Below are 72,089 nucleotides of genomic sequence, written 5' to 3' on the forward strand. Positions count from 1 at the left end.
TAATGCTTTCCGATACATTGATGATTTGATTTTGTTTAATTGTGACGATTATAATTTTATTTATACTATTTATCCTGGTGATTTGGTCCTGAAAAAAACTAATGAAAATTGCTTTAATATTGAATATTTAGATTTTAAAATTGATATTGTTAACAATTTTATTAAAATTGGTGTGTTTGATAAAAGAAAAGCCTTTAATTTTAATGTTATTTTTTTCTGCAACTTTAAAACTAATTTGTGTAGTAAAATATTCAAAAATCTTGTTTTTTCGCAATTAGTTAGGATCAAGAAAATTTGCAATAATGTTGAAAGTTTTCGGGAAGCTGTGGATAATTTTTTAAATAATTTGAGTAAAAATGATTTTCCTTTTAATTTTTGTAATGTTAATTTTTTAATTAAAAAAATGATTGATGGTTTTTAAGTTTTTATATAATTTTTTCTTTCAACAGGGCGCAATTCTAGTCTTAACTGAGCAGCCCCAGTTAAGCATTCTATTAATTTATCTACGTATCTCCTTCTCCTGACCTTTTCCATTTCATTTTTAAACTTCTACTGCGCATTATTATAGGGGGCGTTGGTTTTTCAGTTTTTAGTGTTTTCTTTTCCTCCACTTGCTTTTGAAGTTGATTCTTGACCTGTGACTGTGAGTTTTTAATTTTCTGATGATTTTGATTGATTTTCTTTTCGTAATTTGTTTATTATTTTGAATGTATCTTGTTTTTCCTGGACCTCTATACAAAACCATCGGGGTACTGAGGGAGATATTTTAAGCTTTTGCTTCTCCCTCAAATAGAAATGGTTTTGTTTTCAATGGCTACCGAGGCCGGTACCCCCTGAAGACGTCGGCTTCGGTGGTCATATTTTTATTTTATTTCATTTGTTTCTTGTATTTATTTAATTTTAGTAATTTTAGTTGCGAATAATTATTTTTAATGCTTATTTATAACTAGAATTTTATTTTTCATTTTTATTTAATAATTTCATTCATTTTTATTATTCGTGTTGTAATTTACATTGGTATTAATATAAGAACTGTGACTAAAATCTTGAATGGGGATACAGAAATAGTTCCTTTCTTTCTGGGGGGGGAATGAACTAGTTTTGGAAGTACAGATAAATTTTATCACGCATTCTTGCCTTAAATAATTTGTAAAATGCTAAATTTTTTATTCGAATATTTCTTTAAATAAAAATAACACAATATAAATAATAAATAAAACTTTAAAAAAAATTTAACTATGTATTCAAACATTGTAGCATGATAAATCATAAATAAATATTTGTAAAATTTGATAATTTGTAAATACCTAAAGATGCTTTACCGAAGAATGTTTAAGTCTTTTTTTTAAAATAAAAAAAATACCCTTAAATAGCAAAATAATTTTTTTTCTAGTTAAGGCAGTTAAAGTACAATTTTGTTAATTATTTATTTTGTTAATTATCCTGCCTTTTAATACAAAACTGTGAATTGAGTTTTTACATAATTACAAAAATATTAAATTTTTTTTTTACTAATAACTAACTTAAACAAATGGAAAATTGTTAACTTAAGTCTAAAATATAATATAAAAAACATTAAATATTAAATATATACGAAATACATAAACATAGTAACAAAAAAGATTTTAAAAAAAATTTTATAAAAAAAAACTGAAGCTTTTATATTTTTAAACACATTACATTTTTAATAAAATAAGCATTGGTACAGTTTTGTTCATAAAGGATCGCAGTTTGAACTTATTATAAAAACAAATGCTACGAACAAATATGGAATTTGATTTTTGAAATTTCAATTAAATAAGATCTATGAAAAATAATCTCAACTGAAAAAATTAAATTTAAAGATAAATTACTATTTCAAACACAAAATTAAAAAGCTTAGTAAATAACTATTTAAAAAAAGGAAAAATAATTCCTATATTTAGAATTCAAATGTGATTTATCTATTTCTATCTCAAGCTCCTACTAATGAATATAAATAACATAAAAAAAAATTAATTGCTCTTTTTTCTTTCTTTTAATCATTTTACTGTAGAAAAGAGATTAAAACATTTTTATCTACTTCATAAAAATCAATTTTTACCCATATATATTTTAAAAAACAACAATTTTTTTTTTCTTTTTCGAAAAAAAGTCTTATACCAAAATTTTGAAGCTAAAATTGAGGAATTAATTTACATGGAAAATAACAACATATTTAATGTAATTTAATTTTACCTTAATATTTAAACAATAAGACTGCGAATAGTAAATATTCATAAAAAATTTACACTTGTATTCAATAATAATATTAATTTATAAAATACGCTTTCAGTAACTAAGTACTACTTGTAAACTGGTACTTGCTGGTGAGGTGAGTGAAAAGAAACTGGACAGTCATATAGAGAAAACCACAGCTGTATGAGCATTGAGCCCTTTCCTTCCCCTTCTTAAAGACAGTGGACAAAGATATTGTCTTTATTCTTAGAAAGAGTAAGAGAAAGTGTGAGAAAAAGGCATTTCCAGCTAAATACTTTTAAAGCACTCTTGATTTTTCAAGTTGACAGAAATTTCCGTGATTTTGTCTGCTGTTTCACAAGATCAGAGCCGCGGGCACCATCCTTTTTTTGTGCCCTTTCATAGCGTCGGACCGGTAACGGCATGCTCAAACAGACAACAGACTTGCCACTTTTCTGTGTGAATACTCGGAATCGAGTCGGAATGAGACATCCCTCTAACGACGGGCCTGAGCGTAGCGGTTTTTAATTAACGATTATAAGAATAGAAAGCTCTTGAGATATTAGATACTTAAAAATATTTTTTCTTATTTTTAAGGGTCTTGGTAACAATTTATTAATTTTTTTCGTATAGAACTGGAGAGCCGCAACTTTACATCAAAAGAGCCACCTGTGGCTCGCGAGCCACAGGTTGCCGACCCCTGGGCTATGGGAATGGGCTCGGATTAGGCATGGGTCTTATGGGAGTTGGAATGAAAGGAATGTGGTAATTTATATGTTGTGGTTTTTATTCGTATAAGATCTGTAAGTGTATTATGTTGTGAAATAAATAATGTAATTTCCATATTTTGTTTGATTTATTTTAGTATATATCTTTAATATGTAACAAACAGAATTATTTATATTTTGCACGCATACCTGTAAACTATTAACTTATCCTCTTGACCCTATTATGAGCTCCGGAGATGTAGCTGTAGGTCCACTTACATGCTGTTAAATTCATGCTGTTTATATTCCACTTGCACTAAGAAAAAACCATGGTCAAAATTACCAGAATATGGTAAAATTTACCGTGTTTCTGCTCCTAGGGGAACACAAAAAAAAAGCTCTGTACAGTTTCAAGAGCTTTGGTAATAATTTCGGTAAAATTTGCTCTAAAATATTGCTTTATAAAATGTGTTTGAATTTGGTACATGTGATAAAATTTGGATGCCTTAGAGTATGGCATGGAAACACTTAATTTGTTTAAATTTAATTTTCAGTTCAGTATTTTTTCTAAATGTGTGGTAATAAAAACTATAATTTTGTAAACCAGAATTACCAGTATACTGTAATCATAAATGGACAGAAAAATAACCAAATAAATGGAGTAAATACCGTAAATTATAGTTTTATTATTTATTATATTTATTTTTTCTAACCAGAAAAGTCGTTTCCATACAGAACGGTAATTTTGCCATTTTTTTCTCAGTGTTCTGTTCCAATTGTTATTTAAAGTGGGCATACCTTTTATGGATCATGAAACTATAGTGCTTGTTTGATTAAGGGGAATTATTAATTTACATAGAATTCGGAAAATTGCTTGGAAAAATATTTTGTATTTATAATTAATTTATGTGATACTTTTATGGAAAGTTAAATGCTAAAATTTAAAATCTTTTAAGAAGAATATTGGCTTAGTTTACTAAAATTTGTTCAGAATAAATTTTAGTTCAATTAAATATCATCTAATTTTCAACTAAATCTTTATTTTTAATTAAATAGCACTGAAGTCAATTCCAAATAAAAAAAAAGAATTTATGTTAGAAAAGTAAAATAAGGCTTTGTTTGGCATCAAAAGTTTCTTATTTTTTTAGTATTATCATCAAAAATACAGAATCGCACAATCCTTGAATCTAATCGTCCTTGAATCTAAATTTGTTGTGAAATAAAGATGTAGGCTGAAATATATTAGTTAATTTAATAAAATGAATTGAATAATTAAGTACTATCTATAATAGTACTGCTCTTGATAGAACTAAATTGTTTGTAATTGTAAGCAGTTTAAACAAGAAAGCTGGGTCACCTAGGAACAAAAACTCTCTTTCGAAAATCCAGAAACACTAAGTAAATCCTAAATTCACGAAATCTAATCTTTTAAAATGGAATTAAATATTTTAAAATCAAAAACCTTCGAACATATTTTAGAGTCATTTTTGAAAGGGTTTACTTGTAAATTTTAGTTCCAAATTACTTGTAATGGTATCGTTTGCGTTGATTATTAATAAATTTTTATCGTTTTCCAGGTAAGTATTTTTAATTTTGAATGATTAATTTCAACTAAAATTCAGCTAGTCCGTTTTTAAGCTGCATATTGAAATTCCATCGAGATTTTTAAATTTTTATTCTGTGGTATGCAATCTTAAAGTAATGAAGGGATAATTTATATATATATATTATTTGAAAATAATATTTTCGAACGAAGAACATTTCATTTTGGAATTCTCCGGATTTATAAAGCATTTTTATAATAAAATTTTTTTTGTAATTTTTTTTTTCTAATTTGAGGATAGTTCTCTTCGTCTGGTTTGGTCAGAATGGTTTTCTACGTCTGATTAAGAATAAAAAAATAAAAAAAAATATGAAAGTTTTTTATTTTAATATGAGAATTTTTAGAATCATTTTTTTTTATCGTAAGCATTCTTTACTATGCGTTTTTTTAGTTTATAAATAATTTTATATTGAAACTAAATTTTTTGATAAAAAAATGTTGTCAAAAACTTTTTGCAAAATTAAATGATAAAACATCACGGGTTTCTGTATACTTTTTGCATATAATAATGTGAAGTAACATGATTCAGAAAAGTGTGGAATGTAAAGTTTATATAGACCTTTTATATTGGATCTTTAAATTTTTATGAGCGATTTTACAGGCATTAGTTTTTAACTATTTTAAAAGAAAGTACATTTTTTTTTGTTTATTTACAAATATTTTTCTGATGTGTTTTGGATGTTCCTTTTCTAAAAAAAAAATTATTCCATTTTGTTTTCGCTTGCTTAAGAAAGAATAACATTCTTCTTTTTAAAATTGAATAAACCACAATAAGGAAGGACCGTTATAATGCTACACTGCAGATATCTCCAGTCCAACTGATGACCATCTTCTGCCAGCAGGCATCCATCTCAAATAACAGCGCCCCCTGTAGATCATTGCGTTTGCGAATAGAAATTTAAAAAATAAAAATTGGAGAAGTTATTATAGTATAGAAGCCAAATGATTAAGTTAAAAACTTAGAATAAATTGATATGCCAAGTCTGTATTAATATAATAAAAAAAAAATGTTGGAATATTTTAATTGAATATTGTTCACTTTTGATGATACGATTTTTATATCTCTTAAAATCAAAGGTGATTGCGTGGCAATCGTAGAGATTGGTGAATGAAGCGAGCATAAAGAGAGTCGTATTTGTTCATATAAATAGCGCATTGTTTTTAGCTGAATATTTTATAAAGAAATAAAAAAAAATTCATATTTGTTTTTAATGAATTAAATTGTTATTACATTAATTTAATTTTTTATTAAAATTTTAACATTTTGTATTATTGAGTTTTGTTGAGTATTATTGAGTTTACACGTGTCTTTTGGAATGTGTGCTTTCTTTTCATATCCTTAAATAAAATATTTTTCTCTTTTTTAAATGGTTAATTTTATTGAATAAATGATATTTTGAAGGAACCAAAAAGCTAAGAAATATTCATTTCTGGTGAAGAATGCTTTTTTTTCAATAGTGAATTGTTTAAATGTTTAAAAGCAGGAAGACGACTATGCTCCGAAAAAAGTTTTCGATCATGGTTTGGAATGCAATTGATTAAAAACCTTCAGTCTACTGGAAATATTTCTCACACAAATCTCAAAAGTTTCCCAAAGTCTATCGACATTTAATTTACCTATTGGAAATATGTCTAACAATAAAAGAAAGAGGTAGTTCGCGTGCGTGTCTGAGTGTCACACTTTTTACTCCAAAAATAATGACGCTACGATTTTGACACTCGGACAGCGGATACAAGGAACAATTTTATCCCACGATTATGAAAATCGCGCAGATATTTTACTTAAGAGTTTGAAAGGAATTTTTTAAAGTTCCGTTTTTCAAACGTGTTTACATAAATATGAATAATGTGAAATGAATGATAACTGATTGAAAAAAAGTTTCATTCTTATGGCTTAGAAACTATGGTAGTTGAAAATGTTTACAAAACCGTATAGTTAAAAATGTTCCTAGCTATAAACTTTATGGTTAATCAGATGATCAGATGAACTGGTTACTTTACCGTAATTTCAGAATGAAAATTCCAAAAATGTGGGAATTTTAATAAAAATTATGGCTAGAAAGATTTTTATCTCTCAAAAATATTTTAATTTAGTAAAAGTCTCCTTAAAAATATTAAAAAAATATCATGTACAGAACCTTTTACCTTTTCTATAATAAAGTTTTTTTCTTTATTTTTAAAAAAAAAATTGCATAGAAATAAGGTAGGTTCTAATTAAATTTAATTTCACAAGTAGTACTTGGTGTTATTAAGTAATTTGACAAACTAAAAAATTATAGGTAACAAAAAGTCTCTAAATGCCTTTATTTAAATCACGCAAAAATTTACATATAAATCCTTTAATAAGCATGCAAATCAGTCATCAATTATGTAATTCTTCAATGAACTTCTTAAGGATATCACTAAAATTAAAAAAAATAATTAATTCTTCCAATGAATGTTAAAATACTATTTCAGCAGTAGTGGTTGAGATCAAAGAAATCGTGAAAATTTTGTTTTGTGTCGTTATATGGATATTATATTCCGAAATATTTTAAAATCAACTAAATACCATTATTAAATTTTTTCGAACATTTTTGGGAAAGCTTACTCCGAAATATATTAATTGAATTTCCCTGAAAAAGGAGTAGTATTTTATACCGACCATCATTGGCAACCAGCTTGGTCACCTTTCAAAATTATCTTGTACAACATATAAAGTTAACCAAGTCGAATGCTGTCATAAGTGTATTTAAATATTACTATTCTTTAACACCTCCTTTAATTCTAACACTTTAATTAGTTTTAAACAATGTATTAGCCAATTATTTTCAATGTATAGCTGTTGCTCACGTCTTAACACGAGTGCTTTGATTTCAATTTTAAATATTTTAAAGAGATGTCTGCGATATTGTAGAAATTCTTCATGTCAACTTAAAATCCGTCAAAAAACCATTAAATCGCTAAAACCACAGTAAGTATGAATTCGGGATGTTTTAGCATAGCATAATTATTCACATCTTAATAAGATACAATTGTTCACATATTATGTGCATGATATTAATTGCATATACAGATACAATTGTGCAATACACATAGATTGCACATGTTTATAAGTTAAGTGTACTTTATAATACTAGACTAACAATACTAAACTAAGAACTTTATAATACTAAACTTTAATAATTAAAAGATTTAAATATAATAAATTTCTTGGTAGTACTATATTTAATTATAATGATATGAGAAAAAAATTTAGGGAAAATTAATTTATCCGATTATTAATGTCACTGTGAATAAAAGAAATATTTTGAATTTGTTGATAAACACCATAAACATATTATTACTGGTAATTTAAATATTATAGAAAACTTAGAAATTAAGAATTTAATGATAAAAGACACATAATTTAGATCTATTTACTATATATCAATTAATAAAAGTTTAAAATACTTTCTTAATGATCTCAATAATTTTTGTTTAAAGGTATCTTTATACCAAAAATATTCTCTTTATTTTTAGGTATGTTAACAGAATGGAAGTGGGCTGTTTATTATTATTTTAAAAACTTTGTTTTCAATAATAAGGAACATTTAAATAACAGTAAAAATTCAACAAAATTTTCTGATATTGTTCGATCAATTAAACAATTACAGAAATATTTTGTAATTAACTCTGTAGACAAAGCTAACAATAACTATGCAATCTTCTGTAAAAAATTTCTAAGTTAAACTTTTAAATGCGGAGTTAAAAAATAGTAAAAATTTTAAGTAAAATTTTTTAGTTATTTAAATAATAATATTATCATTAAAAATATTTTATCTGTATATAAGAGGTTGAAAATTAAAATTAGCAATATAAAATTTCCTTCCCTAATTATCAGTCCAAAATTTCATAAAATTCAGAACATTCACATGTGGGTCTAATACTTACCTAACTAAACCTAGCACCATTCTTTCTAACTACTTAAATAAAATGATTAACAATATTATTAAAGAGGGTTTTTCTTGGAATATAACTAATAATCGAATCGATTTCAGAAATTATTAAACAAGATAAAATTAATTCTCTTGCGACTTTTGATTTCCAGGATCTTTTCAACAGCATTACCCTTGTTTTAACTAAAAGATGTTCTTTTGAGTTATTACTATGACTATAAAAATAATCTCAATTGCGATTTTGATTATTGGGAAATTCTACGTAATTTTTGTCTTTTTAATAATTATCTTTACAACGGAAAGGATGTTTTGATTCAAATTGTTGGAATACCACAAATATCTAATTTTTTCATCTCTCAACTTATTCTTACACTATTACGCAAAAATCGAACTCTAAATATTAAATTTTTTTAGATTTATTGACGATTTAATTACCGTAAACAGGGGCGAGTCTACCCATCCAGGGGCGAGTCTACCCATTTTAGTTTTACTTAATTTTCACTATTTTAAATTGCAAATAAAAAAAATTTTACCGACGGAGGACTTAGTTCAGACTCTAAGGAAGATGGCGGTGTAGTAGTTTGATCCGTTTTTATTTATTTGGTGTCTTTTTAACCGACCTGTTCAAACGTCTTTTGAGAGATTTGCATTGAAAATCAGCAAACTTTTAGTTGGTGCTCCGTAAGTATATTATTATTATTATTACTATTTTCACTTTGGTTAAGTGATAAACTTATCTAAGACTAAGATTACATTAATTTTATATGGAAAAAAACAAAAAGAATGTAAGTTTTGCTGTTGTAAACAAAAAGCCAGAATTCGCGGGGCGAGTCTACCCATTCGTTTTTAGTTTTAATAAAGCATAATAATATAATTTAGAACTTTGTTTATATTAAAATTAAGTCCTTTTAAATGAATTTGAGTATATTATTTTAATTCAGCATTGATAAATTTATCATTAATACGAAAATTTATAGCTTAAATATAAATGTAAATATAAAATATGTTTATTTTACCTATTTTTTCAATTTTTATATTACAAAATTAACTTTTTTTATTTAATGCAAGTTAAATAAATTATTATTTATTATTACAGATGGTTCGAAATTATATTCATACGAAATTTTTCATGATTCCCAATGTTTGAATTTCGATTTTGTTAATAATCTTTAATTATTATTATTTATTAATTATTTAACTGTAAATTTATATTAATTTTAATTTATTTTAATCAACAATAATCAGAAAAAAATGTTATTTTATAATGTGAATGATTATAAAAACAAAACTGCGATCAAAATGTGATAATCGATCAAATACTCAATTTGTGTTATTTTATGAATAAAAAAAAGGAATATATAATAAAGTTATGAATTTTACTTCATAAATATCCTATATAGTAACTAAAATAACAATTTAATAGTAAAATTTGATTATTTACAATGTTAACATTCATTTTAGTAGAATGGGTAGACTCGCCCCATACGAGAGATTTGTCAGCAGTTCTATAAGAATATACAGTAACAGCGTAACTGTTAATATTTTCTAAAATCGATTTCACAGCTTTAAAGAGGGATAAATAGCGATTCCGAAGCACCTATTAAAAGCCTTTTTTCTTTAATATTTACAAAAGTTTGACCACTTGAAAGTTGACAAACTGAAAAAAGGGGTAGACTCGCCCCGGTTTACGGTACCTTTAATTTTCAGGAATATACAACTCTGTTAAATAATATTCCTCCCGAGAAATTAATCTTGTTTCGTAATTAGGATGATGATATTAATTTTTTGTTGTTGTGGGTATTAAAAAAACATATCTGCTTTGTTGATTTATACGACATAGGAAATGATTTTAATTTTAATATAAATAACTAATTAGTTGAAATTCTAATGTTTCTAAAAACATCTATTTAAATACCATTTTTAATCAAATGAATAGGTTTTAAAGAATATGTCGTAATGTTTATTTATCCAAAAAGCAAATGGACAAACTCTTTCAAAATTTGATTAAAAACAATGGATACCCAACTGAAGTAATAAAATTCTATATAAAATCATTGAGTTAATGGTATGTAATTATAAATAAACTTCGGAAATCTTCTTTGTTAATTTATATTTTTACCATGTGCTAATCCATGTCTCTAAATCTGTGCAAAACGGGCAGATTATATGTCTCCCTCTCTCTCTCTATTTTTTTTTAAAAATAAATGTTAATAGTTAAATTAAAAATAATTAATTGTAAAATTATTAGAATTGTATAGCTAAATATTAACCTCATTAATTATAAACTTCTTTAACTTATCTTGTATAATATTATTACCTTGCGCCCATCCATTTTCTGGAAAATCCTTGGTAGCTAACAAATCAAACGCGCTTGAGTACTGCAGTAAGAACGAGCCATGGCAAAAAAAAAAAAAAAAAAAAAAAAATCATCTATTTACGCTTATAACTCTGATTGCACTTATGTTTTCATATTTTGTAATCTGACAAGCCTATTACGAAAATATTTTAAATCATCCTTGAAAGATTCTGGTACATAAAAGTTTCGCTACTCGCTTTATTGATTTCGTTTTGTGTTTTGCTCTGTATTTTCTTTACTTTTTATTTTCTGTTTTTTACGTGATATATTTTTTACTTAATGTGTTCTAGTTTGTTTCAATTTTTTTTATTGCTCCTCTCACTATGGTATTGATATATTTTGCTTTGGCTTAGAAAGCACTTCTTTTTACGGATATAATCGTGTGAGCTGATGAAAAGATTATATCTTTTCATTTTTTTGTTTTCCGGCTTTTTAATATTATTAAAAAATTTTTAAAAATAAATTTGGAATATTTTTTAATTTTTATTTTATTTTAATGATTCTTTTTCTTCTCTTTTCATTAATCTTTATTATTTTCCATACTTTCTCTATATTTTTCCCTCTCTCTCTGTGTAATATATATATATATATATATATATATATATATATATATATATATATATATATATATATATATATATATATATATATATATATATATATATATATATATATATATATATATATATATATATATATATATATAAACCGAAGAGCCATTATACTATGACCACCCTCCATCTATAACAATGTGCTCGCCCAGGTTTTCATGGTTTCTCGCCCAGGAACAATGTTTTTATGGGGCACATTAGGGGCACGTCTGTAAGCTACTTGAACATAGTTGCAGATCAGGTTCACCCATTCATGGCAACAGTTTTTCTTGCGGGGGATGGTGTTTACCAACAGGATAATGCACCATGTTATAAGGGTCAAATCGTCGAGGAACATTCCAGTGACTTTCAAGTCATGTCTTGGCCCCCCAAATTCACCTGACCTTAATCCAATAGAGCATTTGTGGTCCTACTTGGAAAACCAAATTCGTGCTGCTACGCTATCCTCTCGCAATGTGAGGGAATTGCAGGACCAGTTGGTGAGCGCTTGGTACCAGATACCTCAGACTACCTATCAGCACCTTGTGGAATCAATGCCACGACGGGTGCTAGCAGTTTTGAGGGCTAAAGGTGGTCCTACATGTTATTAGCAGGGTGGTCATAATGTTCATCGGTGTATATATATATATATATATATATATATATATATATATATATATATATATATATATAATATACAGACATTTAACAATTAAATACTTGTGTGACGGCTAGTGGTATTTTCTTCCACTCGGCTTGGAAAAGTCACGTAAGTTCCTTCACCGATTTTGGATGGGTAGTACTCCCCTTAATTCGACGATCCAACTCGTCCCAGAGGTTCTCGATAGTGTTCAAGTCTGGGCAGGCCAGTCCATTCGATTAACCCCATTGGCACCATACCAAGCCTTGGTGACCCTCGCAACATGACAGCTGGCATTGCCGTCCTGGAAAAAACAGGGGTCCACCCCTTAAAACTGCCACAACGTAGGAAGCACATAGTCATGGAAAATAATACAGTAGGCATCTTGCTTGGGACTAATGCCGATGTTGTTCCCTACACGATATATACCAGCGGAAGGAGTGACGTATCTCAGTACGGCAGATATAGTCATTTGCATAGGTGTCCAAATACTTATTGGTAGTGTATATATACACATATCAACTTACTTTAATTCGTCATCAAAATCATCGAACGGAATACGAAAGCTATTCTTATTGCCTATATTAACACTGCTTTCCATTTCTTCTGAGTCATTTTTGGGCCTGTCAGTGTACGAGATATTATCTGTTGTGTGATCCTTTTGTTTGAAGAGAGCCAAGATTCTTTCATACTCCTCTTCAACCCATACAATGTACTTTAAATACTCATCTTTATCATAAACATTGTCCAAACTGTCTTCAGGTTCAGCAATAGATTCCCCAGTAAAGCTATACTGCTTTTCATTTATCCAGACACTATTTTTGTCCTTCCCAAAAATTTCCTCACTTTCAGGAAATTTGTTCTCGTCAATATCAATTTGAAGGAATTTTTTAAATTTCTTTTTAGCTGAAAAATATGATGATTTAGTAAAGAATATCCTTTTTATTTAATTGTTTTCATACCAACACCTCCTATTTGAAAAAAAAAACAATTGCTAGTACATTAGAATTCATCAATTGCACATAAGAAAAAAAGAAAAAATTTACGTTACAAAATTAATATCAATATCAACTTGAAGAAATTTTTTAAATTTCAATTAAGTTGAAAAATATGATGATTTAGTTAAGAATATCCTTTTTATTTAATTGTTTTCATATCAACACCTCCTATGTGAAAGAAAAACAAAAGCAATTGCTAGTACATTAGAATTCATCAATTGCACATAAGAAAGAATGATAAAATTTACGTTATAAAATCAAACATTTATTGAAAGAAATTAGTTTGTTGCCTTTCTACAGCATTCTGCATTTCTATTATATGCTGAAAAATGGCGTTAAGATTTAAATATTCAAAAATGTATATTAAATTTTTTTTTCAGTTCAGTGAGAGTATTCAGTGAATTTCAGTGAGAGTAATATTTCTAAAAAAAAAACGTGTGCAAATTTAGCTCAAATTTTTAAAAACATCTCAGTATCTCCCCTTGTCGAAAAACAATGTTTGTTTTAACTAATATTACAGGATAGCAATAATTGCGAAACCGTTCTTCAAAACTATCTTTGAAAATACATATGTTTTTTTTGTGATTTTAGCAGATATGGGTAAATAAAGATATGTGATTTCAGATAGTGATTTTAGCAGGCATGGGCAAATAAATGTCATTGTACAATTTAGATATTATGGTTATCATTTAAGCAGTTTAAAATGCATTATTTAGAAACCAGCACCATTTTCAGACTAGCTTTTGCATAGGCCTTCAATTTTAAGCTCTATATCTATAGCTGTGGCTTTTTCCTTAAAATATTTTTTTGCATGTTAGGGATTGGCAAGTCCGAGAATATTTTATAGTTAGACACATTTTCGATTTCTCAAAGTAGGAGCATTTTTTCCCCTTCTGAGATGGATTATGATGTACACACTTAAACTAGATTAAGAATTATCATTGTGGGAAATATCGAATAATATTTTAAAATTTTATAACCGTTGTTGAACAGCCGAATCACTCTTGAGTTTAAGGCTACCAATGTTCAACTCCGTAGCCTTGTAATTTTGAACCCAACCCAGAGCACAAGGGAGCTCTTGGATCAAGAATTGGCAGAAATTTGCCTTTTTGGAGGACTTTCAAATGGAATTTACTCGCATTTGTGTCACATGGAGAGGAAAACCACGAAACCTCTCACGGTTAGCCCGACGGCAGGGTAAACCCTAACCCGTGATTCGTCTTTTACTGTAGGTATTTTACGCCAACACTGTTTTCGGAGTGAGCCGGATTCGGTACTCGTATCGACCAGCCATCGCTGGGATTTGAACCTGGGTCACCTCATGGCGAGACTAGCGCTCTATTCCCTGAGTGTCCACTGACCCAATACCGGGTAATAGCTCTTAACCTTAGAAAAACATCAGATTAGGGAATTCCTTGTAAGTATACCAGAAAATGGAACTTAACCAAAATAATCAGGCTCTAAATTTACGAATTTGTAAACAATTACATAAGGAGCAGTTGTTTTTAATTTCAGTTCTGATGATTTGACGTTTATTAATAACATATAATTTTAAGATGAATAGTTATGTATATTTAAAAATTGCTCTTTTTAAATAGTTCAAATGCGCTGGTGTGTGTTAAATAAATTTTCTTAAATGAATTCTCTTGAATCACATTTAGATAATCAGGTCGAATAGTTCAATTTTCTTACATTCACCTTTTCGATTATGTTATTCCAAATGAACACTAGGCTAGCGAAATTTTACATATTGTTAAATAAACTCTAGCTTTAAACTATATATATAATTTTGCTTAATTTCTAATGCTCATGAATCTATAAGAATCATTAATCTAAAAGAATCTTAGCGTTTTGAAGAATGCAGAGCAATGTCATTCAATTATATAAATTCTGGAGTTTTTCAACCGTTTTTATGACTTCCTTTATGCTGTAAGCCAGTGTTATTCAGATTTTTATAACTATTTTATGCTAATTTTATTCTTTAGATTAGCATAAAAACAATGACTAGTAAAAAAAAACATTAAATTAAAACGGTTAAATTCTTAATTGAAAATAATTTTTTTTATTAAAATAACAAATTATGTATTTAAATAACATATGTATTTAAATAAACAAAGGTGAATTAATAATGTTTGAAGTCATTTTTTTAAGTCTGTTTGAAGACTTTTAGGAAAGTTATTTGAATTTTGAAAATGCATTCCTATTCCTTTTAAAAAAAAAGTAATTTGTATTTAAACGTTTAGTTTTCTTTACATTAATTATTTTGCAGACATTTTCCAAACGCATTTAAATATATAATAATAAAATATAAATAATACAATAATATAAAATCGAAATACATACAAATACGAAATTTCTTCTTATTTATCCATTCTCGAAATATTTCAGTTTGGCTCTTGTTTTCTCTACTCTTTTTCGATTTAAAGAGTCCTGGAACTTTAAAGAAACTCTTTCTTTTTTCATATTGATAGCCATGTTCAAACATTGAAATTACAGCATCTGCAGAAACTTTGACAGCTGTTTTGGTTTTGGTTAGTTCATCCTTTTTAATTTTTTTTCTAGATGCAAACAACAGCGGAATCCTGAACTTAATATTATTTTTATGATGCTTCAAATTTTTTTCAGAAGTTGAGATTTCTGTATCAATAGTTGAGGTTTCCGATTTTAGAGTATTTTCTATTTTTTCAAGGTTCAAGCAATTTGTTGGAACTATTCCATCATTATCCAGATGACGTGCCCTAGTGTTTTACTGCTCCGCCATTTTAGACTTTTTCATCTCTACAATCCCATTGTCTGAAAAACGGAAATCGGTACCTGCAACTCGAAAAGAAGGGAAGTGATTATGCCTAACCGTGTGATTTAAATCAGATTTAATTGGATACTTGTAAGTGACGTCACGCGTGTGCGTCGAACCTGATTGGCTTCTGAATCTTCGAAAGCCACGATTTACTTACGATGACGTCACTTGCAAGTATTCAATTATGATTGAAGATCATAAAATATCTTTTACGTTGTAGCATAAGAGTGATTTATTTACAGCACCGGATGAATATTATTCATTTTTAAAGCATCTTCGCCGAAGAAACTAAAAATGAAGTACCTCAAACTTGAAGCAAAGATATAAGTTTACACTACATATAACCTAACTATAAATAACCTATTATTAAAATTTTTTTATTAAAACTTTTGTTTTAATGATTCAACATAGATGAAAATTATCAAAATCAATGAATAATTCTTAATTTTTGAAAAACATTTCAGCTCTGGTTAAGAATTTGACCAAACAGTCATAAATAAAAGTTATGAACTATTATTGTTTAAAAAAATTATAAAGGTTATAAACTATTACTATATATTGTTTATTATATTCATCAATGACTTTTGTCAACTCAAACTTTTTGGTAAGATAATAACATCTGCTGATGATTCCGCAATTATGTAAATGTTCAAATTGAATCTGATTTACGCGTAATTTCAAAATGGTTTACAGTAAAGGACTTAAATTTAAATCTAAATAAAACTAAATATATTTATTTCAGTTTAAGAAAATCAGACTTTGACTTTTCACTCTCTCTCCTGTAAAAGTAGGGGAGAGTGGGATCAATTGTAACATTTTTTACTTAACTATTTTTAACTAACAAAAAATCCATTATATTATTAGTATTAATTGACAGACGAGTCAAGTAGACTATCCTCTACTGGAAAAATAAATAAATACAAGATTATTTATTTTCAGCTGTTACAATCGTCCCTTTACTTATTGTTACAATCGTTCCCAAGACGCCATTTCAGCTTCATTTGTTAAAAACAATGCTAGTTAATTAACAAAACTAATTTTTTTTTTGAAATGTTAATTAAGGTGTTCACTTACATATTCGGTTAATAATTTTTATTTGCTTAAACAAAATTGCTTTGTTACAATATAATACTCTAATACCAAAAAAAGTACTTACGTAGCGTTTCACTTTAAAGGAAGCATTTGATTTTTTATACCAGTCTTGTGCCAATCCAAATGAATTTCTTATGTTAGCTTTGTTACTATTTTATATAGTTTCATGTATTTTTTTTAAAAACTTATTGTATTACCTTTCTTTGTCGCCTAGACAGGATTTTCCTGTCGGCGACGAATATATATTCTTTGTAATTATGTGTTTGTTTTTGTTCCCAATAAATTTTTTTTTGTTTGTTAAAAAAACAAAACAAAACAAAAAACTCACAGTAGTTATTGAAAATAGCATACTATTCACAAAAAAGCGTTATTTAACTTGAAGACAGACCCTTCAATAAATGAAGATGCAATTTTTACTTAGAAATACGTAGTTTAAATGGATATAAACTGATAAGTGTGGAAATGTTTTTTGCTGAAATTTCAGCCAACTTAATAGACTTTTTTAATCATTGCATAAAAATGATAAATTTTATTTTCTTCCGTATCATAGGATATTTTAAAATTATATTTCCTCACATTTTAGTCATTCAACAAAATCTACTAGACTCATGATTTAATTGCCATTCTGTTTACAGATTCTGCAGAAGAAAAACGTACAAAAAATGCTAAGAGTTTTAATGGATTTATGACAAATTTGATTACCTCTCATTATTTTTGTAGTTTCTTTATTAAAATACATATAAAAATGTATAGACGAAGAATTTTATTTTGTTGTCCATTTTCTACTAAAGTGTAAAAACATACACCTTAAAATCCCTAAAGTAAAAACACACGCTAACATTTTTCACGTAGAAATTTTTTAAGTTAGCATGGTAATATAATAAATCATTAAATAAGTAATCTAAAAAAACTAGAATGTTAAGATCTTACTTGATTAAAAACTTCATCTGCTTTTATATATATATATATATATATATATATATATATATATATATATATATATATATATATATATATATATATATATATATATATATATATATATATATATATATATATATATATATATATATATATATATATATATATATATATATATATATATATATATATATATATATATATATATATATATATATATATATATATATATATATATATTAATGAGGTAATATCATTGTAAAAGAAAGTCAGGGAAGAAATTTCTGCATAGTTAAGTTGCTGAATTAACTTACATAATTTAATACTAATTTAATTAATTTATAACTAAAGCTAAATTAACCGAATTTGAATTTTTTTTTCAGTGCAATAACACAATAAATACTTCGATTTAAGAGGAAAGATTATTCGACTAATAATAATTCGACTATCCATGAGTTTTTATACTAAATATAAATGTTTCACAATACATTTCCTACGCTGTAAAAAGAAATCTTATAATAATTACCATCGCCTTTTTTTCAAAATTTACTTTTTAATAAGAAAAAGCATATTAGAAAATAACATGCAATTGAACAAGTACTTCATTTAAAAATTAAAATTCACATGTTATACGATATTATTGAAAAAAAAATTAAAAAGTAAGGAAATTGGGAATTTTCTTTCGAAGAATCTCTTTTTCTTTAAAAACTATCTCATTTAAAGACTGAGGAAGGAACTGTAAATAATTTTGTTTCTATTACAGAAACCATTAAAATGATATGTCAGAAAATTTAGGTAATGACGGTATTTTTCATTGCGAAAACAGACTGGCCCTGCCGAATAATTTATTTTGCCACCGGCTGATTTATTAAATAGATTTAACTTAGATTAGAGAAATCAGGAAATAAATAAAAACGAAAAAGATTTTTGTATGAAAATATAAATTTTTATGAGTGCTTAAGGAATGGAAAAACAAAAGATATTTACAAAAGTCGAAGTACAGCTTCAAAAATATTTTGCAAAATTTTTTGTACCTCACGAGCAACGCAATTAATGGGTATAATCTCCGATTATATCACAGGAGTAACTTTTTGAGCTTAAATCAACCTTTTAAAAAAAATTTTTTTTTAGTTGAGTAATTGCTTCCTTATTATTTCACTTGAAATTGTTTAATCGATTTTTATTACTATTGTTATTCTTTTATAAATTTATTATTATTTTATTTACTGTTTTGACAAATTTTGTAAATTAAGCATAATTGTATTGTTATTAAACTATCGTCGATCTTTACAACGTAGTTTAATGCATATCACCTTATTCCCCACTGTGTTTCATGTTCTCCATGGTAGAGGGCATTATTTGTAGAGGTTGTTTCAACTTCCGGTAGAAGAGTCAGGAAGAAGAATTTCTGCTGGTGAAAACTTAATTACGCAAATCCTCATCTCAACGATCAGGTAATTGAAATTCAATATATGATGATTTCTCAAAGTATTTCTTTTTCATATCTTCAACTGATATTTTAAAATATGAGGAAAGGAACACACTTTTTTGCAAAAACACGACACAAAAATTAAATTCAGAACAACTGAGTATTTCTAGTATATACAAACTAGAGCCCCTGAATTAGAGTATGAATCGTAGTATATGAGACTTAATACAAACAAACCTGGAAAGTTAAAAAAAGAAATAGTCACGTCAAAACTATGACGTCAGAAGAGGACCTCAAAGGTTGATTCTAGAACAGCCCATCTCTTGGCGATTTTTTTAAATCTTACCAAGCAAGTTTTTGAAATCTCGCTATGTTGCCGCAAGATATTTCATGGAGATTATTTTGAATGTCCGATCACAATAACAGAATTCTGTTGTTGTTGTTGCTAATTCCCATCTGGTCTGACGGGGTCAGACCAGATCAATAAATCCGTTGACATTAAGAAAATCCGAAACCAGAATGGGAGAGGAATGAATGTCGTTCCAGTCCAGCCTAAACAGTTCAAGATGTGCTCAGGTGATGCCTGGTTTTGTTGGCATTTAGGGCAAAGAGGAAAGATATTTTGATTAGCAGAAAATGTGAGACTTTTCAGGTGTCCACTGGCCAGTCGGGATAAGCAAGTGTTGGTTTGCCTGTCACCAGGAAGAGATAGAGAGAGTCCTGGTCTTTTTCCTTTATACCAGTAGTGAGTAGGTGGAAGCAGCCACTTTTGTTTGTTCTGGGCCTTTTGCCTTGCGAAAAGTTCAAGGTATGTAATTCTTACATACAAGGTACAGAATTCTTAAACCTGATTGGTTATTTGGTATGTATACCTACGCGAAAGTTGGATTTCGTTAAAAAAGAGGTAAAAGAGTTTATTTTTTCGCTGTTAAATTCATTGTTACTATTTCATTTTTTAACCGTTATTCCATTTATTACCGTTATTACTTCCTTTTTTAATCTTTTTCTGTGAGGTACTGGTTGAAAATAATTTAAATTGTTTTTTTCAATAATCAAAAAGCAACGTTGATCCCAATAATAATTACCAACTTGGCGACATTTCAAAAAGTCGCCAAGAGGTGGGCTATTTTACGATTTCACCGACTTCAAAACTTCCGGTTGGTGTTTTTCTTTTCTTTCTTTTTTTTAAAAGATAGATGGTGAATAAATTTTTTCTTTCGAGCCACAATGTATATACTTTCGTAAAATTCTAGTATATGTTTCACGTTTGGCGTGATTTCGAAAATTATCACCACAGTCGAAATAGCGTCTTATTGCCAAGAATAATATACATTAATTGCAAATAGATAAAAATTTTTTTAAAAGAAATATGCTTTAAGGATTGCATTTCTAGAAAACCTTGTACACGAAAGATTGCTAAATAAAATTACACTAATTACCCAGTCCCTTTAGTTTTGGAAATTTCGATTAATATGTTGAGAGTATGGAAGTGATGAAGAAATTAGAAATAGAACTGCTGTTTGTAACTGATTTAAATAACTGGTTAGGCTCAGTATTACACATGATTAATTAAAGTTTTAAAATTCGAATCTAATATTGATTCCTTATGAGATTTAGAGTTTATTTCTCTATTAAAAATAGGCATAAATCTAATGGACCTTCTAGTGAGAAAAAACTACAACATAGTTTGGGTAAAGGAAACCAAAATATATGGTATTTAAATTATTCATTTGGTCATTTTTCAGCTCATATGGTAATGGTTTACCGGAAATTCTGTCTTTCAAAATTATAGTTCTTATTACCACACAAATAGAAAAAAAAATACAAAACTGAAAAGTAAATTTTACCGAATAAAGAGTTCTTAAGCCATGTTCTTAGGTATCATGATAAAATTACCTAACTTTATCTCATTTACCAAATTTTATTACATAAAGCATTATTTTATTGTTCTTTTTACTAAAATTATTATCAAAGCTCAGCTGTAAAAATTACCAAGCTTTTTGGTGTTCCGATAGAGCTAGAGGCACGGAAAATTTTATCATAAGCTGGTAGTTTTGAGCATTTTTTTTTCGTATAAAAGAATAAATACGAATAAATGTTTTCTCTTATTATTACTAAGTAAATGCTTAGTAATAATAATTAATAATCATAATGACTTTTTTCTTTGTTTATAGCAGATTTCCTTATAGTAGGGGAGAGTGGGGTCAATTGTAACATTTTTTACTTAACTATTTTTAACTAACAAAAAATCCAATATATTATTAGTATTAATTGACAGACGAAAAGTAGACTATCCTCTACTAGAAAAAAAAATAAATACCTGATTTTAAATATTATTATATTAGTTATTAGCAATTTTTGACAGTCGTGCAGTTGTTACAATTGTCCCCACTTACGGGGTCAATTGTAACAGTTCATAAATTCAACTAAAACATAGTTAATTATACATATTATCATAGTTGTGATATATTTTTTTATTGATCAAAATAGTAGTGATATTTTAGGAGTAAAAATAATAATGAGCAGAAACCTAAAGGGTTAAACTTTTAACTTTAAGGGGTTAAAAATTTTAATTTATGCTGTGAAAGGTGACAAATAAAATAATGCACATGCAACATAATATAAATGATATAGGAAACTATTGGTGGTTCTTAAAGAGTTAAGTAATGGTTTGTAAACATAAGATTATTTATTTTCAGCTGTTACAATCGTCCCTTTACTTATTGTTACAATTGTCCCCAAGACGCTATTTCAGCTTCATTTGTTAAAAACAATGCTAGTTAATTAGCAAAACTAATCTTTTTTTTTATTGAAATGTTAATTAAAGTGTCCACTTACATATTCGGTTACTAATTTTTATTTGTTTAAACAAAATTACTTTGTTACAATATAATATTCTAATACCAAAAAAAGTACTTGCGTGGCGTGAAAATATCTTTTGTGATGTAACTCTTTCAAAAGTACATAAAAATGGTTGCCATCAGGGGTGTACATGTAGATTTATTAAATACACCTTGTGCGCCACCTAGGAACCAAATCTAGAACCCGACACTCGAAATTTTTGCTCTGTTACAATCGTACCCTGTTACAATTGACCCCACTCTCCCCTACACAATTAAGAACAAAAAAAAGGAACAAACATCATAGGATTTTTTATTTCTATTTTCATTTGACAAACAACTTTCAATTTTCACCTATACTCAAAATTGAAAATATAAAAATAACAGAAATATAATTATAGAAAACACAAATCTTTCTATCTAGAAGAATAAGAAACGATTATATCTAGATTAATAACTTTTATTAGAACCGCTAATGACAGTTTTAAGCAAATTTCGTTAGCACAATTTCGTTTACTGACTGTAACACTGCATGATGTTTACCTCTAATGTAAAACACGAAATGGTCATTAATTTATTAGATTTGTACGTGCGTAGATTATGTTAACGTAGTCCGATAACAAACTACTTAATACCAGGACAACCAATGTAAAAACTTCAAAATGTTGGAAATTGCGTATCAAGCCGAAATTATTTGATTACAAATATATACTGTAGAACAAATTAGTGAATCTCAACGCCAAAAATGGTGGAAACTATCATACCTTACACCAAAGTGGTACAGTGAAATGCCATAAACTCTTGAATCTATGTGTTTCACTACATTAATGTTCTTTTACACTACTTTGTGTAAACTAGCTGCCACCATTTTGTTTATTCAATAAGACTAAAATATATAATTAAAAATACAACGATAAACATAATTGTCTGTAAATTTATTTTTATGATACAATATAAAGTAAGAATCATTAATTATGATACATATATATATATACTGATTCTTAAAATAAAATTAGTCTTTAAATTAAACAGACGTGAAGAACGAAGAGAATATTAAGACAAATTTGAACTAGGCTTAACAGAATGGAAGTGGGTAGAAATTATACATTATAAATTCAGTTACTACAGTTCTCCCCAAAATTAAAATATAATTGTCTTTAAAAAAATTAAAATATATAAAAAAATGAAAATATATTTAAAAAATTAAAATATATTAAAAAAATAAAAATACATAAAAAAATGAAAATATATCAAAAAAATTAAAATATAATTGTCCCTATAACACAGTTAAAAACATACATATATATTTAACGGTGAATTTTTATTTCTGTTGACGATATAAACATCGAAAGCAAAATCAAACTCTTACCAGCTGATTCCAGATTGTCAACAAACTACTGGCAATAGTCTACTTAGCTTTTCTTGAATTTTTATAGTCAAAGCACGCCAACATTAGTGTTTTCAAAAGTGAGCACAATTTTTGTATGGACTGAAAGCGTTAGAGATCAGCGTAAAATTATTGAATTTTAAGTGTTTAGATTTAAATTTCCCCCTTGAAATCTTATATGAACGCTCTATTTGATGTTAACCCAGAATAAAATCTTCCTTCACGCAATGTATATAGGTTGTTCCAACATGATATTCGATGAGATATTACACCACGAATTTTTCAGTGTCATTAAACAAATTAAATTTAAATATTCGAGATAAGGTTCGAGTTGTCATTTCTTTAAATTTTCACTAAATGCACGAAGCAATAAAATATAAATGAAACTCGAAAATAAAAGATGCTATTTGAGCTTATAATGCACGTGATTTACTTTGTAAAGCGTAATTAAAGTAAAGCCGGTTAAGTTGACCACTTTCGGTGTCGATTCGGTGCTCCATTTAGACACCGACAGTGGTCACCGAAAGTTTGACGAAGTGATTAAACCTGTTTTTGTCATTTAATGCGTGATTATAAACGCTCAGTAATTAATTAAAATGTCTATATTGAAAGTTTAAAGAAAGTGTGTGTCTATATACATTTTTTACAGTTTTAGGAGCTCGTGAAAATTCTTCATAATTGATTAAGTAGACTCAAAAAACATTGATGGAGACAAAAAACAAATTTTAAATTAAAATATCTTTTTTCCCTTCCGAAGGACGCAATTTTTTTTCTTTCGTACAATTTAATAAACATTATAAGGTGGATTATGAGAAAAAATTATCTCGATTGAGTGTTTTAATGTAAACACAATTTTAATTAATATTCCACAACGTGTTAAAAACTTAAACAGCAAGTTTTCATTATTAGAGTGATTATCAACCACTTTACTGCGGCACTTTTGTGTGCCGCCAAATTTTAGAAATGATATAGTAAAAATTATTATGCTTTTTTTATTACCAGTAAAGCTTAAATTAAAGAAAAGTATATATATATATATATATATATATATATATATATATATATATATATATATATATATATATATATATATATATATATATATATATATATATATATATATATATATATATATATATATATATATATATATATATATATATATATATATATATATATATATATATATATATATATATATATATATAATATATATATATATATACTTTTTATAATTTTTATAATTTTTCCATGGCTTTACATCTTTGTCGGCGACAATCTTAAAATGTTAAAATAAGTAGGAAATTTAATGACTATTAAAATTATAAATTAACAAAAAAAAACAAGCTAAACATTAACCTACAAAGGGAAATAAAAGCTATCAATTAAAATAATCTATGCAATTAATAGTTTCAAGACAAATTAGCAAAGGATTACTAAAAAAACAAGCTAACAATTAATAATTAGCAAAAACGCAAGTTAACAAGGAGTCACAAAAATAATAATTAATGTAAAAAAAAAAAAAACTAAAAATTAATAAATATAAAAAACAAGCTGACAATTAATGAAAAGCAAAAAAGAGGTAAATAAACAACTAAATTAAAAAGTATGTAAAGCAAGTCAATAACTCTTAAACTTATTATTTTTTTCTTTGTGTGCCGTCTAATGTCAAAATCGTTAAAAGTGTGCCTAGACAAAAAAGAAAAGATCGAGAATAACTTTATTATTAAATACTCATAAAGCATAATTATATACAGTTCAGAAACTTACTTACTAGTACAATACTAGTGCAATGTCACTTTGAATGACTGGAATTGGCGGTTGTTGACTTCTACCAGCACTGTAACCGGTGAATGTTGACAATCACATGTTCGCTTTGTTAAATGTCCGAAATATATATGAGTCTAAAGCGCTGCCTACTGCGCTACCGAGGCTCCGAAATATATATGAGTACAAGGTCTATTTAAGTACCACTGCCCGGTGTACTTGGTGTCCGGTATACCCTACTCGGTGTCCGGTATACCCTACACTCATGTTCTTTTAAAGTTAAAAGTATCACTATCCGTCATGCATTTAATCGGTACTCTTAACACTGATATTTTTCGTAATCTATCCTCAGAAAATATTTAACTATCGAATAAAAATAATAATATCAACGAATAAATTAATATCAAATAGGATATAACAAATATTTTGGACATTCACCAAAGCGAGTATGTGATTCTTGACATTCACCGGTGAAAATCGACATCCTCTTGATTTCAATCATTTACGATAACAGGGAAAATTTCAAAAGAATTCATAAAAAATAAAGATCTTATCCGTTTTCTTAATGCACTTGATACGTTTTGTAAAGCTAAATCAAGTCAAACCTGCGCCAGTTGATCTCATGTTATGCACCAATTTCATCCACATAGGTGGTCAATTTGTGAAGACGTGAATCAATTATTTTTGTGAAACTGGAGATTGATTATAGAAATCTCCTTAGGCAGGGGATCAAATTCGTAGAAGCGTTGAAGATTGTCCAACGATATATTTAATTCATTATTTACATGCATTTCAGAGATCAATGTGCAATGGCCATTTTACGAGGAAATCGAAAGCAATGTACATGACTTATTTATGAGTTTTTCAAGATTCTGATCCATTGCTTGCAAGCTTGAGTTCTGAAAAAATAAAAATAAAATAATGAAAAATCAGTCCAAATGAAAAGTTAAATAAAAAACAAGGAAAAGTTCATGATTAAGTTAATGGTTTTCTAATGATAATAACTTTTTATAATAGGTTTCTTTAAAAATAACTTGATTCTTCATTCCTGTAGTAGTAGTAGTAGTTCATTTGCGTCGCACTAGAGCTGCACAATGGGCTATTGGCGACGGTCTAGGAAACATCCCTGAGGATGATCCGAAGACATGCCATCACAATTTTGATCCTCTGCAGAGGGGATGGCACCCCCGCTTCGATAGCCCGACAACCTACACACGAAGTCGAACACTTTACGGTAGAACAGTTTAACGAGGACCAATACCGCACACCCTCGGTCCCTACTCAGACTGATCCAAGTGATCAGCCACCCGCACACTGACCGCAGTCAGTGATGCTTGACTTCGGTTATCTGTTGGGAACCATATCTTAACCACTGCGGGACAAATCCTCATTCCTATTTGCATAAATGTGAATAGGGTTCTAAAAAAGTGTTCAGTATCTCTGGTATTTTTGTAAAGTTTTATTTTTGGGATTTGCTATAAATTCAGTTGTCGGAATCTCGGTAAATTTATTTTTAGTGCGAATTTAATTGTCAATTTGCATAATAAGATATAACTACTTACTTCATTGTCGATGATAAGTATTACTTTTTCTCCAAAAGTACATGAGATGACGATTTTGTTATTGTTGTGAAGAATCCCTTCCTTTAGCTGGTTGTATGATTTGTCCTCTTGATTTCTTATAATTTCAGAAGGCTTAAATAAAATTACAAAAAAGAGTACTAAATCCTAACAGAATTATTATAAATAGAAGTTGCAACAGTGAATCAGACAATTTGGCAACAGCCATTGTTTTTGTTTTGAAGCGACATGACGTCTAGCGCGATTTCTCCATTTTAAAATTGCTTTTATTATTATTTATGAACTCTAAGATTATTTTTGGGGGTTCGATCCCCGGCCCAGACACTGGATTTTCGGGATGCAGAAAATCCTCAGCGGCCATGTCGTATTATTATGCGGCATGTGAAAGATCCCTGGAGTGCCTTATTGGTTCTTGGCGTTTCCGGCAAAATTAAAATTCTTAGTGCACTTTAGCATCCAAATAAGAGTCTCGGTGCTGCCATCTAGTGTGGCAGAAACTAGACGTCCAAATTAACATGGCCAACGGTATCTCACCCATTGTGGTGGTCCTGAAAGAGTGGATACCACTTCTGGAGAACGCACAAGGTCTGCTCATATCTGCACTTGTGCAGCTCATTGGAAATAAAAAGATTGTTTTTATTTGAAATTTCATTCTTATATTTTGGAATGGGATATTTGCAAGTAACGTAGTGCACGGTATCTAGATCTAAGGCTCCTATACTATGTTTTATTTATACTATTTATTGCTTCTAATTTCCTGTACTAATTTATTGCTTCTCATGATTGTAGACAATTACGTTTAGAATATTGCTTGAAAAATTTAATTAATTTGAATATAAAAACATACTTAAAAATGTTTCAGATCAAAATATGTTTCCATTTTAATTTTTTTTTAAAAAAATCTGAAAAGAAATTTAATAAACCCATATCTAACTAAAATAATAAAATTTAGTACCAAATTTACTTTGAAATAATTTATTAAAAAAATTTATGTAATTAGAATATAACACATGCACAGTTTTTTTTTATTTAAAACTTTAAATCGGTAGAAAAATGTGCAGTGAATGTGTATAAGCACAAAAAGAAAAAAAGTTTCTGAAAAACAATGTTATTCGATGCACGCTTTTCTTTACTGATTATCCTATAGCTGAGGTTAAAGTCGTTTGTAGCGATAAGTTACCAAATCTTGTAGCTCTTCATTATTAGAGGAAAAGTTTCTGCTCCGAAATGAATTATAAGTCGGCCTGTCCAATTCAGGGGCTTTATCTCCATCTTTATTTGTTGTTGAAACGCGAGATTTGTTTACCTTACGTTTTGTTACGTTGCAAATTTCTTTTCATTCTATTTTGAGTGATACAAACCTGGCAAGTATCAAATCTGGGTAGACTATATTTGAGGGTGCCCCTTGATTCTCGCCAAATTGTGATCGCGGTTGGTAGCCAAGCTGGGTGATGTTGAAACCCAACCGTGATGTTGATTGGTTTATATTTTAGCGTTGTTTTTAAATGTTCAGCAGTATATATAATTTCAGAAGTCCGTTAGTTCTACGTTGGATACCGGCTGGTAAGGTTGCTTTTGCTTCTGGTCAATAAGATCGAAGGTATGTGGGCAGTCATAAAAAGGGACTTCATGTGGCGATGGAGGTACACAGATTCTATTCATGATAAATTTAGACAGTATCTAACTGCTATTCGAGTATTCTGTGCCTGAGAATATTCAAGCTTAATGAAGAAGTGAGTTGTTTTTTTCCTTTTCTTCCTGTGCTTGCTTACTCCATTAATTTTTGATTCGATTCAAAATGCATTTTATTGGGTTTAATGATTTTGCTTACATTGGGTTTGAGAGAATTTGATAATCGACTATGTCAACCATCATCTATCAAAAGGTACATGTCTTATTAACATGTCTTATATACTAGTGTCAAGTTAGCATGTCTTATATACTAGTGAATTGGTATTCAATATTTATAATAGTAGTTACGCCACAGGTTCATTGCAATTTTATAAAGTTTTGGTCGAGGTTTTGTTGAAATTTTTGGAATGTTTTATTGAAATATCATTATGTTTTCGCCGCCATTCCTGTTACCACGGTGTTGCGCGCAAACAGGAATGGCGCCAAGCAAAAGTCGCCAATTTCGCCAAGGGACACCCTCAAGTATATTTTTACCTCAAATCTCTTTAGTGACGCATTCTATATTTTTTCATGAAGATTTAAATTCTTTCACTATATTTCTTACTTAACAAACATAAACAAGCTAATTATGCATCGAAGTTGCCAGGTACACAAAACAAAAATATAACATGGTTACAATAAAATACTTAAACAAATTATAAATCTAAGTTAAGTAAAAGACGCAGACGAGAATGATTCAATAAATTTCAATAAACTTCAATAAATTTGATGTGCGATACGGCACTGTATTTAATTAACTCGATAATATTTATTTAACAAGCATAATTAAATGTAAAATAAGAGCGATTCCTGCTGCATTTAGCTCTTTTTTCAGGTAAGACCATTGCTTCACAGATATGGGAAAAATCTGATATTATAGAAAAGAAAAATTTTACTAATATTTCCTTAGTTACCTAGCAAGAAATTTGATTGAATTTCATAAAGCAAATTGTTCGGCAAGCGCTCCCTGAACACCGCAGTGTGTTCCCTTGTAAGTGCTACATGATAAAATCATTTCCTTAAACGGCTTATAACATGATTATAAAATAAGACTTCGATATCATTAATTTCATTGAATATATATTAAAATACAGCGAAGAGCCATTACATTATGACCACCCTCTATCTGTAATAATGGACTCGCCAAGGTTTTCATAATTTCTCGCCCAGGAACAATGTTTTCAGGGGGCACATTAGGACCCATAATCCTCATAGAACAATTCATGACGTCTGTAAGCTACTTGAACATAGTTGCAGACCAGGTTTACCCATTTATGGCAACAGTTTTTCCTGCGGGGGATGGTGTTTACCAACAGGATAATGCACCATGTCATAAGGATCGAATCGTCGAGGAACATTCCAGTGACTTTCAAGTCATGTCTTGGCCCCCAAATTCACCTGACCTTAATCCAATTGAGCATTTGTGGTCCTACTTGGAGAACCAAATTCGTGCTGCCACGCTACCCCCTCGCAATGTGGGGGAATTTCAGGACCAGTTGGTGAGCGCTTGGTACTAGATACCTCAGACTAAATAGCAGCACCTTGTGGAATCAATGCCACGGCAGGTGCTAGCTGTTTTGAGGGCTAAAGATGGTCCTACATTTTATTAGCGGGGTGGTCATAATGTAATGGCTCTTCGGTGTATTTGGGTCAAGTTAGCTCTTCTGTTGAATTTTCAAAACTAATAATTTTTTTTAATATTAAAATAATTTCTCTTAAAGATAAAGTGAAATTTGTGAAAAGTAAGGGTAAAATATAATAAAATTATAGTAACATCAAAAGCATCTTTTATTTCATGACGAGTACCAAATAAACTTTGTTTAAATTTTGACTAAATAATAAAAAAGAAGTATTGTTGCATTTACAAATTCCAAGTGTATGATAACAATCGAAACCTATTAATTTTTAAAATAATTTCCCAACGAGACAAACAACAATGAGGCATATCATCGTCTGTCATTTTAACAATATAATCCTTCCATTTCCTCAAAACCTTCTTGCGACGTAGTTACGATTACCAACTTCAAAAAGTTTCAAAAAGCTATCATGCCTAATATTTTCCGCTACATCTGGAGAAAAATGTGAGTATTATATTTCTCTATTTTATCTTTGGAGCTGAAGTACATTACTTATTGTTAAATATCACTATTCACTTTCAGTTTGAAGTTTCTCCATAATAAGTGCTATAAAACATAAATTAAGTTAATTAGGAAATAAAAAGTAAAATTAAGGATGAAAAATTTTAATTTTATAAAAAAAAATCGAAAAAATTTCATTGCAGTTAAAAACAAGACAAAAAAAATTCATGTAACGTTTGAAATTTACTTTTGTAACGTTATGATGTCCTTAAAATTTCCTTGGGCTAAGTGCAACATATGAATGACGACAGTATTTGAAATTCGTATCTTCCATAATGCTATACTAAATTATACAATATTTGTTCTAATAGAAGTAAAACTATATTTTTGTGGAAGTCACAGGGAGGAGAAGGGAAAAAAAATTCCCTCCAAAGTCAGTGAATCATTAAAAAGAGGAGAGGGATTAAAAACATCATATACTGTGATATCAAGAAGAGAAAAGTAATTGCCAAAAACATGTTCTTGTTTTTTTCCAGTAATAAATTGTTTTTCATATATTGAATCTTAGCTCCTCTAAAAATGATTTGTCAAAAATGTTTTAAACGTTTTTTATTTATTTACTGCTTACATATCGAATTTCGACTCCTCTTGTTTCTATATTTTTACATGGACAAGAATACATGGAAGATGGTGATTATGGGAATCACATACGAAAAGAATTTATTAGAAAGGTATCACAAACGTAATTTGCAAATCAAGCTGATAATTTTTATGTAATAAGTAATATTCGGAGTAAAATGATTATGGAAACACACATTTTGACAAAAGAATTTTCAAATAAGATAAACAATAAAAACCATTGCTTTATAATCATTTATAAATATCTAAAAAAAATCATTCAGCTGTGTAACTGAATAACTTACTTCAATGCCAATGCATTGCTTATCAATTCTTATGAATTAAAACAGATCTTTGTACAATCAATAAGCTGAATATCTTCTTAAAATAAAAAAATGGACTGCTAACTGTACAATCAAAGAACTGTGCAATCAAAAGCATGATTTAATAAACCATTTATTGATTATGAATGAACTTTGAAAAGCATTCTATAAAGTTTCTGTTAATGTGCTTTTGTTCTCAATAAATTGCTGACTGTCATTTTGATCATAAATTTCTAATCATTAATATAAATTCCTTTTTAGCTTGATTTTTGATTATGTGTAAGGTAAAGGTCAAACCCAAACGGTTTATCTTGCTTAAATGATGGTTGATTAATTTGTATAAAAAGAGTCTTAAATTTGTCTGACCATAATCATTGTTCATCCAGAAATTCATTATAGTGCTATTGCAGAATGTTCAAGCGATAACACTGTCTTTTACCTCTTTAAGGCCTCTAGCATATCCCTCCAACGCCTCCTGTCTCTAGCAATAGATCTTGCTTCCTCCCAGCCAGATATTCCTCATTCGAACTTAGTCTGTTTCCAGATTTCTGCTTCATATAATAGTACTGCTCTAACAATAGCTTTGTAAACAACTATATTTGTCTTTATTTCAATATTTGACTCTCTCCAAAATTTATGTAATCCCTTAAAACATGTTCTTGCTTTGATTATTCTCTGTCTAATATCTTCACTACTTCCACCTTTTTTTTATTTTTTTATCTACAATAGAACCTAAATAGCTAAATGACTCTATGTCCTCTATTTCGTGATTTTCAATTTTAATTTTGACATTTTTCTTTCGATTTATTCCCTTTACTTTAGTTTTCTTCTTGTTTATGAATAAACCTACACTATTTGAATATTTGTTGAATTTGTCTGTTTTAAGCTGAAGGTCTGTACATTTGGATGAAAAAAGTACGATATCATCAGCAAAATCAAGGTCTTCTAAAGTAGTTGTGAAATTCCACCTTATTCCTCTTTTTTCATCTTTCAAGATGTTTCGCATAATCCAATCTATCACCAGTATAAATAAAAATCCTGATAAAACACATCCCAGTCTCACGCCAGTTTTTACCAAAAAGAATTCAGTTAATTCTCCACTTATTTCTATACATGCTTTGCTGTTATCATACATATGTTTGATTACGTTAATCTGGTATATTATAAAGTGATAAAATTTCCCATAATTTCTGTCTCTTAAATAAATCAAAGGCTTTACTGAAATCAATAAAGTTTAAATATAAACTTTATTGATTTCAGTAAAGATAGTGTAATCAGTTTTTATTATCAATATTAACTCAAATTTTAAAATTTCTTTTTTTTTGTTAGTTGCTATAATAAATACCTTAATTGTTATTACTAAGTATTAATGAATCAATTAGGAGAAAAAATATCATTACACTATTCCATTTATCGAGCGAAAAATATGATAAATTAAAAGACTTTTTAGATTAGTAAAAATAACGGTAAAAAGTCAAAAAGAAGAAAGTGTTTATTTAAAGTGGAGATTTAAACTCTGAAGAAGTGTCAATTTCGTAGACATTAACGGTACTTAACTCGTCTGGAAAAACCATGCGAGATCAGATTTGTTCCATAAAAAGTACTAATACGAAATCGATTTTGAAAAAAAATTGTGTGTGTTTTTTTTTTTTAGATTTCAATTAGCCCATACAGAGACAAAAATTTTGAACATTATACATAACAAAAAGAAAGGAAAATTGAGATTAAGCTAATTTGCGAACGTAAGAAAGATTTGTCTATCTTTACTTAAAATTTTGAAGAAAATTTTTATTTTTATTTTACATCCAAACTAACAAGTTTACTTGTTTACTTTAACAATTATTTTAGCATAAAAAGGAAGAAATCCAAAAAAACAGTGGACAATGACAACTTTTCTCAACTCACCCGGCCAACGCAGAACATCAGCGGATGAAGAGTTCTGAACAATCAAGTGGATAAAGCGATCCAGACGGATCTAGAATCAACATCACCATCTGCAATCACCATCTGCAACACTTTAGAGCTCACCCCGCATAAAACAGAATTGAGCCAGGGAAGAGTTTATACCAATCAAATGACTACTATAGAGGATGAATTAGAAATGGAACTTGAAAGAAATGCTCCCAATATCTGCAGTGTTTCGCAGCTCGCCCCATTACAAACAGCATTAAATGAGGGAAGAGTTAATGAAGAGAATAAAAAGAACCAGATTGAGACAGACAAAATTAAACTTGACAACTGTAATCCTTCTCAGATCAACATTGATGAATCCAAGGGAAAGGAGATTGTTGAAAATGCGCTTAACATCAGCGATTTTTCACAGCTCTCCCAAATTCGAATAGATCTGACTGAGGAAAAGGTTTACTTTGTAAATCACAAGAATTCAGAAAACAACACCAACTCTGACATAACCAAAGAAATTGGACGTGAGGAAAACAAACCTAACATCTACTTTCTTTCACTGCTCGCCCTGATCCGGAAGGAAGTGAGTCAGGGAAGAGTTAAGCATACTAATGAAATGGACACAGAGAATAACACCAACTCTGATGAGCCCACAGAATTTGAAAGTGAAGAAAATGCGACAAACAACTGCAATATTCCTCAATTGTCCTCTGAACAAATGGATGGAAAAGCTAGTGTTAACCAACTGAACATTGGCAATAAGATCAACTCTGGCGAAATGAAACATGAAAATTCATCTGACATCAGCAATGTTTCACAGCTCACCCCGTTAGAACTACACCTTAGCGAGGGAAGAGCTTCTAATAACCAAGAGAACTCTCGTGTTGAGATATTGAAGGACTTTGATGACAACGAACCATTAAGAGTGAAGGATGACGAACCAAGTGTGGAAAAATCCAAACCACCTAAGAAGAACTTTTTCAAGAGGAAATGGCGACTCATAAAAAAAGGACTTAGACCAAAAAAATCAAAGGATACAAAACATCCGTCGCAAAAACGCGGAAATTAAGTTTTTTTTAAGTGTTTTTCTTTTCTTCCAATTCTGCAATTTATCAGTTTACTTTTCGTTTAAATGTACTATGCTAAATTTCCATGCAGATATCCATATGTTTTTGCGCAGGAGCAATATAAGAACAAAATTAATATAGAACAAAACTAACTAAATGTTGCATTTAAAGACAATAACTTCAATAGATGTCGGATGCTTAAAACATGGATGGTAGAGGTTTAAAAATTCAAGAAGAATAAGAAAATCAAAAAACTATTCTGGAAATTTCTTTCAAAGCAAATACAACCCATGTGCTAAATTTTAAACAGCAACTGAAACTTATCTCATGCATATGTTTCTACGGAAACATAGGAAAAAAATGATTTGAAGCAACAATGTACAGGAATTGTACTTATTACTACGTTTTCTCAAAATTTTAAAAATAGATTTTGTAAAGGTTGTAGGTAGTATTATACCGTTGATGGTAGCTGTATACCCAACCTTTAAAGGAAATCAGCTAATAGTATAAGAGTAGAACAGCTATAGGTATTTTTTTACCTATACCGAAAAGGAGAGAAACTAATGTACCATGCGCTTCTAACAATTCTATAAAAACAGTGAAGATGAAAAAGAATAGAAAAAGAGATGTATCAAGAGAAAAATTGTGGTCACCAAGCAGCTCCAATAAAGATATAAAATATTCAGAAAAATTTTAATGAAATATTCAGAAAGAAATTGAAAAGCATATTTCACGTGCTTCTACAAAGTAAAAAAAAAAGTCATGTTCTGACAATTGCTCTGTGCTCTATAAAAAGAATAGACTAAAAAATTGACCAAAAAAATATATAAAAATTAAAAATTGTCGGCGTGATGTCGCCCCTTGTCTCCAACAAAAAAAGCAAATAAGTATGAAAACAAAAATAAAAAGTTAAATAATGGAAAAATGTTTTGCAATATGACTATGCATTGTAGAAATAAATTTTTTTTTAACTATTTGGCCAATAAATATATAAAAATTCCTTTGTATTGTGACTCATTTTGTTTTACTATTCTTTTATCCGTGAAGTGTACAGGATAAAATTTGCAATATCCAACCATAACAGTTAATACTTAATAATATAAAAACTTCATTAGCTTCAGAAAATATGAATTAAAATAAAAATTTTACGAGCGCTCGGAAATAGACGTTCAATTCCAAATTTTACAAAAGCGACAGGTGTACAAAATGTAGTAACTAGGACAATCGGTATAATTTTGAAAAACAATAAAAAAAAACTGATACCAAGATTTGAAAAAGAATCGCTGTTTATAAATCTTTATTTTTCTAATATTTTGTAGAGATGGTGTGAAAATACCACATTGAAGTGCTATCCCTGTTTCAGAATTTTTTGACAAAACTCTCTAGCACTAATATCTTTCTGCGAGATACTTTTAATAATAACAAATAACAAAAAAAAAAAACTATTGAAATTTTTTTAATTGAACATGTAATAATTTTTTATTCTAATATTATGAGTGATATTCTCGAATTTCGTAAATAATCATAACAATGAATATTAACTAAAAATCATGAAATCCGTTGCCGAAAAAACGATCGACGACGAAATCACGCGAATCGGACTCCTCAAGGGTTACTCAAATGTGTGTTTCGTTTCTAGATAAGGTTGTTGTAATATCGCATTAAATATCGTATATCGTAATATCGTATTAAATATCGTATATCGTAATATCGTATTAAATATCGTTTATCGTAATATCGTATTAAATATCGTATATCGTAATATAGTATTAAATATCGTATATCGTAATATCGTATATTGTAATATCGTATATCGTAATATCGTTTTTCGTAATATCGTATATCGTAATATTGTATATCGTAATATCGTATATCGTAATATCGTATATCGTAATATCGTATATCGTAATATCGTTTTTCGTAATATCGTATATCGTAATATTGTATATCGTAATATCGTATATCGTAATATCGTATATCGTAATATCGTATATCGTAATATCGTATATCGTAATATCGTATATCGTAATATCGTAATATCGTATATCGTATATCGTAATATCGTAATATCGTAATATCGTAATATCGTATATCGTAATATCGTATATCGTATATCGTAATATCGTATATCGTAATATCGTATTAAAAATTACGGATTTAAAAACTATGGAGAAAAAAAATTGCAGTAACTGCCAAAAATTCGACAAAATTGTTGCCCTAAAAACTAAATACTCAAATGATTTGAATTTTAATATTATTTGAAATGTACCGGGATACTTAAAGATCGCGTAGAAATCAATTTCAATAACTGCCGAAAATTCAACAGAAACATTACATCGATTTACGACATTATCGGCGTAAATTGAACTCGTGAAAAGAGTGATTATCTAAATGCATGATTCAAATATTACGCGCAAATTTCTGTAAAACTGAGAACTAAATTTTTTTTACTTTTTTAAAAGAGAAATCTTTCTGTTAGAACTCTGTAACGTTTTGCGACAAAGTCACCGTTTCGCTGCTATTCTGCCACATTCAAGTGCAATATTGTTTCCCTTCTCCAATATTTAAACAATCTCAATGTTTGATTGAAAGATCGACTTTTGAAAAAAGAAAATCCTCTAAAAAATGAAGAAAACATACCTTACTAAAGCAATATGGGAAAATTGCTACACTTAAGAGTGCAATTTCCATCATTTGCAGGATGGTAGATTTTTGAAGATGCATTCTTCCTGAAAAACCTAAAAATACATATATTTTTTTAAAAATCGCATATGAGATAGACACATTAAAATAAGACAAAGATATTTAGGTCATGTAAATGCCATGAAATACATGATTGATTATTTTAAATATTTTCAAAAATACTTAGCGTTTATTTAAATAAAATTAATAAAAGCGAATCTTCGAAAATTTACAAAAACATTCTACCGAAATGAAACAATATACATGAAACACAAAATAGAATTTTCTCTTAGGATTTACTCCAAATCTCTTGCGCAAAAAGGAATAAAAATAAAGGCTTTAACATTTTTGTGCAGTAAAGAACTAACCATTCTTCAAAATGAGCAGAAGGCTTAAATATTTCCTAGGAATTATTAAACATCTTAAAAAATCGCTACTATGGCAATATTACCTTCCATTTTAATTAAAAATCATTAAAATCAATGTAAGAATCTAATTTTTCAGTAATTAAAAAAAATGAATTGAAACTCTATATTTTCTTTGATATTTCGCATCCCGCGTTGAACATCCGACCTGTTTATTACGTTTGCGACTATTAATGTTCAATTTCGAAGCCTTGTAATTTTGAACCCAATCCATAAGATAAGGGAATTCGTGAAACAAGCATTGGGATAAATTACTCTTCGTGAAGGACTTCTTAATACAACTTACCCGCATTTGAGTTACATGGTGAGGAAAACAATGAAAGCAACGTGCTCTGGGACTAGAGGACTGACTTCCCAATGAGGTGTCCCAGGTTCAAATCCCTAGCTTTGGCTGATCAAATTCTACTTTCCGTTCGCACTGATTACAGTGCTGCCATAAAATATCCTCTGTGGTAGATGGATAATGGGTTAATAGCTCGGTTGGTAGGGCATTTGAGTTCGATTCCAGCCGACTGAAGAATCCCCGTGAATTAAATGTTAATAGGTGCACGCTAAATCTGTCGGGATCACAAAGTTCTCCAAGTTCCAATAACAAATAGATACCTCTGGGGGTACTGATCCAGGAGCTCTCTTGTTTTCAGGATTGAGTTGTAAATTACAAGCCTATGGAGTTGAAAATTGGTAGTCGTAAATTCAAAATTTAGGTCGGCTACGACGGTTATAAAATAAAATAAAATCGCCGTGAAGTCGGGCTAACTGTGGGAGGTTTTCCTTTTCATGTAAAGCAAATGCAGGTTAATTCCAATCAAAAAGTCCTCCATGAAGGCTAACTTGTCCCAAAGCGTGATCAAGGAGTTGCCTTGTCGTTTGAGCTTTCAGAATTACTAGGCTGTGGAGTTAAGTATTGATAGCCGAAAACTTAGAATTGGGTTGGCCAAAAAATAAATATAATAAAATAAACATAGAAACCAAGTATAAGAAAGAGAGTGATTAAACCAACTTTTAGAGGAAAATTGGCTTCAGACAACAATGAAGAATAGAATTTAGACAACAGAGAAAATAGAATTCTCTTTCACTAAACTTTAAATTAAAAAAAAAGATATGAAATTAGATGTCAACTTAAAAAAATATTTCGTCCTCTTACACTTTAGCTTTGAAAAATCACTTTGTTTTGATTTCAGATCAATTTACAGATATTTATTTAATTAATAGCAGTCGAAAAACTATCATGCTTCTGCAAATGTAAAATGTATAATTATTGTTATTATTAATTATTTGTTATTTTCCTGTGACTGTGACTGTGAGTTTTTAATTTTCTGATGATTTTTATTGATTTTCTTTTCGTAATTTGTTTATTCTTTTGAATGTATCTTGTTTTTCCTGGACCTCTATACAAAACCATCGGGGTACTGAGGGAGATATTTTAAGCTTTTGCTTCTCCCTCAAATAGAAATGGTTTTGTTTTTAATGGCTACCGGGGCCGGTACCCCCTGAAGACGTCGGCTTCGGTGGTCATATTTTTATTTTATTTCATTTGTTTTGTATTAAGTTAAAAAACTAATACGTACTTTCTCTGTATAAACATGCAGTTCTTTCAAAAGATTTGGATTTTTGACCCTCAAACTATAGGCGTCAGCATATATGGCAGTACTTTTATTTTCGTTGCTTGTACCGCCGGTACAAGTAAAAAGTACGTACTTTTACTTGTACTTCGTTACTTTTTAAATTTAGTTCTTTTACTTGTACTTTCGCTACTTTTTTAGGGAAAAAGTACAAGTATTTGTAACGGAAATGTCGAATGAAATCGATTTTTCTTTCTAAAACTCAGATAGCTTTCTAAAAAAAAATTAAATTAAAAAAAAATGCTTATGTTTTTTTAATTTGTAAAATTAATGTGCAATATATATGCATTCACAGCTAACTTCGTGTTTAAATATCTTGACCTTTTAAAATTGTCATTCCTGAAAGGGAAAGGATGGCTCTTTTGAACTGCGAAATGTTTCGCGATATGAAATGGCAGGACGATTTATTAATTGCTGCAGGTCTGGTACCTTGCATCAAATTTAATTGGTTGAAAGAATGAGCTAGGGAGGAAGCTCCAAGCTGAACACCCTGCTACAACTAACAACTTAACAGAAAAAACCCAGGGATTTTAAATTTTCTAAAGCTGAAAACATCATGCCAATCACAGAGACAGAAGAATTTATGGCATACATGAGCTCAAATGTCGAAACGGAAAGCATATAAATTTTGAACCGATATCCAATCGTAAAAAAATTTTATGTGAAACATAATACTGCAGTACCTTCTAGTGCTCCCGTGGAGCGCTTATTCAGCGTGGCTAAGCACGTTCTGAGAAAATCTCCCAACAGACTCAGTGACACGACTTTCGAAATGCAATTATTTTGCAAAATGAATAAAATATTAATTAGAAAGTTATTCTCATTTATTTTCGAGTTTTATGCATTTATTTAATACATTTCAAGTAAAAAATGTTGGATTTTGTTATTAAGTTTTTCAATTTTCTTTTTGAACTCACTAATAATACATTTTTGTCTTAATACATTTTTTACTAAATACATTTTTATCTAGTACATTTTTTACTAAAATTATGTTTATGCCCGACCTTGTCAAACGACGCCCAGTCAAATTTCTAAGAACTTCAGAACTATTTGTGTTATTGAAAACTATTATAATTACTATTTTAACTCTTGAAAACTCGAAGGTATTAATTTAGCCGCTGATACTAAAATTCGTTTACAAATTTTAATTATTCCGTCAAGCAGAAATGTTCGGAAAATGATTTTCTCGCATGACTTCAGCAATAGCCATTGTTACAAATAAAACTGTAGACTGTTCTGTTTCAACTTATACTGCACATTCAATTATTTTTTACTAGCTGAAAGATCACAAAGCGATCTGAAACCCCGTGTTTGCTTTGTTTATGTTTGTGCTTTTAAAACGCTTTTCTATAGAGTAAAACAATTTTAAATCAATGGTAATTTAAATAAATAAAAATAATAAACTAAAAATTAAAATCAATGGATAAAATTTCCTTTTCGTGCAAATCCATAAAAAGTTTGATATTAAAATTATATTTGATTTTAAAATTTTATTATACAATTATATTATAAAATTATATTATAATATTCTTCCGAATTTAAAAATAAATTAATGTCCATAACTTTCAAAATTAAAAATAATTAAATAAATAACAAAAATTTTGCAAAACATTAAAGAACATAATATTATTCAATAAAATTTTAGGTTACTTTAAATTTTCGATTTCCTAGAAATGTACTTTTAAATTGTTACTTTTTTTGTTTAGTACTTGTACTTTTACTTTTTACTCGTTACTTTTTAAAATAAGAACTGTTTACTTTTTACTCGTTACTTTTTTTTAAAAATACTTGTACTTTTACTTTTTACTCGTTACTTTTTAAAATAAGAACTGTTTACTTTTTACTCGTTACTTTTTTTTAAAAATACTTGTACTTTTACTTATTAATTTTTAAAAGTAACGTTGCCGCATATATGGGCGTTAGCCACAATCTCGGAAATATAGTTAGGAGAATTTGTTTTTGGTCAGGAGAGAGAACCAACGTTTGGATCCTATAACGTTAATTTTACTTTTTGCATATTTCGCCTTATATCGAGAACTTTTTAAGCGAATTGAAATTTTTTTGTACACAATTATAAAATTCGTTCATCCAAAGATAACTCCATGCAAAATATAACTTTTAGTAAATATTTATTAAATTTTATTATTTTATTTAATATTAATCGAAAAATTTTGATTTGTGAAATATTAAATTTTTTACTTCATTTTAAAGAATGTAATTATAAATGGCAAAATAAAAAATATGAGTGAAATCGGTCAAATAGTTTTTTAGAAATTGAACTTTAAAGTCTTATTTCAAAATTTCGATCTCTCAGGAAATTTTCGTCCGATTTCTCTCAAACTTTGTTACTTAATTAATTAGTATATTTGAAATCACTCCTTTGAACCTTTGAGATTAAATCCGAGAGAATTAGGATCTGAACATTGGATCGAAAGTTATTTTAAATGTTCCGTTTTTTATTTTGAGCATTGTTCGCATATGCAAGTTCACTTAATATATGTAATCGCTAAAGCTCCAAGGCCGTTAATATGCATATTGCCTACTAAATATGCAGATAAATTAGGACAATCCCTTAAAATGAGGAATCAAGGACTTTCCGCAATTTTCCTACTTCATTGACAGTTTTCGTATCGTCAAAGTTTGAAAGTTTATTTTTCTTATTCTATCAACTGGTTCTCCTATTGTATTGAGTAGACTTCTAAGATATAAAAAAGCAAGTAACTGAAATTGTTCTAATTGTAATAATTAGAGCCCGGATTTTGATGACCTAAAAAATCTCAATTAATGTCCTTAAAAAGTGCAAAAATTGCCCTTACAAACTGCAAAAAATGCCCTTAAAATACGAAAATTGCGCTAAAAATGCCTTATGACATGACTTAAATAGAAGTAAAAATATTGAACTAAAACAATGTTTTACTCTTTAAAATTATTATGAGTCGTTTCAAAAATATAAAGCAATGCAATACTTGTTCTACGTTCATTAAAGTTTGAAAAATATGTTTTATATCCTAAAATAAAAAAAAAAAGGAAAATATATTGACTCCAAAACATTTTCATTTTGTATAGAAACTTAAATGAATATAACAACTTCCATCTCATAATATTACTAAATATCAGAATTACAGTGGATTATTAATTTTTTTTAAATATTTTGAAATGTAAACGAGCGTCTCGTGTCTGAAAGCAAATTTTTATACCAGAAGAAGCTTCTTTCAATGTCTACTGATGTTATTGGTGCGTACTTGAAAAGGACGGTCACACTTACTGACAATTCTTCCTCAATTTGAAAAGATGTTGCTTCACCTTTTAATATCCCAGAGATTTTCTTCATTGTTTGAAAGCCAGTGTAATAATAAAAAATTATAAAAAATAATAAAAATTAGAAAAAAAATTAACAAAAAATTTAAAAATGCTTTAAAATGCAAAATACGCCCCAAAATTTAAAGAAAATGCCCTATAAATCTCAAAAAACGCTCTAAAGGACAAAAAGTGTCCAAAAATGCAAAAAATGCAAAAAAATGTAAATGTCATCAAAATCCTGGCCTTAGTAATAATACTTTAAAAAATTTGAATTTTTGAAAGTTTTAGTTTTAAAGTGATTGATGATTCAAATAATTTGACAACTTAAAAGCAAAAAGTAAATAAATGACTTTATGTTAATTTAAGCGAATATATAAACACTGCTGTTGTATCAGCCAATAAATTTTTTTCACTTAAAGGAGTGCCTAGTAGGTAATGTACCGTGCGTAAAATAAAAAACGCATCATCTTGAATAACTTTTGATCTAATGATCAGATCTTCACGTACTAGGACTCAATCTTAATAGCTCGAGGGCATGATCTCAAATACGATAATTAATTAGTGCAGGTGAAATTTTAAGTTACGAAATCAGGCACAAAAATGCACTTTCTCTGAATAAACATACCTTTTTTACATGTATTCGGATTTTTGACCCCAAAAATATAAGGAATCTGCGAAATAGGGTCTCCATAGTTTGTACAGGAGAGCGATTCAAAGATTGGACCTCTTAGTGTTAATTTTACTTTATGCAAATTTCGCCATAACTCAAAAACTTTTTAAGTTAATTGAAACATTTGTGTACGCAATTATAAAATTTGTTTATCCAAAGGTAATTTCATACAGAAAAAATATTAAAAAAATATTAATTACATTTTGTTATTTTATTTAATAATAGTCAAATAAATTTTGAATTGTAAGGTATGCAAATTTTTGAATTTTTTTAGAGAACACAAATTTAAATGGCCAAATACAAAATTTGAACGAAATCGATCAAATAGTTCTTGAGAAATCGAATTTTAAAAATGCGATCTATAGATCAAAAGTTATACGGGTACGTGTCCACGTCTGGAGGGGAAAAAAAAGGGGGCCGTTTTTATTTTGGACACTCTACGGCTTATTTAAGTATTTTGCAGATCCGCAGAATAACTTAATTTTACACTTTAGCGGAAATCTATATAAGATAAATTAAATAAAAAGAAATTCTAAATGATCATAACTTACTTAAACACACAACTTAGCTCTAGTTTCAGATAAATTACTTTTGAGTAAAGCGCTATGGAAAGAAGGGATTATCCTATTGTCATGGCAACTATCTGTGATAAGTGAAAAATAAGAAAACCTTTTAGTCAAGAATAAAATTTTCAACTTTTTATATAATTTTCAAATTAAATAAAAAAAATAGCTAAATTGATGCAACTTACCTAAACACTTAGCATAGAGACAGTTTTAACTTCGTCACTTTTAAGAAAAGCACCATCCAAAGAAGAATTGTTCAGCTATATGTATCGAGTAAAATTTCCAAGGGTGTTGTTTGTTTTACAGTAATTGAACAAGTTGTTACTCCAAAAAGGAGGAAATGATAATGACAGTTTTTTGAGTCATTATAGGGATTGAAATATCGACTATGTCAAATAAAATACAAAGCAATTAGAAGTTATTGGCTAAAAAGCATAAATCATGACCGTTTTGACTCCACTGATGTTTGGAGAGATTTTTTGTAAAGATATTTTAGCTTTATTTTATGTTTCTGTTTACACTAGAGATTTTCTATTCTTGTATAAAATCTTTTGTCGGTGTCAGTTTTATCTATTTTCTATTTTTGTTAATTCGATATTTTGAGGTTAAGGATTTTTTTTTCAAAAAGCTCAATTTTAAAACGTAAGACTTTAATGTTTTAACAAAAAGAATTATATTTTAAAAGTTTGTGTGATGTTATATTAATGGTATATTTTTTCAGCAAATTATGAATGAAATTTCGGCCTCGGTTTGTGTAACTTGCCCTTCTAAAAATAATTTTTTAATGACGCAGTTTTTAGATTCTATCATTTATACTTTTATGTAATGTGATAGACTCTTTATGCAAAATGTAAGAATAAGTCAAGCACAATACGCATTGTAAGTGAAAATGAGAATTCTTTCCTCATAGGACGCAGAATAGTAATTTTCTGATAAGAGAAAATATTTCGATCTTAAGAAAATCTATAGTAACCTCCTCCCTAAAAAAGGAGGTCACATAGCAATACAGATGGAAAGTATTTTATTTTATAACCGTTGTTGAACAGCCGACCCAATTCTTGGGCTTACGACTACTAATGTTCAACAATGTAGCCTTGTAATTTTGCAATCGTTCCAGAAGGCACGGGAGCCGCTGGATCAAATATTGGGAGAAATTTGCCTTGGAGGACTTTTTGTTTCAACCAATCCGCATTTGCGTTACACGGGGAGGAAGACCACGAGAGCCTCCCACGGTTAGCCTGACGGCAAGGGGACTCTAACCCATGATCCGTCTACCACTGAGGATATTTCCCGTCAGCTCTGTGGTCGGTGCAACAGGATGCGAAATTCGTATCGACCAGCCATTACTTGTATTCGAACCTGGTTCACCTCATTAGAAGGCGAACGCTCTATCCCCTGAGCCATCGTGGCTCAGATGGAAAGTACTAACAGCAGTTGCAAATGAAAAAAAAAAGTAGAGTGATTTTGCTTAGCGTTTTTCTTACAATAGAAATTTAAAAAAAAAAGCTCAACTATAACCTTATTTTTTATCTCTTAACGATCCTGAGTTTTCTCTCTTACAAAAAAATAATACTTATAATATCAATAATATATAAATATCAATGTATAATATCAATAATATCAATATATAATATCAATAATGCCAATATATAATATAAGTAATATCAATATATAGTATCAATAATATCAATATATAATATCAATAGTATCAATATATAATATCAATATTATAATATCAATATATAATATAAGTAATATCAATATATAAAATCAATAATAATATTAATATATAATATCAATAATATCAATATATAATATCAATAATATCAATATATAATATCAATAATATCAATATCAATAACAGTAATACTCTGACATTGATTAACATACAGGATGTTTTCATGCGATGTAATTATAGATTAGAAAGAGACATGGATTATCTAATTTTTGTGAGAAATTTATAGCTTTCCATTAATAGAATTGCCAAATACATAACACTCCACCCTATGACAGGGAAATTCATGCATAAATATCGAGTTGATTGAAAAAAGATGAGTAAAAACGTGGAGCTGATTACAATCAGTTCAGGAATCGTTTATTCCTTTTAGTATTGCGGGTACGTAATTAGTTGTTCAATGTCATGAATCCAGTAACGTAATTTTTCTTTCTTACGAAAGTATAGGGAAATACACGTGTTCAGAAGAATTTAATGATATTGAGGTTGTGGGTTGACCTTGCACGTGGAGAATTGTTTGATTGATTGATACATTATCGACAGACGTAGTAAGCTGTATGAGATAAAAATGACATTTGTTTGGCAGAAATAAAAATGCGTTTTATTGATCATTTGGGTACAAAAGGAAAAACAAACAAACACAATTTGTGCATGTGAGAATTGAATGCAATATCCGGTAAAAAGGACGACTAGAAAAGTTAATAAGTAACTCAAAACTACACAGATATTTCTTAATTCCCATTGAAATAAATGTTCTGCTAATATACATTGACTTTTATGCACGTTTTTATCTTAATGTCAAGTCAAGAGTCATTTGAGTTCTTTAGGTTTGGAATTCAAGATTTTGCTATATCCACATGTCATCTAAACTATTTAGTATAAAGCTGAATTTTGGGTTTGAGGAGGAATGTTTTGGTCGCCAACCCCAGAAGACAGTGTTGCTCTTTTTCTTCGTAAATTTAAGGCATACAATTCCGATGGCTTGCAACTAATCTTTTTTAAAAACTTATAATCCCATATACTATAATTGTATTTTTCAGAAAACCTGAACTTCTCTATTTTCTTGTCAAATATCACTCACATGAAAAAGTGTTAATCACTCTAAATTTAATCGTATCCTAACCACTTACGACCTGTTTAACAAAATATTTAGTTCTATGATGGAAACATTACTAAAGGAATAATAATTGTAACCAAATCACTAATCGTGTCAGTTTTAAAATGAACTAAGAACACATAAAATATTGTTTTGCATATTTTATTTTAAAATAAAGCAATTACAGATAAAGTTATTAAATATTCCCATGTATAATAATTTTATAAAGGAAGTTTTTTTCAGATAGAATCAGGATATTTATGTCACATTAAAAACTTCTAACTACTGAGGAGTTATGTAAGAAGTCACACTAAAGAGATATGTTGACTGAGTTCCAAAATGTCAATAAAAATGATATTTTATTTTGGATCTATAGACTTGTGTTCAATAAATAACGTAATTATTTATTTATATATTTTTTATTGTTACATTATAATTGTTATAACACCCTAAAATCATAACTTTAAATCAAATGCAGGCCTGCAAACTTTCTACGCTTTTCAGGAAAATTTTTGGGAAAATAGCTAAACTTTTGCTTTAATGCATTATTCTTTCTTGTATAAATTTGATTTAAAGTTATTTCTTACTCTACTACTTGTAAATGATTCAAAGGCTTATATAAAATAGCCACTTTTTTCCAATCCTTTCGTGGTGAGGCATCTAAAATGTTGGTAAAATTTCAAAAGATTATGTAAACTTTAATTTTTAATTGTCTACAATTCAATAAAATATTTTGCAGAAAGCGTAGTAGTGGATATCCCAGAAAATATATACTTAAAAAAAATGAACTGTTAAATTTATAACCAGTTGTGGATCGTTGTTAATGTTCGACTTTAGTTGATCTTAAAGAAGTGATGCTATTGAGGTATCAAAGCAATAAGAATCTTACATTATTTAGTTTTTGTTTCTCAGTTCAAAATAATTTTGAACTAATGGTCTTTGTCACCAAACATCTATCGTGGTATTTCTAGAATTTAAATAAATGAAATTTGAGGAATTAATCACATCTGTTTTACTTGCTGTTACGTTTGTTACTACATTTTTATGCGGCTCATCTTTCAGTAGAAAATTCGTGGCTTTATCTCGCAATTAACCCTTGAATATTTTTGCACTGCCTGTTGCTTTCTTCAGTATAATGAAAATCACTCGCAAATCATTTGTGTCTAAACATTTTAACAATAAATCTTTCACTTTGAGACGTAAAGTTTTTTTAGTTGTTAAACAATTTTTTTCCGTTTATCTCTTATACGGAAAAACCTTGAAATATGTCGCACGTTTTGTTAGTATTTCCACAAGGAATATTGCTGCTCCAAAAAGCATGCCAACAAGCCAAACCACTAGCACTCCGTACAGATGTTGCAGTCCCAAAGGCTTTGGAGTTGTATCAGAGTAACTGGTGCAAAGATTTGAAATCGCCAAATCAGATTTGAACCACTTTCCAGCTATGTCAGCCTCAACAAGTCGAGTAATTCTGCAAATAATCAATATTATTACTTCATAGGTTGAAAAAAAAATACACATTATTATGCTGCATATAAAAAGTTTTAGCACAAGTAAAAAATTATGATTTTCAAGGGCAACAACAGAATGTTAGAAAAAGGACATTTTCATGTGATGCAATTAAAAACAGGAAATAAGTAATTGGCTGAAAAATATTTATTTTATCATGTCTTTGACAAATTAAAAAAAACGAATTAATAGGTTGTTTCAAAATTTTAAGCATACGAGCTAAAATGTCACCATTTAGCAGTATTAAAATAATCTACCTTAGATAGTGATCTTCCCTTATTCTTATTAATATCATGTCGAATATGCGTTTTTCCTATAAATCAATTAATTTCCAATGAATTTCTGGGTGGGGGAGAATGCTATGGACTCTCAATAGACTCTTGGAGTTCTTCAATAACGCTATATTGTTCATAATATATGTATATATATATATATATATATATATATATATATATATATATATATATATATATATATATATATATATATATATATATATATATATATATATATATATTGATCAAGCTGGTGATCCAAAGGTGGTAGGTAATGTAGGTAATATATTTAAGTAGCACTAAGGCTGTACAATGTGCTATTGGCGACGGTCTGGGAAACATCCCTGAGGATGATCCAAAGACATGCCATCGCAATTTTGATCATCTGCAGAGGGGATGGCTCCCCTGCTTTGGTAGCTCAACCGCCGGTGCGAAGTCGAGCACTTTACGGTAGAACAGTTTAACGAGAACCGATATCGCAACCTAGACAGGCTGATCAAAGTGGTATCCCACCCGCTTACTGACCACAGCCAGTGATGCTTGACTTCAGTGTTCTATTGGGAACCGTGTCTTTACTATCAGTCCACTGCGGGACAGTAAATTAATTAAAAGATCTGCCTCTGGCGAGAGTTAATTTTGTTTTCAAATAAAAAAAAAAGGAAGAGTAATTTATTAGGCTATCTCGATATGTTCACTCCTAGCAAACTGTCAATTAAAATGATCTAGTGATAATCACGTAGTTTAAATACAAATATTCTCTTTCGTTTTAACTAATAAATGGTTTCTTACCCCAAGTTAAATGTCTCGTAGAAATCATCTGTGTCTTGTTTGTGAAGAATTATGGGTAGAGAGAAAGGGTAGAAGTATTTTTCAGACAGATGAAAATTGCAGGTTCCATACTTTTTGAAGAACTCTTTGAGGCGGCTCTTGAATATCAGATGACCATGTATGATGCAATATTTGCCACTCTCCACATAACGCAGTGTCCGGTCTTGAAAAGCCTCAGAGCGTGGCATGTTATGGGAAATGTAATTCCAAGCTGCTCTAAATTTGGCATTCTCGGATTTCTGTCGAAAGTAAGATAATTAATAAGATAATTATCACATAAGATAATTATTAATGATATATCACATAAGATAATTATCACACATATAATGTCATCAAGGTTAATGAATAGCAGGTTCTCATGTTCTCTTCCCGATGCTTATTTCCGCTTTCTTCGGATAGCTGAATTTATGACGTCACAAGCTCATTAGACCCTAATCACATATTTTATTGTCTTTCATATTATATTAACAACTGTTTTGAAGCCTCAAATTTATATTTTATATTATAATTTGTCCGCATATAAATTACTTTTAGAGCACTGCATTTTACTTAAAGCTATTATTGGAGTTTAAAAAAATTTTCATTGAACTTTCATTGAAGTACTAACGATGTAAGTTTTAATATTAAAAAAAAGTTAGTTAAATGTAAATATTAGAACTATACTTTACCACATTCTCAATGAAAGTGAGGAGTTAGGGATATGTTTTTTTCCGGAGAAAATGTTTGTCTAAAAGTAAAAGAAACTGAAAAACCATAAGAAATGGAAAAAGTTTATCTACCGCAAAATAGCCAAAAAATTTTTTTATTTATAACAAAATTACCCAGACTTGTCAGAATGGTTAAATTGAATTTTAAAGTAGTTTGTGCTCTTAGAATACATAATTAAATATTAATTTCTGTATTAATTTAATCTTGCGTTACAATTCTGATAAAATTTTTTAAAGTTAAAAAATTATTTTTGATTTCTATTCATTAATGATTCATCATCGATTCATCAATAAATTCCTTTAAATTAATACAATTGAAATATATTTTGATTTTACATGTTGCATTTACATATAATTTTCATGTTAATTTTTACTTGTAATTTACATTTAAATTTTTACATGTAATTTAAATGTTCAATACTGTTAATTGTACATGTTTTTTTTGTATGACATCTGAAATAAGTTTAATATAATTTAACTAATAAAAACATTCTGTTTCAATTTTCTCATAAAGAATGAGGACGAATCTCTGACTCTGTATAAATTGTTAATTTTGCGCACTACTTTATTGCAAGGTTAAATTTCTTTTCATTAAATTAGTAATACCTTTGAAATGTTTTTTTGAGTTTCAAGATTTAAGTATTCTCAAGATTTGTCTTAAATATGCATAATTTTTTGTTTAAGTCCTTTAGCGTTCGTGATTAAGTAGGTTCGTGATATTATTCCTATAGATGTTATTTACTTAAACTACATGTTATTCTAAGTCAAAAACTACCTCTTAAATCAATATAATGTAAATGATCAAATAATGTAAATGAATTAAACAAAACCCTCCGGTTTACAAAAAAAAAATGGGCTGAAGACATATTAAAAACTTTGGACGGTAAAAAAAAAATAGTAAGTTGCGATGACACGAACTGAAAACTTTTAATACATTATGCTCAAAAAAAGAAGCAAAGCTCGGAACTTTTATTAAACTTTAGTTTTTTAAAAAAAAATTCAAATTGCATGCAAATAAACAATATGACACAGTGACTGATGAATAAAGTTCATTACCGTAGTGTTTTTATTAGATAAGTTCAATACAGTATTGCAATTTTTCTTTACTTCATTTTAATACAAGAATGGTTTCTATTCCCAACATTTGATTTTGTTAACTTCATTCGTTATTTTCAAGTTTCCTTCACGCGAAATAAAAGGAATGGTTTTTAATTATTTTCTGTCACGTCACAATTCGTACTAAAAGTTACATAAAAATCTTTGAATCCTTCTAAAAATTTGTTTCAATGCTGTTTGAATTATCTAAATTTCAGTATGTAAAAACTAAATTAAAGTCCTGAACAGAAACTTTTGTTTCGTAAGTATGTAAGTTATTAGGATTTTAAATGAACAATCTAATCATACATTTTATAACATTTTAATGTTTAGTATAATATATGCCGTTATTGTTTGTCAAAATACGAAATTTTATTTAAGCAATTTTTACTTTATAAGGTATTAATCAAGTCAGTTTTGACTTATGCTTCAGAGACATAGACTTTAATAAAAAGGGAAGAGAAGTTATTAGCAACCTTCGAAAGGAAGGTCCTACGAACCATCTTCCCTATACTCGATAACGACAACTGGAGGAAAAGATATAATTTTGAAATATATAGATTCTATGATGGCGATGATATCATTAAATCTATTAAATTAAGTAGAATGAGATGGCCGGGCATGTAGTGAGAATGAGCCCAGAACGAACAGCATTGAGAGTCTCTAATGCAACCCCCTCCAATAAAAGGCCAAGAGGAAGGCCCAAAAAGAGATGGAAGGACTGTGTGGATGAGGATTTTGCCATCCTAAAAGTAAAGAACTGTAAAACAATTGCTGGGAGAAGGGCAGAATGGGAAAAGCTTCGGAGGAAGGCCCAGGCTCACAAAGGGCTGTCGTGCCAATGCTGATGATGCTGATTTAAGCAATTTTACGATTATGATAACATTCTTGAATATAATCCTTTGTTTTAAAAAAAAACTAATTTAAGCGTATTAGGTCACTTAATAAATACATCATCTATATGTTGTCTGTATATTATAAAAGAAGTAACATTGTTAAAAATTATGAAGGAAAGTTGTATTTACATAATTTAAAATTTTTAATGACATTCTAGAATGCAATAGTGCATGGTGAAAACAGTGATTTGGTTTAGGCTCACAAAATATGCATGAGAAGAGCATAACCTTATCTGTCTAATAACTTTGTGTTCTCATAGCATTCAAATTATTTAAAAATATCCTCGAAGAGAATTTAAACAATCTCTTTATTTTACTAGGTTTATCTTGAGGTCAAAAATTAGATGAGTTCCCCGGCTTGGAAAGCTCTCCGAAATGTTCGGACGCTGCTTTTCATTTATAGCCAAAAAAGTTTTATTAAATTTAACCTGAAGATAGCTGATTGGTGCACATTAAACCAGATTAAGTAAGAATGTTTCCTAATTCTCTAAAAATAATATATATACATATATATATATATATATATATATATATATATATATATATATATATATATATATATATATATATATATATATATATATATATATATATATATATATATATATATATATATATATATATATATATATATATATATATATATATATATATATATATATATATATATATATATATCCAAATCAAAAGAATTCTGTTTAAATGTTATACTTTCTCAAAAGAGAATTATTCCAGCAAACGTTTTTTCAGCCACTAACTTAATGCAACTGCAAAGCGTCATACTCTTCCTCCAGACAGCTAATTTTTTGATAATTATTTTGTTAACTATCAACTATTTTCTTCTCAGTTCCTTAATTATTTATTTAACCATTTACCTGTTTTTGATGTAAGATTACGTTCCGTTTTCACCTTTCCGTTTCCTTTTGTTTTTAACGGATAATTTCGATCTCTACTCCGTGTTTTTCAATAATAACAAAGACAGGAAAGCAGACAGCATTAAAATAGATAATGGGTTAATATTATTATTTTCTTTAAAATCAAACAGTTATTTTACTCAGACTGGACAGAATCAAAATGTTATAAATATCGCAAACTTTTATTCCATAAATTTATGCCTACTAAACATGAAACTAAATTCTGTACGTTCAATGATTTGGCCCTTTAATCGATCGCGTAAAAATGATTTAGTAACGATTTATTTCATTGCTATTTTACCATACTTACATAAAAACAGTGAAATAACCGTAATTAAAATGGTATTCAAACTCTAAACTTTGAGAAAACTGCTTATTAACTGCTTTCACCTAATACGGTTAAACAATCAGATTTTTATCGCACTAACTATGCACATATAATGAAAGCACTTAGTTCCTTTCAACTGGGTACATAGCCGAGAGGGCTAATCTGTCAATCAAATGACCGACAGGTATCGAGTTTCAGCATTGACAGCACTACATTTCCTTCATTTTCTTTAACGGATGAAGAGTTTGCAGTGTCTTTCACTCCTTATTTTGTGACTCCGGACTATTAGAATATGATACTCACACTCAAGCATAGATGGCAGCACCATAAAGTTGCTTAGCACCAGAAAATTGATTTTCGTTTATTAAACTTAACGCTTCATTGGACGGACAGACTGCTACCGGCCATTTTACAGTAATTTAGAAGGGAAATTCTAACAGTGTCTTACACGGGCTATGAGCTGAAAAAAACTTTTTTGGGGGGGGGGGGGGAATCTGTAACGTTGATGGTGCCTAGAATTATTTATGCTATCCACGCAGGAATGGATCACATAGCTTACTTTAAAAACGTGTTTGATTTGTATCTCTCTGGGAGCAAGGCACTGAATATTTTTTTTGTCAACAAGATCTTCCGGAGTGTCTATGTAAGGACTGGACTTCTTCAGAGTGAGCTTCGACACGAGGAGGCTCTGGAAAACGTTCATCACAAGAAAGGCCACGCACAGAACCCACAGGCTTGTCAATAAAGGCAGGAAGTAAGTCGGCACACCTTTTTGCTTCCTTAGCAACCATTTTTCCGAAGGTACTAGATTAGGAGAAGCAAATTGTTATTGATATGAAATAAAATTAAAAACATAAAAATACACAACATAGGAAAGGGTAAAATCAGTCTAAAGCGAAAAATCAGCATGGATAAAACACTAATGAAAGTACATAAATTGACATACTATAGTTTCAGTTCTATAAACAAGAACCTTCCTCGTGACTAAACGTCAAATGAAGGTAGAGCAGTAAGGAGAGAAACATGTGTAAAGTTGATCTAATCAATGGGTATAAAGGAAATAAGTTTGAACAAGGAAATAACAATGGGGAAATAAGGAGAAACTTTTTCGACGTGTCCGGGTAATAGCCAGCTAATGAAAACCCTTTTGTGCACCCGGCACGTCCCAAACTCTTAAATTTCTGCTTCATTCAGAAAAAAAAACATTAGCATAACATAACCGGTTGAACTTTCCTGGATAGGAAAATTGCGCATATGTTTACAAAATAAATAAATAAATAAAAATAAATTAAAAGGCTCTATCACTCATTGATGTCCTTTAGCATTTTATTGCTAAAATAGAAGATAACTAAACAGTTCCCTCATTTTCGTAATTCGAGCTTTAATATAGCTAGAATCGACAACGTGCTTACATAATAATACTTATAAAAACTAACCCCTAATTTTAACCTAACTTTTATCGGTGACATCTCCAATTGCAGATAATTGTGAACTAACATAGACCTCTTTACTTTGTTCCAAGAACTAATGCATTATTTCCTCTTTTTCAGTTCAAAGAAAAACGGTAAACTTGTTTACTTGGATGCTTGTCACTTATGTTGGAATGAGGAAATTGTTTTCATTAGTCACACCATTTCTTCGTCTTAAACGGGGGGAAAATTTCTTCGTCTTAAAAGGTTTGTCATAAGATTCAATAATTGCTTCCCAAGATAACGTGGCAGGAAAACAGTTATTCTTCGTCTTAAGCGAAAATTCGTGTTAACCATTTTTATCTTAACGACGTATGTTTATATAAAATTACGCAATAAAAAAACGAGGTTGAAATATCGTATGGTAATATTACCCTGTTTTAGCATGTAGGAAAATAGCATCCATGCATATTGAAATGTCACTTTCATCCAGTTAAAGTGATCTGAATAAGCTTTGCTTCTTCTGTAAAGTGTCGCTGTTGTCAATGAGATCAAGATCAGAGTGACTATTATACACAACCACACCTATAATTGCGATGGAAATGATGAGTTATGGTTTGCATGAATAAAAAAAGGAGCATTGAAAACTGTATTTAATGATCTGTTAAGAAAAATTAGCATTATTCTTAGTTACTGTGAACAAAATATAACGTCGTCTTGAATAACGTTTGATCTAATGGGTGGATCTTAACGTTCTGGGAAACAATCTTAATGGTTCGAGAAGGTGACTTCAAATATGTTAAATAATTAGTGCAGACTATATTTTAAAATACGAAATCAGACGAAAAAACATACTTCCTCTGAATAAACATATCTTCCTTTTTGATGCATTCAGATTTCGGACCCCAAAAATATTGGGTAGAGCGGCTGGGAAATATGGTCCCAATAGTTTGCTCAGGAGAGCTGTCCGAAGTTTGGATCCTTTAATGTTAATTTTACTTTTTGCATATTTCACCATATCTCGAAATCTTTTTAAGTGAATTGAAAAATTTTTGATCACTGTTGCGAAGATCGTTAGTCCAAAGATAATTTAATGATTAAAAAAACTATGTGAAAAAAAAACTTTTAGTAAATATTTAATATTTTTATTGTTTTATTTCATAACAGTCTAAAAAAGATTTGAATTGTTAGATATACAATTCTGTACGTCATTTTATAAAATATTTTACATGGCAAAATTTAAAATTAATTTTTGAAATTCAAAACAATAAGGAATCTTAATTTTGGTTCGCTGTCTTGAACAAACTATTAAGACTATTGTTCCGCCCTATATTTAGGGTCTCAGAAATCTGGTATGTTTATTCAGAAAAGTGCATTTTTTGTGTCTGATTTCATAAGTTATAGTAATATTTGCATTAATTAATTAGCATATTTGAGGTCAGTCACTTGATCTATCAACAAAGAGTCATAGAACGTGAAGATCCAATTATTAAATCATAAATTAATCGAAGTGGTCGACTTCCTTTTCTTGTTTTGTGCAAGATACATAAAATATTTTTAAGCTCAACATTTTGCATTCGGATTTTCTAACTATCAATTAATACTTCTTTTTAGGAAGATCTACTATTTTGATACGTTGAATTAACGAATTAGATTTTACGCCTCTTCCTAACTTATTTACCTCCACGTCACTAGATTTCTTTTATTTCAGGCCTATAATAGCCATTCAATAATGAACCCGCCAGAAAAGATTACAAAATCATTAGTTTCGTTACCACATATTATCTTGTCCATTTTATTAACTCTTCCTGGACCAAACGAATTGCGCATGAACATTAGCTAGCCATCGTGCATTTTTTGACAGTTACATCTAACTATCGGGGACATCTCTCCGATCGGTCGTGTGTTGATAGTTGGCAAAGTGTTGAGATATATAGTCTGTCTAAGCTTAGAACTCTTCCCGTCACAAAGTCTGAGGTCACCTGGTGCTATAGAAACAAGAATGGCGCATTTTAGGGAGGGCTCTAGGACTAACACAATAGACGGAAGAAAGAGATTCCCGTTCTCCCTGTGACCTGATTTGAAACCACTCCAAAACAGTGACTTCGCACCCCTACTTGAAATAGTCGTACCTCGTTACCATAGTCACCACCACAGGTCCAGACGAATGTCTAGAGGAGTTCTTATTTTAAACAAACAGTAGCTTTGTATTCTGCACCTATACCTGGAGACGCAATGGCTCAGTGGTAAATGGCTCAGTCGTTGCTTTTGCAAAGGTCTAGGGTTCGATATTCTATGACTCATCCAGCTTTAAATCGGTGTCAACCAGGACATCATGTGTATAATGCTGTTCACATTACTGCAATTATGTTATTGGTCTGAAAATTGTGGAATCTTATCCTCTTGGCTCGCAATGGGATCTCGTGGGAATACCTTTTGTTTACTTTAATGTACAGTGGGTGATCGGTTAACGAACATAATCCGTTCCAAGACTATGTTCGCTATCCGAATTGTTCGTTAACCGATCATCGATTCACCATAGACTTCTATGTGAAATCAATTAATTCGTTCTGGAGACCCTAAAAATTAAATTTAAAAAAATTTATAATTTCTTATTAAGGTTTTTAAAAAATAATACATACATATAGTCTTGCATATTAATCAGTCCTTTTCATTTTTTGCTTATGGGGCGTTGAAGAACATATCCAATGTCGATTGCTTTTCTCTCTTTTTCATTATTTTCCGGAAGTAATTAATAGCCTTGTCGTTGTAAAAATCCCCAACCCTACTGACATCAGCTTAGTTTGGGTGCCATTCTAAGACTATTGCTCTGACATCCTCCCACTTTTTCAAAAGATCTTTAACGGCAGATGTCGGCATTGGTATCCTCTTTCGTCTTCCTTTTGTTCAGAAGGAGACACATTTCGCTGTGTTTCTTGGTGTTCTTCATTCAAAATTTCTTGGAGATCTTCTGTCGTCAGTTAATCTTCATGTCCCATTATTAGCTCTTCTATGTCATCCTCGTTCACCTCCAATTCTAGATCTCTAGCGGTTGTCAAAATTTCATCCATAATTTCAGGGGTGTCTCCCTGATCACCTCTGTCACCATGAATGAAGGATGGACTCAGCTTCCGCCAAGCAGAAATCAACTGTTGCTGTGTGACTTCTGACCACGCCTTTTGAATGATACGAATAGCTTCAAAAATGTCAAATTTTTCTTTCCAAAACTTTTTTGAAGTCATTGTTGAGGAGAATTGGCTTGCTTCAAAACACTGACGAAACAGCGAGCGAGTGTACAATTTCTTGAAAGCCGCAATAACTTCCTGATCCATCGGCTGAATCAGCGAAGTCGTATTCGGAGGTAAAAGCTGAACTGTCAGCCAGGGAAAGTATGTCAACAAATTATCTTCAAGATCCTTTGGATGTCCTGGTGCATTGTCCAATAGCAGCAGTGCTTTCAACGGCAAGTCATTGGTATCAAGGTAGTCCTTGATGCTCGGGGCACAAACTTCAAATAGCCATTCTTGGAAAAGATACTGCGTGACCCATGCCCTCTGATTCGATCTCCACATTACTGGCAGTTTGTTCTTAATTATGGAATTTTTTTTGAATGCTCTGGGATTCTCAGAGTGGTAAACGAGAAGTGTTTTAAGCTTTATAATAATAATTATTGAATGACCTTTAAATTCATTGTTAATTCAAGTTTCATTTAGTAATTATCAATACTAAGCATGCTTTAAATATTTCTCCTTTCAGTGATCTTATTTTGTATGCAAAATGATAACAAACATTTAATAGTACTTTTTTTCAGGCCGAGAAGTGTTCGTTAGAATTCGTTTTGTTCATTATCCGAATATGTGTTCGTTGTCCGAACACAAAAAATCTTTCTTGAAAGTGTTCGTTATCCGAATATGTGTTCGTTAACCGAACACAAAAATCTTTCGTGAAAGTGTTCGTTAACCGATTTGTTCATTAACCGATCTGTTCGTTAACCGATCACCCACTGTACTTTTTTGCTTTAATACAATTTGTTTTGAACTGCATGTCCCTTTTTTTTGGACGATTTGCCATTAAACACCCCACATTCAATATCCATTAATTCTCAATCATTAATTCTGGGCCGGAACAGCCTGGTCAGTAGAGAGCTGGGCCCATGTTCGCGAGTTCGTGGGTTCGAACCCCACAGGCCAAAGACTCTCCGTGTAGTAACTCCGTGTCTCTACTTCAGGCCAAAATTACGATCTATGGATGAATGAATGGATGTATGAATGGGTCCGCCCTATAAACGGGCGTGAAGTATGGGTGTGGCAGAAGTCGAATTCTTGGCTATAGATGGCGCCAGTAGAAAACAAGAACAAATCGCACCCCTCTGACTTAACAGGCATACGTCACCAACCACCATTAATTCTCAAGCTACGTTATTCGTACATCTTATTTCTCAAAACGTTATTTGGATGTTGAAACATTCCTATTACCAAGGAAATTTTAATTATCCATTAACTAAAAATTATTTAATACGCGGACACATGAGTATATTTTGTCAAAAGTACACTAATCATTTTACCGTTTTCGATAAAACACTGAAGTAGAGGAATACTCCGGCCTCATCAGTCTCTTTCCCCGACAGAATGGTGTAGGCTTCTATAGTGATGGGATTCGTGAAGCGGGAAAACTTTAAATGTTCATCCAATGGAAGAATTGGATTCATGATTAGGTCTACTTCCTGGAATATGGAACATAAAGTTATCAGGATTGGTAGATTTAAATCAGTTGATTTTATTAATTTAAAACCGAAAATATTTACAAATCAATGTACACTTATATTTTTAAGGTTGACTTGAAGTTGGGTTTTATTTATTTTAAAGGTTTCATCAAAATAATGAGATCTAAAAAGATTCTTAGAAATGTTTTGTTGAAAGTGTAAAATTAATCTTCGTTAATCTTAAATATAACGCATGCTGAGGAAAAAATATTATTCAATTTACTAGGATGCTTCGCTCACCAATCACCGTAATTGCTTCTCACTCATCATTGTTTCGCTCTTCCTTAAACGTTGATATTTTCCTCAAACAGATAGAATATTTTTTTCTTCAAAATATGTAAGCTTCAAAATTGTAGCAGCTTTATGTAAAAGCATTTCGTCAATATGCTATTCTAGGCGAAATGGGTGATTACCTGTATTTGGAAAATAATCATTTTTACTTAAACATTTAATCTACGGAATAACGATTGTTCGTCTTAATACGAAGGAATTAAAGAGAAATACTTTTTCTCGTTGACGAAGGTTATAAAAATTCAAATAGGAAAAAGGTTTTATCTTTCTTCGCTTTCTTTTTTTTGAAAAATTATTTCAAAATAAATGTTAATATAAAAAACTATCTGGCAGCATGTTATCTCTCTCTGGATTTTGCAATTTTTGATTCATATCTACTCTACCACGAGCTTATGAAATAAAGATCTCACGAGGAAAAAAAACGTTTACGATGAGAAACGATGAGAAAAAATGGATTTCTTTCTCAATTGTTTTATAAAGAAGTTTTGAATGCATTAGGTTAATTAATAGTATAATTTATGTGTTTTCTGCTTTGTTTAAAGATTCAAAAGAATTTTAAAATATTATTAATTTTGGATACCGCTAACGTATAAAATAAATTATTTGATTTCAAATACATTTCACTCAGTATTAGCCGTACTAAAAGTACAGGTGATGGGCGGTATGTCACAATGATTACATTTATAAACAACAATGGAGAAAAATTAACCTTTTCGCCAAAAGTTATTAAGGCAAATTTTTATTTCTCAAGCTTATGTCACTATTGTGACGAAAATAAAAATGAGATGTTTGGCTTGTTTTATTTAATTTCATTATCAATTATTGAATCAAAATCGAAAGTAAGCTATTTACATTTCTGTGTAGCATACCAATCATGCCATCATAACTGCCGTTCGTCAATGTGCCATAACTATCATACGGGTCCCTGAAGAAAGTGTACCTGAAACACAACATGACTGAAATGTTAACCAAACTGTTAAAACAACGTTTATTTACTTAACAATTTATTGCTTAACACTTGTAAATTACATTGGGGAACACACTTTTGGTTGATTTTATTCAAATACTTAATTTCGTCTAATTCAGTTTTGAAGATTTAAAATCTGAAATTAGTTATGCTCGTTGCAGATTTTTTTAATTGATATTTTTCTCCATTTGTTTTTTAAATGTATAGGTTTAAAAACGTTATGTATAACAGGAGGTCACATGAATGTTGCGACTATATTTTGTTGAAGTTAAAGCAGATCATCAGGTATAAAACTGCTTTGAAATTCATGCCTAGAAACGTGAACACGAGCGGCTTGGAGTGTTTCTCTATCATCACCTGTTCAAAAGCACACGAAGAAATATTTCACAATAGGGAAGAGCTCCACAGAGGCTTATTGCATCATTTGTGGGCCATTTGTGGGCGACTCTAACACTTAATTAAAGGAGTCAAAACCAGGGTTCTTCATTTGCTTCAACATATATGACGATGGTCAAAAAGTCGACACATTTTGAGAGCTCAAAAATAGGCCCAAATTTTAAGTTTATCTTCCCGATTTGGTTTCTTGGAATTATTCAATTAACAGTGTATAATATGGTTTAAAATTTGCAAATAATGTTAATGTATAAAAAGTACTATTTTTGACTATTGCTTATTTACACGTCTGAACATGCTATCTAGTCCTTCATCTCTAGTTTAGAATTTTTGTAATTCATAAGCGATTTTTGCTGTACTATTATGAGCTTTACAAATAAGAGAGATTGTTTTATAAAAATAGTGAAATTGTATGTATAGTATATTTACCTGAGTTTCATCCACCCTGCAATGGCGCGTAAAATATCCGGCATAAAACCTTCCAGTTGATCTACGCCATTCACAGTATTCGCAATGACAAATGGTGGAAGCTGTTATGTAGATGACAGTATTTATAAACTAGTATTTTAAATAAGAATCCAAAAAAAAATATTTAAATCTATAATTTTCAAAAAAAAAAAAAAAAAAAAAAGAAGAGAAAATATATATATATATATAAAAGCTAAAAAATTCAGAGAATATGGAAAAAAATAAAAAATAATGACAAGAGAAGAAAATTATTAACAATAATTTTTTAAAAGTATTTAAAAAAAACATAATTTTTAATACCTTAAAAAAAAAAAAAAAAAAAAAAAAAAATATTAAAATTTGGAAAACAAAACTAAGAAAAGATATAATCTCTTCATCAGCTCACACGATTATATCCGCAAAAGGAGTGCTTATAACTTATTAATTATTTTCGTTTTTCTCTTTGTTTTTATAGTGCTATATATATATATATATATATATATATATATATATATATATATATATATATATATATATATATATATATATATATATATATATATATATATTTTAAAATTTTTTTTTTTAAAAGTATATGCAAAAAAACTTATACAAAAGCCAATAGTTTAGTATAGTACTAAAAGTTTTATAAGGAGAAAAAAAAGGAATATTAAATTTAGACGAGTAACTAATTTTCTAGTTTTTTTAATAAACAAGTCCTAAACTATTCAACAAAACTACTAAACAACCACAGAAATGGTTTTAATAATCCAAATGCAATATTTCTGTCCATTTGAATCTTTTCATTTAAATTTTAGCATTTTTTGTAATTTATTTCGATATTGCAACTGTTTTTACGATTTTGAAAAATTGTTCAATTCATCCATATATATATCTATATCTATCTATCTATCTATCTATCTATCTATCTATCTATCTATATATATATATATATATATATATATATATATATATATATATATATATATATATATATATATATATATATATATATATATATATATATATATATATATATATATATATATATATATATATATATATATATATATAATACAAAAATTAAATATTTTTGTATTAATAAAAGCATTAAAACTTTATTCCTTTTCATAAAATATCTTTAGTAAAGGATAGGGGTAGAAATTCTATTTTGGGACTTCAAGGCTAAAAACATGCCAATGAATAATAATTAGATTTATACTTCAAAAGAGAAGTTGTTTTAAGATCTTTCACTTCCATATAAGGAAAGATTAAACGATTTGCTATGAGTAATAAATAAATTGATGAGGCGTAAGAATACAGAAAAAGGCAATAATGACTGGCCGCTTTACAACTTGTAATCATCCTATAAAACGCAGGACCGAGTGTTTTTGCGTGGCTTTTTTTTGTTGCTTATCATGCTAAAATAAAATCCGTCAGCTTAGACGGGTTATGTGTTCCCCCTCTCCCGCTTTGGAGAGGGGTTAAACTGCTATTTCACCATCGTTTAGTAAAATAAAAAAGATTATGCACAACTTGGACTCATTAATCATGCTGCTTTTACGTTATTAACTAGAAAATATCGGTGTGGATACACCGCATATTATAAGCCGCCAAGGATGTGGCTTCGCGGTGGAAGCTAGGCCTTAAGTGACTGCTACTTCGTTGCCTTGGAACTCCCTTTTTCACCCCCTTGGTTTGAAGAGAAAAAACTTCATTGGATTCCTGAGATTAAAAAGTTTTCGATTGTGGGGAAAAATGAATAGACTTCCCATCCTATACACCCGGAAGAAATCGCCTAACGCCGTTCTGAAGGATTCCTCATCCCTTCGTCAAAAATCTGTTCCTTATCGCTACTGCAATGCTGATGCCTGGAATCAGACCGTTCGCTTTTGTCTGAGCCCTCATAAAGTTTTGTGCCTGTTAGTGCCCAAGAAACAATGGAAGTGTGCGATTTATGCGGATTAGTGTTTTAGAAAAGTCTTAATCATGATGTTGTAAAAAAAAAAAAGAAAAAAAAAAGTGTAGTGAGTCGGCACCGAGGGATAAAGAAAGTGTTGTGAAAACAAAATATAAAAGAAGAAAACCAATTATGTGCGCGTTTTTTATTAGAAAAATTAGAGGAACTTTTGCTCCTATGGAAAATTCCTTCATAGGAAAAAGATTTATTTTCTTCTTCGAAGTGTGACAAAAATGAATCCCATGAACATCTGCATATTTTTTTTTCTCCTCGATAATGAATAATTTTTATTGCATTTTTCATAATCTGAATTTTTTTTATAACGAATCTTTGAATGAATCATAGTATAATATGAAGTGCATTCTTGTGTTTATATTGTTTTTTTTTTATTTATTTTTTATGATATAGTGCATTTATACTGCTTTTAAAATGTTTTTAAAAGAAATAGATGTGGTTCAAACGTCAATTAAAGTAACAAAGGCAAACAAAATTAAGTTATTATTTAAACTTTTGTTTCCAAATGATTTGTCTAGATTAAACCGTAACAAAATTCTTAATTTTTCAGAATTTTCTTTTGAAACTAACGATAATGAATTTGCAAACAAACTAAAAGAAATTTGTGATACTTTTAATTTTTCGGATTTAATCAAAATTTCAGACATTCTAAATATTTCCAGTGAGGGAAATAAAAATGAAATCACAAAACATATTTTAAATTGTTTATGTGATTTTAATTACTTAAAAAATTCGATCGTAAATGAAAATCCCTCCGAAGATGATGATCCCTACTCAGTTTGAGAGTAAACACACTCAAACTGATTTTGAACCACATTTACAGACTAAAACTTATGTAAATAAATTTACACAAGTTAGTTTAAATTCTATATGTACAAAAAGTAGTGTTGATGAAGATATGGTATCCTATAGTCAAAGTTCTAGTAATAATATAAATAGGGAAAATGAAACAAAATTAATAGTTAGTTTTTCAGATATTGAAGCAGTTACCCCTATGTTTAATGGAAATCGCTATGATAACATAAATTCTTGGTTTGAAAATTTTGAAACTCATGCTAATTTATTTAAATTGTCTGATATGCAAAAATTTTTATTTGCAAAAAGATGTATGAAAAATAACGCATTCACTTTTATTAGAAGTGAAACTCAGTTAAATTCGTATGAAAAATTAAAAAATCTTTTGCTTGAAGAATTTGGACTTAGTTGCAATAGTGCAGAAGTACATGCAATGTTGCAAAAAAGAAAACAAAGGTATAATGAAACTCTTCAAGAATATTTCCTAAAAATGAGAGAAATAGCTACTCAAAGTGATATTGATGACTTAGCTCTAATCACTTACATAATTCAAGGAATACCAGACCAAACAAATAATAAAACAGTTCTTTATGGAGCCAATCTTTTTGAATTTAAACAAAAATTTAAACTTTATGAAAAAATTAAAAGTGACTTAGATAAAAATAAATTTCAAGCTAATAAGGGACCATATGTTAAGAAGTTAGAAAACCCGAAATATGACATTAAGTGCTTTAAGTGTAATGCACCAGGACATAAAGCCCCGGCTTGTCCTAAAAATAAAAATGTAACCACAAATGTGACAAAACCCAAAATACATCATACAACACAGGAGAACCCATTAAATCAATGTAAATATTGCTCAAAGAAAGGACTTTTGAATCAATTTCACATGGGCTCTTCGTGTGTAAACAACCCTAATGATATGGTTGATGTGAATGTTCAAAATATGACAAGTAATCAATAGCAATTACTAATATCCGGATATATAGTTAAAAATGAGTACCTAAATGGATATAAAGTGAAAAATAAATACCTAAAGGGACGTCCAACACAAAATAAAAATGAAAAAGTAAACAAAGAAATATTATTGAATGTTGATACCGGGTCAACATTAAATGTAATACCAAAAGATTTGGTGTTAAAAATTGAATATTCCTATTAAAAAGTGTGAGGAATTAAAGGTTACCCAAACGAAAGGACAACTAACACTTAACAAAATTTGTGAGTTTCCCCTTAAATTAGGCGAAATTGTTAATTCAGTTAAGTTTTTTGTAATTGATACTGATTTACCATATGCTTTACTTGGGTTGCAGACTTGCAAAGAGTTTTGTTTGTTTATTGATTGTGTCGGGCCAGTTGTTACTCAATTTGGTAAGAGATTGATCACCTCTGCTAATTCTAACAATGACAACTTATCTTTGCACATTAGACAGAAAAATTCTCAAAATGTTAAGGGTAAAAATGTTGAAAAAATAAAAGTTGAAGATGTTTCAGTTAAAGTAAACATTGAAAAAAGTAATGTAAAGGGTAACAAAAATAAAAGGAAAAGGACAAATAGGAAAAAGAAAAAAATGTCCAAAAATTTCAAATGATTCGAAGATAGATCTAGGTAATGGATGCATACATTATCAGGTTAATATCGACGAAAAAATAAAAAATGAAAGCGAGATAGAAAATGTGGACTTAAAAGAAATTTTAAAAAGTTATGATGATATATTTGCAAAATTCAAACATGACGTAGGAGAAATTAGAATGGAACCGCAAAGAGTCAGGTTAACCTCAGATTTACCTATATCTCTAAGGCCGTACAAAACATCCCCAAAACAACAACAAGAAATTGATTTACAAATAGAGGAATTGTTAAAAAATAACATTATAAAAGAAAGTTCATCCCCTTATGCTGCCCCAGTAACTTTAGTGTTTAAAAAAGATGAAAATAAAAAGAGTCGTTTATGTATAGATTTTAGGAAATTAAATCAAATTACAAAAACAGATTCAGAACCTCTACCTTTAATACAAACTTTAATAGAAAAATTGTCTAATAGTAGTTATTATTCTAAAATAGATTTATCACAGGGATATCATCATGTTCGTATTCATCCTGATGACACTGAGAAATTAGCATTCGCTACTCACAATGGTATATTTGAATACTTAAGATTACCTTTTGGCTGGAAGAATGCCCCAAGCATCTTTCAACGTACAATTCGTAGAATTTTAAATAAACATAAAATTAAATTTGCTACAAACTACTTTGATGATATCATTATATTTTCTAATTCTTATGATGAACATTTAACCCATCTTAAAAAGATTTTTCATGTTTGTAAACAAGAAAACTTAAAATTAAAACTTTCAAAATGTTCATTTTTGCAAAAACAAATAGAATTTTTAGGATATGAAATTAAAAATGGAATTGTATCACCCGATAACCATAATATTGAAGTGATTAAAAAATTATTGCCCCCTAAAAATGTAAAATCATTACAAAGATTTCTCGGATCCATAAATGTTTACAATAAATTTATTGATAGTTATGCAAGTATTCGACATCCTTTGAATAACTTGTTAAAGAAAGATGTAAAATGGGTGTGGTCAGAAAAATGTCAACAATCTTTTGAACTTTTAAAGAATGCTATTATTTGTAAACCAATTTTAAAATTTTTTAACCCTAATCATGAATGTCATCTTTTTGTTGATGCATCATTAGTTGGAATTGGATGTGTGCTAAAACAGACAGATGAATGTGGTGTATTGCATCCTGTAGCTTTTCACTCTCGTTCATTAAGGGACTATGAAAAAAACTATGCAATTACAGAACTTGAATGTCTTGCTATTGTTGATTCTTTAAATAAATTCCATCATTACCTCTTTGGACAAAAATTCACCATACATACTGACCATACTGCTTTAGTTTGGCTAAGAAATGTTAAAAATTTAAAAGGAAGATTATTTAGATGGTCATTATTGTTAAGTATGTATGAATATGATATTAAATACACAAAAGGCTCTGCTAATTTTGAAGCAGATTGGCTTTCGAGAGATGCAACACATTCAATTGTCCAAAGTAATAGTAAAAATAATAATGTTCATGTTTCACATTTATTGAATTTGAGTGAAATAGTGGAAGCTCAAAGGAAAGATAACTTACAAGGTAAATTTGTTGATATCAATAATGTTTTGTGTGTACGTAAGAAAAATTTTACTAAAATAGTTGTTCCATTTTCGTTAAGATTAAAACTTCTGCAAAGTGCTCATGATAAATTTAATCATCCAGGAATTCAGAAAATGATTAACTTAATAACCCTTGTTTATTATTGGAACAACATAACTTCAGATATAACAAAATTTTGTAAACATTGTCATACGTGCCAATTAAATAAAAAACCGCGACAGAAAAGATTTGGATTATTACAATCCTTACCCCCTGTTAATCAGTCTTTTGACTTACTAGCAATAGATAGTGTTGGTGGATTGAATTACTATAATTCAACAAAAAAATATTTAACTTTAATTATTGACCACCTTACACGCTACATTTGGGCTTTTGCATCAAAATCCATTAGCTCAGAAACTTATACAAATTTTTTTCAAAATCAAATTCCTAAATCCTTGTTGAGTGATCGAAACGCTGCCTTTACTTCTTCTCATTTTAAAAAGTTTTTGAAACATAATAAAATTCAACAATTATTGACAACTGCACATCATCCGCAGTCAAATGGCAAGGTTGAACGCCTTGGTCAAACAATAATTACGCGTTTAAAATGTAAAATTAATGAAAAACCTACTAAAACTCCCTGGCCTGTTTTGTTAAAAGATATAGTTAATACTTATAACTTAACACCCCATTCTGTAACAAAATTTCCACCTGCATACCTCATGCATGGTAGACTCCCCTACGAAAATCCCTTAAATGAAAAAGTCTATCCATCTGTTGAAGAAGCTAAAAAAATAGCAATTCAAAGAACTAGAGAATATCATGAAAGAAATAAAATTTATTATGATGCTAGATTTTTAGATATAGACTTTAAAAATGATGAATTAGTTCTGTTTGAAGAATTTACTTATCCTAATACGAGGAAGTTGTCACCTCCTTTTAGTGGACCGTATAAAATTCTTCAAAAAATTTCAGAAGTTAATTACAAAATAAATAAAAAGAATAATTTAAGTAAACAAAATTTTGAAATAGTACATGTTTCAAAGCTTAGGAAATATCACAGCCCACAAATGTTAAAATTAAATCATGAATAGTCAACAAAAGAAAATTTTTACTTTCTTCAAGGGAAGAAGTAATCCCTATATTTTTGAGAGATCCGAATCGCGTTGTGTGGAGATGTTTACCTCAGCATCAGTTGGGAGTGAGGGCGCAGTAACATGAACTTTTTTTTTTCTCAACACAGTGAGAAAAAACTTTCTAAACTATTTTTGTTTTATCCAGTCTGGATCTCTCAATTTCACAGTGCTTCATGAAATTCTGTTTTCCTCCATGTAAACGGGGAATACAGAATTTCATCAAGTAAATAACCCCATTAACCATACAGAATCTTAAATTCTGATTAAATGACACTTGTTGTCCAGGTCGTTTTGCATAAAAATTTTGTATATTTTTGTGTGAAAATTTTTGAAAAGTTTTTTAGAATAGTTATATAAAATGTTTCATTTTTTCTTTCTGTTTAGTTCACTAAATAGATAAATTGTATTATTATGTTTTTATTGTTGTTGCTGTAAATAAGTTTTTCACATATTGGAAAATTTTATTTATAGTAGGAAAGAGGACAGTCATACCAACGTAAATTTTATAAATTCATAGTATTCTAAATTTTATTATTTTTTTTTGGCTTACCAAATATTTTTTTTTTTGGGGGGGGGGGGATGTAATACAAAAATTAAATACTTTTGTATTAATAAAAGCATTAAAACTTTATTCCTTTTCATAAAATATCTTTAGTAAAGGATAAGGGTAGAAATTCTATTTTGGGACTTCTTTACAACTTGTAATCATCCTATAAAACGCAGGACCGAGTGTTTTTGCGTGGCTTTTTTTTTGTTGCTTATCATGCTAAAATAAAATCCGTCAGCTTAGACGGGATATGTGTTCCCCCTCTCCCGCTTTGGAGAGGGGTTAAACTCTGCTATTTCACCATCGTTTAGTAAAATAAAAAAGATTATGCACAACATGGACTCATTAATCATGCTGCTTTTAAGTTATTAACTAGAAAATATCGGTGTGGATACACCGAATATTATATATATGTATATATATATATATATATATATATATATATATATATATATATATATATATATATATATATATATATATATATATATATATATATATATATATATATATAGATAGATAGATATAGATATATATGCCTTGGCAATATATATATTGCCAAGAATGAAGTAAACATATTCAATTTCAATCATGAAATCAAACCGGTTTTTTTAATTTTTCTTATCCTGTCTTCTAAAATCTTTATACAATACTACTAAATAGATATTTTGTAAGAGAATTCTAATCGAATTTTTTTATTTTCTAAATTTAACTTGAATTGAATGAAAATACTGCATTTTTTGTAATACGTAGACAGAGTGCTAGGCACTCACCTTTTAATATGTATTTTTAAAATTCCAGTCAAAACTTTAAATAAAAAAACATAGGTAGTAATCGCAATTTAAATTATAGTTACGAGAGATACAAAATGCTTCCGAAATCTGACATCACGCTAGTGAAGGAGGCGCAGTCGAATTTTTCAACTCTAGTCTCTAGAACAAAAAAAATTCCGGATCAAATTGCAGAATACCACGTGGGAACTTTGGGTACATTTTACTGTAAAATTCATTTTTACCTCAAAATATTATACTGTAATTTTTATAGTAATATTTATTCAGTGAAAGTAATTCTGTGATTTTACGGTAATTATTATTGCAAAAATTGCGATTTATCAGATTCTTTTGCTTCGTAATTGGTTCCGGTAAAAATGGATTCTACTGTGAAAAGTTCTGTCACTGTTATGGTCGGTACTTTTTACAGTTATTTGATCTGGAATTATTTACAGTGTATGTTTGGACGTGTTGCATATAATCGTTTTTAAGCTTGTTTTTTTTAAAACGGAAAACAGGAGGTGTTTATCATTGTCTTGCCTTCTTCACTAGTTACTAGTTCACTAGCTTTTCCTTTCTTAAAATTAACTGTCAGCTATGTGTATTATGACTTCATTTTTGACAAAATATTCTAAAAATAAACATTCAAGAATACTTATTGCAGAATTTAGCAACAATTTTTAAAAATTGTTATTAAAAATGACTTTTTATAGGACTGTGTAAAACGATATTTCAAAATGTATCATAAAGTTCAAATCAAAATAATGAACTGTTGAAACTCACATTTGCGTATCCAACTCTGACGTCAGTAATCAGCCCTTGTTTCCATTTCATAATGCTTTCCTTCATACAAAATAGGATGACCACTGGATTATTGTATATCTATCTGACTATTTCGTATCTGGAAAAAAATTACAATTCACATTCTCCTAATAAACATATTAATGAAAGTAGGTTTTTAAACACGCCATCCGATGTTGGATGTCTTGTGAAAGTGATCGAATGTGAAAAGCTTCAAAACAAAATAATCATAATTTGCAAAAATGTTTCTATTTAAAAGTATTTCCAATACAATCAATAATTTGCTACTACAAATGAAGAGAGCGTGACACAGCACTCGTTTATCATTTTTCATTTTCTAAAAAAAAAGAAATATGTATTAGTTTAGATCGTAATTATTATCGAGCTAACTTCTTAGCAACAGATGGCAAAAAAAATTTCTGTCAGAAAAAGGTAGAAATTTTTAATTAAATAATGAACACTCATCGACATATTCTGTCATTTTGGATAATAACTATTTAGAAGGTTTGAATTCTTCAGGGAAAAGAAATGACTCGGTTGCGTTGGTCGTTACTTCAGACATCTGTAATTCATACGTAGCAAATACGTATGATATAAAAAATCTGATATAAGTGGCAATTTTTAATTTGGCTCCTAAAGTAAAAGTCGTCCCGAGTCACGAAAGGTTATGCCCCAGACCGGTTATAATTCCAACTATATTGCCAATAAATATTTAATATTTTATGTCCATTCTGCATTCATTTGCTCATAATATGACAGATTGCTGAAACACGTTTACATATATTTCTATCATAGTTACAATGAGGTGTTTGTCGGCTGAAATTATTTAATATAATAACAGACTTACTGTTTATCCTGGATATATATATATATATATATATATATATATATATATATATATATATATATATATATATATATATATATATATATATATATATATATATATATATATATATATATATATATATATATATAGTTATGTATAGTTTTTATGTATATAGTTTTTAATTTCAGAAAAATGTTTCTTTTCTAATACTATAATATAAGTGTTTTGACATCATTGTTAGGGGCTTGCTTTCATCTTCCATTTAATAGGCATCCCTTATTTCTGAATATTGATTTAATCTCCCTAATTTTTCCATTACTAATTGCTTATAAATAAAAGTAATTGCTAGAAGACTTTTGCATTCTTCCTCAAAATAAAAAAACTAAGATACAAATAATGCATTTGTTACAAGTTAGTAACAATTAGAATATATGTTAATAGATGCTAACGATTGAAATTTACTTGTCGCGAAAAAAACTGCATAGCTGAAGAATTTACAATAGATTCGACAAGCTTGGCAGAAGAAAAAAAATCGAAACGATTGATGCCTTCCATCGTACTATTGGTGAAGATTGTCTATTAAAACATGCAAGTGGGTAAAAAAAATAGACTACTTCGAATAACTTTTGATATAATGATCGGATCTTCGCGATCTCAAACTT

At 29.2% G+C, this 72,089-nt stretch overlaps 2 protein-coding genes and 2 long non-coding RNA genes across 4 annotated transcripts; all 4 read right to left on the minus strand.

Moving 5' to 3' along the window:
* Positions 1 to 12,487: 12,487 nt before the first annotated feature.
* Positions 12,488 to 15,842, minus strand: LOC139425755 (uncharacterized). The gene is made up of 2 exons (XM_071181699.2): positions 15,372 to 15,842; positions 12,488 to 12,936 (listed from the first exon to the last, which is right to left on the minus strand). Exons 1-2 carry the CDS (start codon positions 15,511 to 15,513, stop codon positions 12,554 to 12,556), a joined length of 525 nt encoding a protein of 174 aa, XP_071037800.1. The 5' UTR covers positions 15,514 to 15,842; the 3' UTR covers positions 12,488 to 12,553.
* Positions 15,843 to 25,196: 9,354 nt separating this feature from the next.
* On the minus strand, positions 25,197 to 44,090 carry LOC107444960 (uncharacterized). Its single transcript, XR_001584195.3, has 5 exons — positions 43,951 to 44,090; positions 43,751 to 43,842; positions 37,141 to 37,238; positions 26,824 to 26,955; positions 25,197 to 26,160 (listed from the first exon to the last, which is right to left on the minus strand). It is a non-coding gene; the product is annotated as an uncharacterized LOC107444960 (long non-coding RNA).
* Positions 44,091 to 46,981: 2,891 nt separating this feature from the next.
* LOC107444961 (uncharacterized) lies at positions 46,982 to 55,137 on the minus strand. The gene is made up of 4 exons (XM_071181698.2): positions 54,992 to 55,137; positions 53,708 to 53,952; positions 49,170 to 49,447; positions 46,982 to 48,067 (listed from the first exon to the last, which is right to left on the minus strand). The coding sequence occupies exons 1-4, from the start codon at positions 55,044 to 55,046 to the stop codon at positions 47,833 to 47,835; spliced, it is 813 nt and encodes a 270-aa protein (XP_071037799.1). The 5' UTR covers positions 55,047 to 55,137; the 3' UTR covers positions 46,982 to 47,832.
* A 3,975-nt stretch (positions 55,138 to 59,112) lies between these two features.
* LOC147810913 (uncharacterized) lies at positions 59,113 to 60,590 on the minus strand. Its single transcript, XR_015433406.1, has 2 exons — positions 60,463 to 60,590; positions 59,113 to 59,280 (listed from the first exon to the last, which is right to left on the minus strand). It is a non-coding gene; the product is annotated as an uncharacterized LOC147810913 (long non-coding RNA).
* Between the last annotated feature and the right edge of the window lie 11,499 nt (positions 60,591 to 72,089).

This window comes from Parasteatoda tepidariorum, chromosome 4, assembly GCF_982258835.1.
Source record: "Parasteatoda tepidariorum strain Cologne lab strain chromosome 4, Ptep-v5.0, whole genome shotgun sequence".
NCBI classification, from domain to species: domain Eukaryota; kingdom Metazoa; phylum Arthropoda; class Arachnida; order Araneae; family Theridiidae; genus Parasteatoda; species Parasteatoda tepidariorum.

What these genes read in the sequence shown, in the direction of transcription:
- LOC107444961 (XM_071181698.2), bottom strand. Translation starts at nt 55,046, where the DNA reads ATGAAAGTGACATTTCAATATGCATGGATGCTATTTTCCTACATGCTA. An exon ending in TTCCTACATGCTAAAACAGG is followed by an intron (nt 53,953 to 54,991) that starts GTAATATTACCA and finishes CTCCTAATCTAG; the next exon opens with TACCTTCGGAAAAATGGTTG. An exon ending in TACGAGACATTTAACTTGGG is followed by an intron (nt 48,068 to 49,169) that starts GTAAGAAACCAT and finishes GATTATTTGCAG; the next exon opens with AATTACTCGACTTGTTGAGG.
- LOC139425755 (XM_071181699.2), bottom strand. Translation starts at nt 15,513, where the DNA reads ATGTTTGAACATGGCTATCAATATGAAAAAAGAAAGAGTTTCTTTAAA. An exon ending in TAAGAAGAAATTTCGTATTT is followed by an intron (nt 12,937 to 15,371) that starts GTATGTATTTCG and finishes CATATTTTTCAG; the next exon opens with CTAAAAAGAAATTTAAAAAA.